This window comes from Amaranthus tricolor, chromosome 2 (genome assembly GCF_026212465.1).
Source record: "Amaranthus tricolor cultivar Red isolate AtriRed21 chromosome 2, ASM2621246v1, whole genome shotgun sequence".
NCBI lineage: Eukaryota > Viridiplantae > Streptophyta > Magnoliopsida > Caryophyllales > Amaranthaceae > Amaranthus > Amaranthus tricolor.
Window position 1 is genome coordinate 974,327 of NC_080048.1, and position 72,089 is coordinate 1,046,415.

General features: G+C 32.8%; 4 protein-coding genes, 1 long non-coding RNA gene and 1 pseudogene across 11 annotated transcripts; 1 reads left to right on the forward strand and 5 right to left on the reverse strand.

Moving 5' to 3' along the window:
• Nucleotides 1-662: 662 nt before the first annotated feature.
• LOC130806963 (mitochondrial intermediate peptidase, mitochondrial-like) lies at nt 663-3,772 on the reverse strand. 4 transcript variants are annotated; one of them, XR_009040416.1, is made up of 7 exons: nt 3,436-3,768; nt 3,272-3,353; nt 3,136-3,188; nt 2,378-2,432; nt 1,157-1,180; nt 886-1,001; nt 663-802 (listed from the first exon to the last, which is right to left on the reverse strand). XR_009040416.1 is itself a non-coding variant. In XM_057672231.1 (7 exons), exons 1-6 carry the CDS (start codon nt 3,615-3,617, stop codon nt 935-937), a joined length of 468 nt encoding a protein of 155 aa, XP_057528214.1. In that variant the 5' UTR covers nt 3,618-3,768; the 3' UTR covers nt 663-802; nt 886-934. The 4 variants fall into 4 exon arrangements, 2 of the variants coding, with proteins under 2 accessions (XP_057528214.1, XP_057528215.1); XM_057672231.1 differs by having other exon boundaries at nt 2,373-2,432; XR_009040417.1 differs by lacking the exon at nt 1,157-1,180 and having other exon boundaries at nt 3,436-3,772.
• A 12,585-nt stretch (nt 3,773-16,357) lies between these two features.
• LOC130806964 (BAG family molecular chaperone regulator 7-like) lies at nt 16,358-18,374 on the reverse strand. 2 transcript variants are annotated; one of them, XM_057672234.1, is made up of 2 exons: nt 17,572-18,374; nt 16,358-17,295 (listed from the first exon to the last, which is right to left on the reverse strand). In XM_057672234.1, exons 1-2 carry the CDS (start codon nt 18,238-18,240, stop codon nt 17,287-17,289), a joined length of 678 nt encoding a protein of 225 aa, XP_057528217.1. In that variant the 5' UTR covers nt 18,241-18,374; the 3' UTR covers nt 16,358-17,286. The 2 variants fall into 2 exon arrangements, with proteins under 2 accessions (XP_057528217.1, XP_057528216.1); XM_057672233.1 differs by having other exon boundaries at nt 16,360-16,910.
• On the forward strand, nt 18,319-29,087 carry LOC130806965 (uncharacterized). Of its 2 annotated transcripts, none has more exons than XR_009040418.1 (3): nt 18,319-18,426; nt 19,125-19,195; nt 29,000-29,087. It is a non-coding gene; the product is annotated as an uncharacterized LOC130806965 (long non-coding RNA). The 2 variants fall into 2 exon arrangements; XR_009040419.1 differs by lacking the exon at nt 29,000-29,087 and adding an exon at nt 23,364-23,459.
• Nucleotides 29,088-30,696: 1,609 nt separating this feature from the next.
• Nucleotides 30,697-40,755, reverse strand: LOC130806968 (putative disease resistance protein RGA3). Of its 2 annotated transcripts, none has more exons than XM_057672237.1 (2): nt 40,328-40,755; nt 30,697-31,835 (listed from the first exon to the last, which is right to left on the reverse strand). In XM_057672237.1, exons 1-2 carry the CDS (start codon nt 40,413-40,415, stop codon nt 31,210-31,212), a joined length of 714 nt encoding a protein of 237 aa, XP_057528220.1. In that variant the 5' UTR covers nt 40,416-40,755; the 3' UTR covers nt 30,697-31,209. The 2 variants fall into 2 exon arrangements, with proteins under 2 accessions (XP_057528220.1, XP_057528219.1); XM_057672236.1 differs by lacking the exon at nt 30,697-31,835 and adding an exon at nt 35,577-36,349 and having other exon boundaries at nt 40,328-40,701.
• Nucleotides 36,978-40,330, reverse strand: LOC130806966 (pentatricopeptide repeat-containing protein At4g25270, chloroplastic-like). The gene is given in 3 exon segments (XM_057672235.1): nt 36,978-38,137; nt 38,140-38,253; nt 38,256-40,330. Coding segments are annotated over 3 exon segments (972 nt in total). The 5' UTR covers nt 38,644-40,330; the 3' UTR covers nt 36,978-37,667.
• Nucleotides 40,756-59,154: 18,399 nt separating the features above from the next.
• LOC130802117 (pentatricopeptide repeat-containing protein At4g25270, chloroplastic-like) lies at nt 59,155-69,499 on the reverse strand (annotated as a pseudogene).
• Between the last annotated feature and the right edge of the window lie 2,590 nt (nt 69,500-72,089).

Sequence of the window (72,089 nt, forward strand, 5' to 3'; positions counted from 1 at the left end):
TTCAACCGAACCCAATGACACCTGTCCGAAACCGACCCCATCACCCGAATGAACACCTCTACCTAAAACACACACTATATAATACATTAATTTTAAACGAAAAACTACGACAACTGATCTTGCTGCGTTTTGTCTATTTTTCCCCCCAAAAAAATTTTGATTCGTGGAATACAAGATCATTGGGGTAATTTAGATGCTCTTTCCTCCATTAATTTTCAACGAAACTCAAAATCCAATGAAATTGTTGCTGCTTTCTTCGATTTCTTTCACCAGCATTATTTTATTTGTGGATCATAAGATTAGTTGGTAAGTTTCCTCCTACTAATTTCTTTCTTTTGTATTAATAGATGGATTCGAATAAGGGCAAAGCGAAGAATGATGTCAAAGACCAGACTAAAGTCTAAGAAAATAAAGAAGCACTCAAGAAAGCATCTAATCCATGGACTTGTTCTGATTGCCAAAAAGTGTGTGATAATATGTCGGCTTTAGCCGTACATAAATCAAATTATCACTCACTAAAAGTAAAGAAAAATAAATAAATAAATAAATAAATATTATGTAGGATTATTTTTCTCGTTGTATGTATGAAATTTCTAACGTTTTCTTGATGGTGTAATTTTGATCAATTCTTTTTACATGTTTATTGAACATTTCATATGCCACCCTATTTTCTTCAGTTCGTGGAAACCCATCAATTAGAAACTTGTGATTATCTTTAGCGCTAAGAGCCTTCTGGATCAATTTGACTGTAACTTCTGAAGGAACAATTTTCCCCTCTTTGATGATTTCAAGAATCATAGAGCTGAAATGAAAGTCATGTGACTATTCAGTCTTGTAATTCAAACAGTAAGATAGAATCAGTAATTGAGAGAATGTCATTAGTACCCATGTTCAGTCTTAGAAGATATTTCATTTCTTAATGGGTCTCCTGCGCTCAGATGTCAGTCCATAAGTATCCACAATCCTTGTACACTGTGTACCTTTCCCACTTCCAGGGCCACCTATGAGCATTATTATTAGTCGGTAAATATTACACATATCAAGCACATTATTGAACATTTCACTTTTCCAATTCTCAATGTCATGTTCAGAATCTGTAGCATAAGATATATTAGTATATGACTGTATCTACAAAGAGTGAAACTATGAGTAATACCCAGGACAAAAAATCACCTTGCACCTGCAGCAAGTACGGAAAGTTCAGTATATAAACTTCAAGATTTTGAAAAAACTAAAGTTCTTTGGTGAAAACCACTTATGCAGACAGATGAATTTAAGTATAGCCAAAACAACTCCCATATAGATAGTACACCAACTGGCCAAAAGCATAGGAAAATATGTTTTTGATACACACAAATGAATTCAAGTACAGCCAATAACAACTCCCAAATAGATAGGACGTCAACTGAGTAAAAGCAAAGGAAGAGACTTTTTTGATACACACCAAGAACCAAGACATGTCTGAAATGGTACGCTAGAGGTTGTGCTCTCATCAATCCTCCGTAAAAGAATATAGAGAAACCAACAACCTTCAATCTCAACAGAAAATGATATTCTGTGATCATGGATTACAGCCTTACCAGAGATGCCTCCATCCCTTTTCCTGAGCCATCGCCACCCATTCCTCTCCCCCTTTCCTGAAAATCAAACATAAAACAAACACAACTTTCCCTTTCCCTCTTCAACTTAAGTTTTTTTTATTAATCCACAACCTGATATTTAAAAATTGTTAGTTTCAAATCTCAGATTGACAGCTCGCAATTGCAAGGTGACCATCAACAATTCAACATAGCAGTTCAAACTTCAAAATCAGCAAACAAATTGAATGGAGAATAAGTGCTCCCAATAGCAGATCTCACATTTACAGTCAAATTATTTAATTTTGCAAAAAATCATTCATTGTTTCCCAAGACTTGGGCTTAGAAGTTGGACATAAAAGGTCCAATAGGAGGAGTAGTCTGACTCGATTCAATGCACTTGAACTTTGACGGACTCAAACTTAACACGGTTGGGTCGGGTCCCATAGTCATCCTAATCAATAATTTTTTATTGTGAAGTGGATTGCAGAGAGAGGTAGCATTTGTGTCAAATGGTCAATTCAAATTCCAAATTTCCATCATTCAACCAACATTAAACCTTGTTATAAATGTACAATTCCAACACCAAAATGACATAATTTGAAATTCAAAAGAAAAACATCTTTTGAGCATAAGCAAAAATATAGAAAGAATTCTCTTGAGGCACGAGTCAAGAGTCAAGACTCAAGAGTGGACTAAGTAATCACCATTTCCATGAAATCAAAAGACAACCACATAATCAACATTTAACTGGAACATAGGATATAAATCAACTTTAAATAGACCAGAAGTCACCTCACATGTTGATATTCATCCATTCTCAAGAAAGCAATAGTAGCCTGCTCTACAAATTCTCTGAAAATGTAAGCCACAACACCCAGTAAGAAAACAATTGCTCCTATCTTCATTCAATTGTTGAAATAAAAATATTCTAAGTTAATAGAAGTAACATATTAAAACTGAAACAAGCACGTTTTAGGCCATCTTTGGCGAATTACGAATTCATATAGAGAATTTGGTAAAACTAAGCCACACTAGGTTGATAACAATAAGGTTCTACCAAGAAATAACAAAACAAAAGAACATCAACTGTTGGAGAATAGCTCACATGTGATCGCACATTGAACATTTGGAGAAGACTTGACTAATTTATAAGTTTCATGGGCTAATCCTCCTATCACCAATTGGTTTGAGGATGGAACGTCATCATGTTTGTATGCACACAACTCTCCACTTGTGTGAATCTTGTGGTGTTCAAGTATAATAAGAAATTTATCATGGTATCACAGGGGACGATTTTCGATCTTTAATCAACTGGAAGCACAAAGTCTCGAACTTTCATAACAGCAACTTACGAGTTCAAAAAAATGATTTTCCTGCCCAACTGATTTTAAAAAATCAGACTCACTGAGCATTAGCCTACATTTGATCCCACAGAATTAGAAAAGGCTTGGCTAGCATATAAGCTTGATGGGCTAGTCCTCCTATCACTAAATGGTCTCAAGTACAAACAATGAAAATTACTTTGAATTCAAATGGAGTATATAACAAAATTCACCTGTCAGGATGAGTATGTCTACATAACTCAGCCGAGTCCACCACTGAACAAACCTAACAAATCAAAAATAATCCATATTATAACAAAAACCTCGTCAACACACAAAAAAGAACCTAATTCATGAAAAATATCTTACAGTATCAGAAATTTGATCCATAGCGCGTATAATTTCAGTAGACGATGGCATAGTAGAAATGTAATGAATAAGTTCTCCAGACCTAAAAACATTAACCAGAAACAATTAATCAAAATCCGATTATTTGGCAGAAATTTCAATTTAGGCTTTCGCTAATTACGAACCTTTCCATTGCATCATCAACGAAACGCTGGAAACCGTTGGGAGTTTTCAAATGAGAAAAATTGTACAGACCGGTTTCTTTAACATCTGCTGTAGCTGCTGATGTTCGGAAAAATTGGATGTTGGGATAGTAATATTTTGATCGGAAGATTTTTCTGCAATGAGAGGTTATTAGTGCCGCCATTTTCGAGGTTTCTTGGGGGGAAATGAGTTGCAGTTGGGGCGGAGCGAACTTGAATGATGAATGCAAAATGCGGGTGAAGTGGTCAACAGTTTAAGCTATTTCCTTGTAGTTGCTATTTTCGAGGTTATTAGTGGTCAACATTTTGAATGATGAATGCAAAATGCGGGTGAAATGAGAGGTTATTAGTGCCGCCATTTTCGAGGTTTCTTTAACATTTTTCGATTATTAGTAATATTAATAATTTTATTAGTTGATACAATTTCTATAGCAATTATTATTCATCAATTGATCTTATTTGATATATAGTTGTCTATATATAATGTAAAATATAGTCAAGTGGAATCTTGTTTGATTCGTCTTAATGTGTATTTTCTTAATATTAACTTTTTAGAATTTTTTATCATATAAAATTACAAAAATGGAGCAACTATTAAAAACCAGAGGAAGTATCACACTAGTATAAAAACTCGTGCAATGCACAAAGTTATTAGTATTAAGATATATAAGTATTATGACTTATAAACAATATTATAATTTTATATTATCATCGTCAATTTGAAATGTTCATGTTAAAATTTTACAATCAATATAATATTATATTATAATAATTTGATGATAGATATGTTTTTTTCACTTTTCTTTAAAGTATACTAATTCGTCCATTGAATTAGTTGCAAAAAGAAATAGAATGTTTTTATAAAAATTTTAGATATTTGACAATTTAATTTTGACTTTTTTAATTCTATTTACAAGTACTCTAGTTTTCTATTGAATTTTTTTTTTAACAAATTTTGGGGAGCTGCTATTTATTTTTTACCTTGTATTAGTAATTAGTTAAATAAAATTTTACTATTTTATTTCAATCAATCAATTAACTAATTTGATCAATCCACATGGCAAATCATTGTAAGAATGGCACATGGAGTTTTCCAATTCTTTTAGTTAATTGTATGATTTTGAATATTATCCTCAATCAATTTCATAACCCTTTGTAACTTCTCTCTAGAATGGTCTTTGAACTAAAAGTTAACATCGAAACAATATGGCTAATGAATTTGATCACTAAAATGATTCGTAAGTACCGATAACGATTGTTAATTTAAAATTTGAAAAAAATGGAAATGGTGGGAGTCGTATGCAATGCGCAATTAAGCCACGGATGAGCCGGAAAAAATGCGCAACTGAACCGTGGTCCAATAGCGTGTTTTGTGCGACTCATCCGCGGCTCAGTCGTGTGATTCACGCGACTCCCCCATTTTCTAATTTTTTTTATTATTTATGATTTATTTACTTAATTATTAATGTTATTTAATTAGTAATGATTTAATTTATTATTATTGTTGTTGATTTATTTACTTAATATTAAGTTAATTATTAATATTATTTTAATTACTATTATATTTATTGTGTAATTATTTAATTATTAATTAATTTACATATGCGGGATAGCTTTGAAAACTTAGGTGATGATGTAGATTATTCGGCTACATATAACAATTTGAATATGTAGATGAACTGCATGCTTGGGCGAATGAGATAACTATTAAAATCGGCTTCAATTTACGTGTGCCTCGTATAAGCAAAAAGATGGTTGTTCTACTGTTAGTTGATATTTACGTTGTCATTGCTATGGTGGGTTTAGGAGTTAATTGCATGATTTAGATAACGCTCCTCAACCAGGTTCTAGAAGTGGAGCATGTTAGTTTAATGGTCTCTGAATTTGTGATGGAAAGGTAGATTGAATTTCAGTTTGTTTTCTTGAAGATGGTAGGAAGGAGATGATGATATGATTTGAAGGATGATTAATGGAAGCACAGGTTTTAGTTAAAGAAGGGAGTATATGGTGTAGAGTGATTCAGCAGTATGAGGTGTAGAGTGTCAGTTATTGTGAGTGACTCATCTTCTTACTCATATTCATCAAAGTATTAGGTGTACAATATATCTATATATTTCGTTGTACAATTTATTTTCTCTCTTAATTTAATACGACTGATACTCAAATATAATAAAATATTATACTTAGTCCCAATAAAATGATTCGATTAAAATTTAATATCCCAAATTTACTTAATTAATTACAATTAATGAAGTCGCTAAAATTAAGGCTATTTCAATACCGGTATCGTCAATTGTGATACAAAGTTTTTTTTATCCTTTTTGTTTTCGATTTCGTAATTCATCTTTATTTTTTTGTTTAATTATTAAAATTTTATTGTATTTGAAGTGGATTATTATTTTGATTTATTAATTATTATTAAATTGTTATTGTATTTAAAGTTGTTATTGTTCATCTTGTTTATAGAAAGTAAGTACAAATTGTTTCTTTCAATTTTGATTTGTTAATTGTTAATTAAGTTAAGTTCTTTTTTGATAATTGTTTCACTTTACTTTTTTAAACTCATCCGCAAATTTATATTTTTTTTCATCTTACATATATAATATATCATTATAACTTTAAAGAGCGAACATCTTATAATCTGTTTTAGCTTTTTAAATTAATTAATATGCAAAATAAATTATATCTTATACATATGAGGCTTAATTATTTATATTAGGTTTAAATTTATTAATATGCAAAATAAATTATATCTTAAAGTAGTCTAATTAAAGTTTAATGGTTTTGGGCTTAAATGTATTAAAAAGTTGTGGGCCTTAAATACGTGATATGTTAATGTTATATATAGCCTTTATGGTTCTAGGTTGTACTATTCTTTTTCTCCTTACCATTTTATATTCTATTATCAGAGAGAATTAAAAGTGAGAACACTAGTTAAGGGTAATCATACATACTATCTTGAAGATATAACTTTTCATGTTCTTAAAATTTCTCCGGTGCTATTAAATCAGGTAACCTTTAATTTTATTCTTTTAATTCAACATAATAAATCTATTTGTCGGTGTTGATTTTCCTAATTTTTTGTCCCATTAAGTAATATCTATCGCTATTTATGTTGGATTTTTAGGACTTTTCTAATCTTTTGTGGAATTTTATGATTAATGAAGTAATAAAGTAATAAAATTCAATTTTTTCGACATATGTAATTATGTTGCAGTGGAATTAGGTTTAGAAACCAATGGTATCTGTAGCCGCCATGGCTATTCGTTCACGGAATCACGTTTCCACTTAATTAGTGGAATTTAGTTTTGGAAATTATTTTAATGTTCCATTTTCCTGTTTTTTTAACGAATCAATTTGTTTTTTTATTTTTGTGGGTACATATTTCCATTTTAAGTGGAATTTAATTTAATTTCGGTGTATTTAATTTCGGTTACGGAATTAGATTTCAATTATGGTTGTTTGATTTTTCTTCCACTTTTAATGGATTTTTGTTTTTTAGGAGTATTTTTTTAATTGCCCTTGTATTATAATAATTGATGTTATAGTAAAATAAGATATATTTGGTATAATTTTAAGTTTAATTATAGTATGCTTTTATATATATCAGAGGTAAATTAATTATAATAAATAGACTAAAACAAAAAAAGTATACATCTTATTATTTTTTTAGCATTTTAAATTTATTAATTTGCAAAATAAATTATATATTACTTATTGTTCATAGTAGTATATACAAATATGCATCCGCCTACTTTTTTTTTTTTTGATCATCTCTGCTAATCATCTATTGCTAATCTTAATTTTCGTCTTTTTTCATTCATGGTTCTCGTTTTCAATCATTCTGTCAATGGTTCAATATTAATCGATGGATAATGGCAGTAAATTCACTATTCATCAATGGAAAACACAAATAACAAAAAGGTTGCACCACCTCTTGGCAATTCATCATGGCTCGTATTTACACATGGAGGTTCAAGAAAGAAAATGATTCAAACATTCTGTAGTATGTCTTCTTTACCAACTAATAATCAGTCCTTCATCAAGAGTATTCCTCAATTGCGTGGCTTTGATATTTTGGGTTCCTACCATGGATGGTTAATCTTACGTAATATTAAAGATCATAATATTATTTCTTTGTGTAATCTCATTACTCTACAATCAATCAGGCTTCCTCCATTACCGAGAAAAAAAACAGAAGAAAATGATGATACTGATATTAATGATGAAAAAGATGTAGATGATGATATTAATAATGAACGTGATGGTGCAAAAGATGATGATGATCATGATATTAATAATGAAGAATATGATAATGATAATGATGATCATGATCATGATGATAATGATAATGATAATGATATTAATAATGAAGAATATGATAATGATAATGATGATGTTGATGATGGTGATGGTGATGATGATGATGACAATGATGAAGATGAAGACGTGTTTTGTGCTCTTACGTCTCCCCCGAATTCAACTAATTCAGTACTCTGCTTGTTTATTAAAGATCAAGTTTTTTCATGTCCTATTACAACTGATTCTTCAATCAGTAATTGGAATACTCAAAAGCTTAAACTTGATGGCGAGAGAACAGAGAGCATAAGAAATAATTTTGTAATGCATGGTATTATTTATAGTTTGACTCGAATTCGAAATCCAAGAACTTATGAAATAAGATATTATTTGACGGCTATTGAGGTTGTTGATGAAGAAACTAATACCAAAATCAATACCAATATTGCTTACTCACTTGCCATTAAGTCCTTGGCACTTACACCTTTCGAGAATTATCCTACATATGTACGTTGTAGGACAAATCTGGTTGAATCTTATGGTCATGTGTATTGTGTCAATACATATATAAGAAATGCTTATGATGATAATTTTAGTAGAGTAACTGTGTTTGAATTTGATTTTCCGACCAAAAATTGGGTGGAGATTAAATCTTTGAATGGTCATACCTTTTTTATAGATTATAATAGTTGCACTTGGTGTTGGGGTTTATCCAGTAGTAGTTTTGAGGGACCAAGTATCCAAGAGAATTGTGTCTATCAAATAATTAGCGTCAATAAGCGTATTATATGTTGTTACAGCATAGTTGAAAGGAGTATGACCCTACTTTCTCTTTCTTCATACTTGACAACTCCTATAAGCAATTATGCTTGGGTGAATGCAGCACCCATATCATTACCAGTCCAAAGGTACGTTGGTTTATTACTTACTTCTGCTTAATTAATTCTTATTATATTTACGGTCCATTTGATGCTAGGTATTAAATGGTATGAATGATAATGAAAAATTAGTGTAGTTTTGGTAAGAAAATGTCTTGACAAGTTAAATAGTCATACTTGTTTTCCTCCAATCATTTCACAATTTTCACAAAATTCATTTTAATGCATTATCATATGAAAATTTGGTATTAAGAATTAATGTAATATTAGGTGGTAATGAAAAATTGCAAACACAAATCTTATTTATGATCAAATTTTCATTACCATGAAAATAACATGATATATTTCACGAAAATTATTTACACTACAAATCATACTTATTACTATCATTTAGTACCCACAACCAAACGAGTCGTTGGGGTTACAACATTATCTATCTATGACTATTTGTAGACTTTGTAAAAATTATTTAATATTTATTTTCTATATCAATCAATTTCTTAATCAATTTTTAAAGATCATAAAATTACATTATTGTGAAATCATTAATTTTTCATATGTTTCCTTTCACAGATTAGGAAGCATTCAAACACATAATAGGATAATTGAGATGAAGCAAGTTCCCCACGAAAAAATTGAAGAGGGCTCATTCATTAAGCTTCCGGATGATTTAATATATTTAATTTCAACACACACAACACATTTTTTCGATTATTGGAATTTGCGACTTACTTGTAAGAAATGTCAACAAGCAATTCCTTCGATTCCTGAATGGAGAATCTCCAATAATAGACTTCCTTTATTCATCTTCTTTAAAGATGATGAAGATGGATTATGTAAAGTGATGGATCCTTTTCGATCTGATTCACACTACACTCGCTTACGCATATTTTTAAATCCTTCTACTCTTTATTATTCTAATAATGGATGGTTAATTATGATTTCAAGTTTTGAAGGGATATCCTCACTCAAGTTCTTCAATCCTTTCACTAGGGTCATAATAGATTTTCCATCCCATTTTAATAATTTTTTTGATCTTACAAGTATTGGGTTCTCATCTTATCCTACCTCTTCAGACTTTCTAATGGTTGCATTTGATCCCTTAGAGAAAGAGATTGTTTATTTCCAATTTGGTGATACATCTTGGACACATTATGCGTTTCCAAATGAAAACGACCAATTTAAAATTGGAATCTGTAACACCCCGAGATTTTAATGAAGTAATTATTTAATATTTTAATAGTTTTTAAAGACTTTACAATTATTTATGAAATTGTTTTAATAAATTTCTTTCGTATACGAATTTAAATGTTAACTTATATATATATATATTAAAAATATAATTACGATTCAAAAATAAAGAGGTTCGAATTAAAATGATTATTTTATTAAAATGTCTAAGCCCTCGAAGGTGAGTCTCTTAGTTAGGCCTCGCAAGAAAAATGAATCTAAATAAATAAATAAATAAACATGATAATAATAATAACAAGGATAAAAGGCATGAAACCCTTTTTTTTTTTCTTTTCTTCTTGCTTGAGCCGTCACTCCTCCCTCCCCTCCTTCTCTTCTCCCTTCCCTCTCCCTCACGGCCCACAGCAGCTGCCGGCACACCAGACCACCAGCAGACCACCGTGAGCAGCCCGCAGCAGCACAGCCGCGTTTTCCCTCCCCCACGCACTACAAGCAGCAGCCTCACCACGAACGACCACAACAGCGGCTGTTTCGTGAGCCACCAGCAGGTACAGCAGCCGCAAGAGGTGGTTCCTCCACCATTTTCGTGCTCCACACCACTACAACAACCACTTATACCCTTACCCATTTCTAGTTCCCCTTGTGAGCAATCTCTTACCCAAATTAAGTTTGTATGTGTTGATATTTGATTTCTTATTATTTAGAGTTCATATTTGTTAAATTGGAGTATGAATATCTTGATTTTGTTATGGGTTTGATTATTATGGTGATCTGAAATTAGATAAGTTAGGGTTTATATTATGATGAATTTAAAGGTAGTAATTTGGGTAAATTCATGAATCTTAGCTTGGATTAAGTTATATCTTAATAGAATTTAAAGTGGGTAAGCATTTGAAAGTGTGAATTGAACTTGAATAAGTTAGGGGTGGATGAATTAAAAGTAGTATATACTATTTTTGTGGCTTGGATGATGTTTTGTATTGGAAATCTTGTATAAGCTTGTGTATGTGACACTTTGGATGAATGGTGACTAGTATTGTTAATATCCATTGTTGTAGAGTAAACGATAATAATAATTACTAAGACGGATTAAGGTAGCGATTGTCATTAATGAAAGTATTATCGTGGTTATAGTCGTTGATGAGGTGGTTAGTTTTGAGCTCGGTTGCTATACTGATATGTTCAATTCTGTTGCTAAGTTGGGTGACTTTGACCCAAATTATACGAATCGTTATTGATTCGCCAAGCTACAAATCTAATTTATTCTTAATCGTTTCACTCTAAAAACCTTGGAAAAATAATAAACCACTACTATCATAGGTGATATGATTGTTATTAAGTGTAACGTCATGTATTACGTGTTCTTGAACTTTCCAGTGAATAGTTTGACTATCACGCACAAGCGTATGGTTGTGCCCTTTCACTTGAACATATCTTGATATAAACCTGACTGGAATCTAATGTTATGGTTTGATTGGAATTGATGGCGTAGTTCATGTGTGTACATGGGTTGAATTTATTGCATGAGTATGCGTAGAATGCGTATTAGCTTGAATCGAAACTTAATTGGCTAATAGCGTAGCTTGTATGGAGTCGGTGCTTCGTAAATGATGTGAAGTAGGCTTATTAGTCTTACTTTAAACGTGTATAGGTGCCCGGTTCATAAGAGGGGCGTAAGAACCCCTTCGAAGCGATTTTTGTGGCTTGTCATCTTGCAGTGCAGGTAAGTACACGCAGTAACTGATTCTTGCATGCATCTTCAATATATTTTCCTTGCGTGATAATATTATACGAGCTAGGTTGAATATGATTTGCTATTTAAATACTGTTAAATTTTTGTTACAAGTGAAAATCAGTTGTAAAGATGGTAGAGATTGAGTTCTGATATCGCGAGAGTAGAATGTTGGATTATATGAGATGGAATGGGAATGAGTCCCTTATTGATGAGATATTAAGTTGGATGTTACTGTGACTCCACTGGATTGGTACCCCAGTTGGTTTAGTTCCCGGAGGCATGGATCATCTATATATGGTCGCTGTACGGGGGTATGATCATACTTTGCCATTGGGCGCCGGCATGGCCGTCACCGCCCTTGGCTGAGGTGTTGCCATGTGGGTCTTGCAAACCCCAATATGGTGGCCTCTAGTCACAAAAGAAGATACGTGGAATTAAGAAAGAAATAGAAAATGGTGAAGGCATTGAGAAGTGCATAGAAGTGAGGAATGGTTGGAGTAGATTTTTATACATTGGAGTGTCTTTCTTCCCTCGTTTTGTTGAATTGATTGTTGGTTGCATATATAACTTGTTGCTAGATACTGACGTGTACTGCTTGTTTCCTTGTTGACGGCTTGTCTCTGATGGCCCTGCTATGACACGTTTGGTCTATGACTTTACGTTGAGCAGCAGGGGCATCGTAGATAGGTCTTGCAGGTTTTGGAGTTTCCTTGCATTGCATATGGGGGGGGAATCGAGTGAGAACCTTGACGCGTGCCCTGTTCGAACCATTTTTGACGCTACATGTGATTTCGAATTGAAAGTGTGTATGTTTTGGTTGAGGCATGAGTCCTCCTTTTGATGTAATTCGTTCCGCTGCAAAGATTTATATCGTTTTATATTTTGTTATAGTATCTTGAATGGCTTGTACAGTGGATTATCTTTTTGCTTGGAAAACCCAAGTGTTTACATGGGAACCACGATCCATGCTTAGCATGTCGACAGAGGTTTTGGCGATGACCTTTCCGCCGTGATTCTGTTACGAGGCCATTGATGCCTCTTCATTATGATGATTTATCGTTTGTCTAAATCTTCGGCGCGTCAAATTTCAAGGCAGATGCTGCCGAAATTTCCGTAGGATTTTGTTTGGAAGTTTTCAAACATCACTTTAATCAAACGTCATCTTTTTCTTTTTCCTATTTAAATAATTATTTATTTCTACAAGTGACACCCTTGAAGGGTCTGAAATTCAGGGGTGTTACAGAATCAGCAGTCCAGTTTACCTTCATGGATGCTTTTACATTCTCGATGTAAAAGGTTATCTTGGATCATTTTCATTGTTAGGTGGAAAAGAAAAATGGCAAGTTTATAGCAAGCCACCCCAACTATGCTTCAAAAAATTTCATTCGTATCACCTACTTGAGTGTGAAGGTCAACTTATAGCAATATTTATCAAGTTTATTGGATTATGCGTTCAAGTCTTAAAGTTTAATATCCACAAACATAAATGGGAGGAAATTAGAAACCTTGACAAATATAGTTTTTTCCTTGGAAAGTCATCATTTTCTGCAAAGATTGCAGAGGTTGAAAAGAGAAATCGAATTTACATTTCGCGGCTTAAAGGAGAGAAAATAATCTTTTACTCACTTCTAACAAAACAGTTTCATGCTACTGGAATCAATGATGAGTCAATACAAGACTTTTACAATACAACTGAACAATTAGATAGCTTTTGGCTTTAGTTTATCATTTTTATCTAGTTTATGTATTAAAACAGTATTACTTTTCGGTATGATGTTTGTTTTGTTATATTTAATTTAATTTTTTAAAACTTTATTTGATAAATTTGACGAGTTATCAATTGTTATTCTCTTTTGGAGTTTATTAATTATTAATTTAATTGTTCTAATTAATGCTTTAAAATTATTATGTTAAATTAAATGTTGAATTAAAACTAGTAAAATAGCTCCAAATTTAATTCAAATATATTGCCAAAATCTTTATTTCAATTGTACTGGTTCTTTAAAATATTAATCTCTCTGTCTCACCATCCTCATTTTTTCATTTGTTTTTCTTAATAATATTTATTTTAATGTAAATTTAATTAACATTAAATTTTTATAATTTTTATTTAACTTAATTAGAGATATTAACAATTAAAATACTCCCTTAGCTTCTTAGCTTGTTAGTATGAATTTGTCAATATTTGTATTTTGATCCGTCCATTTTACTTTGTAACATTTCTATTTTGCGTAATATCTCCACTATTTTCTTTAAATCTTATTCACACTTCGCCTCTAACTTTTGGTCACTCTTAATTTATTCACAGAATTTTATTGCCTCCAACATTTTCTTAATACTTGTCAAATGTTGATGTTGCGTATTCTTCAAGAGGACAAAGAAAATAGTGCATTTGCATCTGTGTGAAAAAAAAGATGATATATACTGGCCGGGATGAAGGGAATTACGAGTATGAGATAGTTTGGGTCTTGTTGTTCCTTTTCCTCGATTTGGGTCATTTGGAAGATTGAAGTTTGAAAAGTCCAATATCAAAATTTATTTGGACGTGTAATTAGTAGGGATGTTCTGATAAGTGTAAAATTTTACATTTATTATTATTTTAAGAGTTTTATTTTAAGTATAACTAGTGGGTATTGAGGACAAAAGTGATGGAAATGAGCTAGAATAGATGCATAAGCTATTGTATACTATTTGGTGTCTTAATAGGTATTTTTGGATACATTCAAGTAGTTTTTGGTCACTCCATTCCTTGATGATGAAGTCCACTGAACATCAATAGAATGAATGTGCATAATTAGGACAACATTTGGAGGCTCATGGTTTCAAATATGAAGTTTAGAAACATTTTAAATATTATTTGGAGTCTCTAATCTAAGTCAAAGATAATCTCAATTGAGATTAACCTTAATCTCGGTCGAGATTAGCCATATTACTCACTGGAAACTTTGCTCTTAAGTCGCGGTCGAGATTACTATAATCTCGGTCGAGACTAAATTCAATTGAAAACTTCTGTCAAGTCTGAGTTCTAATTTCGGTCGAGATTACTTTAATCTTGGTCGAGACTGATTACAATGAAAAATCACTGGAAAAGTTCAAGTATTAATCTCGGTCGAGAGTATATCAATCTTGGTCAAGAATAATCCAAAAGGAAAATCACTACGAAAATTAAGTTTAAATTTCAGTCAAGATTAACTAATCTCGATCGAGATTGGGTCGAAAGTGCCTGCGGTGAACTTAATTAAGTTATTTCAAAAATTAATGAGAAATAAGAGGAGATTAATAGGGGATTTAAAGGTAAAAACCTATGAAATTCTTCAATGGGGATATATATTCATGAGTTTGGTAAATCAAAGGAATCCCATATTCTTATTTTAGTTTAATGTCACGGATCATCTCCCTTGATAGTCAAGGGCGTCAATCTCCCATATTTCTCGGTATTTCCGACATAAGAGGCATCAAGAAAGATTCAGAGTGGTCTAGAGGTTTCTAGACTGTTCTAGGATGTTCTAGAAGCATCTAGAACATTTATGAAGGTTCTAGAATATGGTAGAAACATCTAGAAGATACTAGCATACTCAAGAAGGGTCTGGAAGGTGCTAGAAGGTTCTAGCCCTATCATGTAAATACTAAAACATACTAGAGTAGTGTAGAATAGTGTGGTATTCTAGAGAGTTCTGGGCATGTCCAGAACCTTAGAGGTCTTTCTAGACATGTACATACTCTAGGAGAGTAGTGTAGAGTATTCTAGATAACTCTAGGTTAGGAATATTCTAGATAGTCCTTGTAAGTAGGATGGAGCACTATAAATAGGCTCCAAGGATCATTTGTACATTCAAGTTGAGAGTAATACAAAAAGCATTTCAAAAGCACTTGTGTTCTCTTGCAACTCAACCTTCTTCCTTCCAACACTTCGAGAGTGTGAGGAAAACTAAGGTACGAGGTTGCCAAAGGAGTGATCGGGCATACTAGCAAAGGTGACAGCTTGTGTGCTCAATTGTCTACGACATTTACGGCCCGTTTGGTTAGTGGTACTAAATGGTGGTAATGGGAATGATTTATAGAGTAAAAATTCATTAAAAGTTCCATATCATTCCCATGGTAATGAAACTTTGATCACAAAAAAAAATTTTTGTTTACAAATTTCCATTACCACATAATACCACCTCTCCCAATGGTAATGCATTGGAATGAATTTTATGAAGAAAATGAGATGATTGAAGTTGGACAAGTATAGCCTTCAGGATAACCAAGAGATTTTTCAACCAAAATTACACTAATTTTTCATTCCCATTACCACCGTTTATTACCACCTACCAAACGGGCCGTTAGTCGTAAATCCGGACTAAGGCACTAAGGGTGAGTGCTTAGTTCAACCAAGAGGTCTTGTTAGCACCAAGGGGACGTGCTAGGTTCTATTTATTTTTGATTTATTTTTATTTCTTTTCATTTTCCCCTTTTCCCTCTATCTAGGTTCTATTTTACCTTTTATTTTTTTTTATAAGTTGGGGTTATATATGACCATATCAGTCTTCTTTTCTTTTTCTTAACTTCTATGTTTTGTCATTCGTTGCCGCAATATGATTTTTGTGGGAGTCAGTTTGACAAACTTTTCCGTAGTTTTTCAAACTATTTACTAGTATGATCGAGCTGAAAAACCTTAAACATAGCAGTTTCGATAGACAACTCGTTTTTTATAAATTATCATTTCTTATTTTCTTAATTTTTATCTTTTAGAGTAGATTTTATTATATTAGATGAATTGCCCAATTTTGAAATAGATATTTAACTTCGTATGTGTGCTAGTTGATGTGGAGGCAATTGGAGAATCAAAACAAAGCTTTTGGTTAGAAAAAAAAAATAGACAATCTTGGACGAGACTAATAAATCTCGATCGAGATTACGGTGGCAGAAAGTTTCTGAATTATTAATTGACAAATTTCGCCCTAGATTGTTGAAACTTTGCCCAGGACTACATAAATTCGCCCGAAATAAAAAAAATCAGTCTCAATCCAGGCTCCAGCCATTGCACAAACCAACGAAAAGCTTCTGGAAAATTAGTACGAAGCTTCGATCGAATCTACAAGAATTTCGACCAAGACTTGCCAATTCTAGCCCAGCCATTAGAAATCTCAAAAACAGCCTCTGGAAAAAGTTTGAGTGAAATTCGACCGAGATTCTACAGCTTCGACCGAGTCATTGAATTCTTGAATGCTATCAAATTGCCCACAAAGTTTCTGTCAGCTACAATATGAAATTTCGACAAAAATTCTTTCACTTCGATCGAATCTTCAAACTCCAAAAAATTTCTGACTGCTTGAAAAGGAAGCTTCGCCTGAGATTTGTTCCACTTCGCTCTGGATTGAATGAAAATTCAAGAAACTCGTTCAATACATTGCACAACTTCAAACTTTAATTTTATTGATATTTATTGAATTTCTAAATTGCAATCTAAGGTTAGAATAATTTATGCTCATCTTGCTTCTTAAGTAGGTAATTTAACAAAACTGAATGTTAATCTTGCTTACCTGAGAATCGACTCGTAATCGTACTACAACACCCGTACACTTGCGGCATTAAAATAAAACCACAACAATGATGATTGTGAATGGCTTGTGGGTGCCCCTCCTTTCTTACACCCTGTCAACTTGGTAAGATACTCTAACACAAGCTGTTTGAACTTAATAAATAAGCTTTTTATGTTTGTTGTTATACTTCCTCTTGGTTCTAATATCATATGTTCTGTCCAATGAGGTAAACTCACAAATTTAAAAAATGATTTCAAAAAAGTAAAGTACTAATGATAATACTCTTTAACAAACTTCATATACATAGCACAAAACAAGCATACAACCCAAAATAAAAATTCCATAAAATCACCTTGCAAGATAAAAACATTCATCCTACACACATTTTCATCAAGATTCAAACTTTACCCAACAAATACAAAACTCCAAATCACATTACAAAACCTTAAACCAAAATGTGGGTAACAAATCATGATAAATATTTATATACCTGACGCAAAACCACAGCTTTATGATCATAAGAGGGTTCTTCAATCTCAACAATCCTAGTACCAGATGATTTCTTCTTACATTTCTTTTCTTTTTTCTCATTTTCCTTCTTCTTACCATCATTACCACCAATAGTAGCCTTCCACGTGTAAGTCCTCTTCTCATCACCATCTTTCTTCCCTTTAAGCTCAGTAATCCACTGATATTTTCTCTCTCCTCTTTTCCCTTTCTTAATGTCATCCCTTTCAATCTCAGCCGTCCATTTATACTTCTTCTCCAAATTATCACTTCCTCCTTTAATCTCAGCCGTCCATGAATACTTCCTGTCCACCTCACTCATCATCTTCTCCAACCTAGCTTCTTTCTCCTTAATTTGCAACAACTGGTCAAACTTTGACTCGAGTGCGCTGACTCGATCCGAAAGCGAGCTCAGGCACAACGAGGGTGAGTTAACTCGGTGGATGACTGTGAATGAGGCTGAGGAGGAGATGGGTAGTTTGGCTTCGATCTGGATAAGATCGGAGACCGAGTCATACAATGAGTCGTGGAACGAGTTGAAGAGAGGGAAAGTGACGTCATCTTCGTAAAAGGGGATTAAAGAGATGGGTTTTGAAGGGAAGAAGGGAAATGGGGATGAATAATCGATGATTTCGAATCTTCTGAAGCTCATTTTTTGTTGGTTTGAGATTAAATTTTATATACTGTTTTCTGTTTAGTTTTTGATGGAGGAGGAGAGAGAAAGGTGATGGAAGATGATGAATGATGAACTGCGATTGAAAGGGAAATGTAGAGGGGATGCGGACATTTGAAGGGGATAATGAGTGATGATTGGGTGAAGGGCAATTTAGAGAAATTGGTAAGTGTTCTATTGCTAATTGAGAAAATATTGAATTTTTATTTTTCTCCTTATATAAAATTTTAATTTTGATTTAGATGCAATTAAAATAATCTTCAAAAAAAGATGCAATTAAAATAATAACTTGTATGAGTTAAACTACTCTAGGAACCTGACTAGGTATAGGGAAAGTTGGAGGCGTCTTATCCATGTTTTCATGTTTTAGATTACTGATTTATTAGGGTACCTTCTGGGGTTCATCTTCTCTTGTTTTTCTTCCGTTTCTATTAGCTTTATTAGTAGTATAGTTCTCTTTTAGTTTTATTATTTTTTTACGTTTTTATTTTATCTATTGCGTTTTTATCTCCCACAACGCAGGGGTTTCTCTTAATTTTACTCGAGTCGGGGGACTCTCTTCGGTCGCGCTCTCCTTTATGGGTATGAGTTGCCGCCGTCCTTTCCTCCCCAGACCCTGTCCATAGTTAATCTATGAGCAGGATACACTAGGTAGGATGATAATGATGATGATGCAATTAAAATAATAAAAAAAATTTAAAGATGTTTGGTATTAAAAAAGAAAAGATATATGTGAATGAAAACTACAAAAAAGCTGATGAAGATATTTGCATAAAAAAATGTAGTAAAATTATTAAAACAAAATAGTAAGATAGAAAATACGAGAATTTGAATTGATCAAAAGAGTATTGTTTTAATTGCAGATTATCAAGATGAAATGAACATGAGTAATGTTTGGTTTATATAAGGAATAAGAATCAATGAACAATAAGAGGTATATTTCTATTTTAACTTCAATAGCCTCATGGTTTTTTTTACGCTTTTACGCTTTACTTACTTGAACGATGTTTGAATTAATTGTTGGTATAATATATTTGTTATATCAAACTTATTATATCTTGTGAATTATTTATACTCTTTTTTATAGGATACTTAACTTAGTTTGCTAAATACAAACATATTCTAATTACAATTTTTTCACGCAATTTATTTTAATTATTTTTCCTAAGATGGATAATAGAATTGGAACAAAAGTGACATAAACAAAGTAGAAATAATCTTATTTCTAATTCGTTCCACCCATAATATGCTTGAATCACTCTATGAATTAGAGACAAGTCCTAATACAAATTCAGTAACCAATAAAAACGGAAATAAAGTGAAACACAAAATTCTTACTATTTTACAGCTAGATATTTGGACGGATGTGATGAAGCTTATGGGTAGAGCTTTTCATACGCGGGCTACTCGCCAGGCCCGATCCGCCCGGCTTGAAAAATAGGCGGGCATGGATAGCGTTTTTTTAAAAAAATTAAAGTTTGGACGGGTAATACCCGGCCGCCAAGATAAATGGGTGGGTAGCGATACTAAAAAAATACCCGCGGGTATACCCGCCCGCCCGCTTAGTTTAATATATATTAATTTTTTAATAATTAATTCGTTATGAAACTAGTAGTCACAAGTCTACTATTTAGGACTACTACATACCCAACTTTAGTAATTAGCATCCATACCCATTTTAATAATTTTTTTAAACTTATTATGATTGGAGAAGGTATATGTCTGGACTTCAAACTCCATAGTAAGATAAATCGATGATGCAATACTTTTGTTGGATCATCCAACTTATTTTTTTATAATGTAATTTGAGTATTTTAAAACTTTTTATGTATTTGGAGTATTTTGGACAATGTATTATATTTTAATTGTTATTAAAACTTAACTTTACAATTCGTATTATACTTTTAATTTTTATATAATAAATACCTGCCTACCCGCGGGTCCCGCCCGCTTAAAAAATGGGCGAGTAGCGACAAAAAAATATGCCCACATATGCGGGCGGGATTTTGAATGTTTGAGCCCGGGGGTAGATTTTTTAGGTGTTATCCGGTCTACTACCCGTCCAAGCCCGCCCATGAACAGCTCTACTTATGGGATATAATGTGGACCACGTGGGCGTATCAGACATATAATTGGACGGATGGGATATAATTCTGATTTCTGTCCCATTTGAATTAGGGCTGAACAAAATTTGGTCAAAAACATAAATTAAACCGGACCAAACCATAATTAAAGTATTTGGTCTGGTCTACGGTTTAAATGGTCTGGTCTGGTTTTTTTTTGAAAAAAATACGGTTTCCGCTCCGATCTAGGTTTTAAAATTTTTAGACCAGACCACACTGGAAACCGTAATATTTTCCGATTTGGTGTAAACCGGAAACCGGAGACTATAAACCGTATTACAATAGGCATAGACCGGTAGGCCCAACATTAAAATAAACTTTACTGGCCCATGAAAGTAAAACAAAAATTCCTAATCAATAACCGTGATTTGTAAATCACCATAAAATGACAAAAAAATAATAATAAAATAAACAAAATAAAAAAAAGATAAATTAAAATAACAAAACTCTCACCCGGTGATTTATTAATCTTATAAATAAACTCTAACATTTCATGCTTTCATCCCTACGAATTTGTACTCTCTTCTACTCATCTAATTTTGTGTTTTCATCAAGTCTTGATATTCCAGAAGAAATCAAGGGTAAATATTGTATCTAGTGATAAAAGTATGTTAGTCTCTTCTTGATTTTTTCGAAATATTGTTGGTATTTTTGAATTATTTGTTGATATATTCGAACTATTTGTTGATTTTTCCGAATTATTTTTTGATTTTTTCGAATTAGTGTTGATTTTTGATGTTTGATTTTTCGAATTTCAATAGATGGATTCTTTAGTGTTCTTGATTTTTCTTGACGAATTTTAGTTGATGAATCCCGTAGGTTTTTCCTTGTTTTCGAATTTTATAAGATGAATTTCATTTGATCAATCTTGCATTCCCTATTTCTCATTACACTCTGTAGTTCTTTTTTACGAATATTTATTTGGATGACTGTGAATATGTTATTCTTTGGATTTATATGGTTTTTGCAGATGATTGTTGTCAGTCTATATTTCTCTCTTGAAGGAACCGAAAATAGTTTCATCCCAAAAAATTGCTTTAAAATAAAGACCAGTAGAACGGTCCGGTTTGGTGTTGTAATTGGTCTGGTTTGGTCTGAAAAATTTTCAGATGGAATTTCTGATTTGGTCTGATAATATATATATAATTATATCTTAATCTATAAGTTTAAACATATTTAAGTGAGATTTTGTTTGATTTGTCTCAATGAAAAGTTAATTAATATCAAATTTTTATAATTTGTTATCATGTATAATTAGAGATATTAAAGATTAAATTAGTGCATACGTGAAAAAGTAAATATTGCAAGTAATTTAAAAGCAAATATAATTAATATTATTTTATTGCCAATAACACACTATTATTCTATTGTAATTACTATAAAGTGTCTCATCCCCTTTTTATATTAAGACAAGAATATAAATTTGGTATATTAAAAGTATCTTGAGTATAGAATTTAGAATAAGTTAAATACGTATAGTAACAAAAATATGCAATAGTTGATTATATATATATAAAAAAATAAATTAAAACATAAAAAAAACAAAAAAAACTAGTACATTATTTCTAGGACATGTACTAAAAATAGAAGTACATTATTTATTATTCAATGACATATTTACATTTCGATCAAAAAAAATGACAAATTTACATTATTTTTTACTTTAAATACTAGTCTGTGTTTTACATTTTTATGATTGGCCAGCTGCGACATAGTAACAAAATTTTCGCCGCACACTTTGCATTCCCAAGGATTTTTCGGATTCTTTTTCTTGTTCTTTTCCTGCGCTGTAGGTTTCTTGTTTGATGTAGATCCCTTTGTAGTTGTACCCATCTGTAAAATTTAAGTTAAATTATAAAATTGAATAAATTTAAAAAAACAAAATAATTAGGTCTAATGTAATAGTTTTGATATATAAAATGATACTCTCTCATAATCGTCCACTACACCTTACTCCACTCACAAACATAGTTCTTGTGATCATCGTCTTTTTGTTGTTTTCGACTTTCGGATAAATGCTTTTAAAGACCATCTTATCAATTCTGAATAATTCAAGAAATTAAATAAATACTAATCATAATTAATATTGATTTTTTATACTCATAAAAAAATTTATCATCGAAGATAACATATAATAAATTAATAATTTAACAGAGATTTTGCATTCTATCTAAAGAAAAATGTATCAAAATTTTTAAAGTATCAATATTAATTATTATTGATTTGGCCATCGCTATTCTGTAGTGCATTGCTCTTCTAAGGAACTATAGTTACATAGTTTATTACAGTGGTAAAATAAGTTTGTTAGTTAAATTATTAATTATTGCTCTTCATTGATCATTTTTTTTCTTTTATTTTTTTATGTGACATTGATTTGATCGATAGTAATTAGCAACTCGTAGCCCAATTCTACTTGAAAAAATACACGGATCCGATCTGTACTCGATAAAATCGAACCATTTATTAACCGATGACAACCCGAGACCGATGGAACTCGACTCGAACTTCAACAGACATCGAACCGATGCAAACCGGATAGCTCGAATAACTGATCTTCAATCGAACCGTGACTAACTGACCGGACCCAAGTGCGACCCGTTGTAACATATATCCGAAAATAACCGATCCGAAATTCAACCGAACCCAATGACACATGTCCGAAACCGACCCCATCACCCGAATGAACACCTCTACCTAAAACACACACTATATAATACATTAATTTTAAACGAAAAACTACGACAACTGATCTTGCTGCGTTTTGTCTATTTTTCCCCCCAAAAAAATTTTGATTCGTGGAATACAAGATCATTGGGGTAATTTAGATGCTCTTTCCTCCATTAATTTTCAACGAAACTCAAAATCCAATGAAATTGTTGCTGCTTTCTTCGATTTCTTTCACCAGCATTATTTTATTTGTGGATTATAAGATTAGTTGGTAAGTTTCCTCCTACTAATTTCTTTCTTTTGTATTAATAGATGGATTCGAATAAGGGCAAAGCGAAGAATGATGTCAAAGACCAGACTAAAGTCAAAGAAAATAAAGAAGCACTCAAGAAAGCATCTGATCCACATACTTGTTCTGATTGCAAAAAAGTGTGTGATAATATGTCGGCTTTAGCCGTACATAGATCAAATTATCACTCACTAAAAGTAAAGAAAAATAATTTGATCTATGTACGGCTAAAGCCGACATATTATCACACACTTTTTGGCAATCAGAACAAGTATGTGGATCAGATGCTTTCTTGAGTGCTTCTTTATTTTCTTTGACTTTAGTCTGGTCTTTGACATCATTCTTCGCTTTGCCCTTATTCGAATCCATCTATTAATACAAAAGAAAGAAATTAGTAGGAGGAAACTTACCAACTAATCTTATAATCCACAAATAAAATAATGCTGGTGAAAGAAATCGAAGAAAGCAGCAACAATTTCATTGGATTTTGAGTTTCGTTGAAAATTAATGGAGGAAAGAGCATCTAAATTACCCCAATGATCTTGTATTCCACGAATCAAAATTTTTTTGGGGGGAAAAATAGACAAAACGCAGCAAGATCAGTTGTCGTAGTTTTTCGTTTAAAATTAATGTATTATATAGTGTGTGTTTTAGGTAGAGGTGTTCATTCGGGTGATGGGGTCGGTTTCGGACATGTGTCATTGGGTTCGGTTGAATTTCGGATCGGTTATTTTCGGATATATGTTACAACGGGTCGCACTTGGGTCCGGTCAGTTAGTCACGGTTCGATTGAAGATCAGTTATTCGAGCTATCCGGTTTGCATCGGTTCAATGTCTGTTGAAGTTCGAGTCGAGTTCCATCGGTCTCGGGTTGTCATCGGTTAATAAATGGTTCGATTTTATCGAGTACAGATCGGATCCGTGTATTTTTTCAAGTAGAATTGGGCTACGAGTTGCTAATTACTATCGATCAAATCAATGTCACATAAAAAAATAAAAGAAAAAAAATGATCAATGAAGAGCAATAATTAATAATTTAACTAACAAACTTATTTTACCACTGTAATAAACTATGTAACTATAGTTCCTTAGAAGAGCAATGCACTACAGAATAGCGATGGCCAAATCAATAATAATTAATATTGATACTTTAAAAATTTTGATACATTTTTCTTTAGATAGAATGCAAAATCTCTGTTAAATTATTAATTTATTATATGTTATCTTCGATGATAAATTTTTTTATGAGTATAAAAAATCAATATTAATTATGATTAGTATTTATTTAATTTCTTGAATTATTCAGAATTGATAAGATGGTCTTTAAAAGCATTTATCCGAAAGTCGAAAACAACAAAAAGACGATGATCACAAGAACTATGTTTGTGAGTGGAGTAAGGTGTAGTGGACGATTATGAGAGAGTATCATTTTATATATCAAAACTATTACATTAGACCTAATTATTTTGTTTTTTTAAATTTATTCAATTTTATAATTTAACTTAAATTTTACAGATGGGTACAACTACAAAGGGATCTACATCAAACAAGAAACCTACAGCGCAGGAAAAGAACAAGAAAAAGAATCCGAAAAATCCTTGGGAATGCAAAGTGTGCGGCGAAAATTTTGTTACTATGTCGCAGCTGGCCAATCATAAAAATGTAAAACACAGGCTAGTATTTAAAGTAAAAAAATAATGTAAATTTGTCATTTTTTTTATCGAAATGTAAATATGTCATTGAATAATAAATAATGTACTTCTATTTTTAGTACATGTCTTAGAAATAATGTACTAGTTTTTTTTTTTTTTTTTTTTTTTTTTTTTTTTTTTACATATAATCAACTATTGCATATTTTTGTTACTATACGTATTTAACTTATTCTAAATTCTATACTCAAGATACTTTTAATATACCAAAGTTATATTCTTGTCTTAATATAAAAAGGAGATGAGACACTTTATAGTAATTACAATAGAATAATAGTGTGTTATTGGCAATAAAATAATATTAATTATATTTGGTTTTAAATTACTTGCAATATTTACTTTTTCACGTATGCACTAATTTAATCTTTAATATCTCTAATTATACATGATAATAAATTATAAAAATTTGATATTAATTAACTTTTCATTTAGACAAATCAAACAAAATCTCACTTAAATATGTTTAAACTTATAGATTAAGATTTAATTACTTATTAAGGAGTAGGTCCCCGGAAAAGACTTCCGGACCTTTCTGACCCTTTGTGTGTTTTGCAGGCCAACAGACATCTTCACTAAAAAGATCTTGCTGCATAACTGGCAAGGAATTAAGTTAAAAGGACTTCCACCAGCTTAATCATTCTGATTAAATCATAAATCAGGAGATTAATAAAATAATTAATTGTTCTCATAATCAGACAGGAACAGTTCCTCACCTGCATCTTCAATGCTCTGACCTTCGTGTAACGGAACAATAAAGTTGTGTGCCGTCCAAATGTTTATCAACATGTCCTTCTTCATTGTATAATCCTTTGGAAAAATGGCACAATAACTAAAACAATTTTTTAAGGAGAATGGAAGATGATGATAACTTAGCTTCAATATTTGTGTGATATCATTGTTGCCCATGTTGGCCACATCGACTTCTTGAACTGTTTGACACTTCTTCTTGTCTTGACCATATACAAGACTTCCTGCCACTCTTAAGGCTAGAGGGACTCCACCACATGCTTCAACAATTTTTTGCCCAATTTCAACCAACTCGTCTTGAAGATATAAGTGGTCAGAACCAAATGCTACCTTCTCAAATAAGTTCTTTGACTCGTCCTTTCCCAAGCCTTGGAGTCTCTTTTGAACCATTTCCGATGAATTTTGCAGTCTCTTTTGAACGTGTAGTCACCACAATCCAACTTCCCCTTATGGAAGGAAAAATCACGACCACTCGGGATTTTAAAAATTCTCTTAATATGTTTTAGGCAATTATACAATTACATAAAACAATTCTCAACAAAAGGCCAACTTCTCTTTCTCTTCTCTTCTCCTTCTCTTTCTCTTTCTCGTTCACGTTCTCGTTCTCGTTCTCTTTTCTCTTGCTTCACACGAAGCCTCTTCTCACTTCTCTCTAGACTTCCCTTAAGTCTAATTACAACTTCTCTCAAAAACCCTTTACAGAATAATTTTTAAGACATGAATAAATTCTCTAAGATGGATTAAGAACTAAGAAATTGCATAAGAAAAATATTTTAAGTTAATTGGCAAATATAAGAACAAGATATTTTTCTTAAGTGGTGATCTCTTGAATTTTCTCTCTTATGGGCACTACCACCTGCGCACGGTTTTTGAACAAGTCATCCCTTTTTATAAAGGAACAACCGGCATTTTTTAGAAACCCTAACCACCCACTCTTTCTAGATCCTATTTTTAAGGAAAGTGAAATTAAATTGCTTGGAAGCCAAGTCTTTCCAACCGGTTATTATTTACCAAAAATAGTAAATAAGATTTATCTTAAATAAAAAGCCCTAACCACCCTCTAATCCTACAGTAATTAAAAATAATTAAAATAGGTTAATTAGGTTTAATTAAATAAAGCCCATTTTAATTTCCTATTTTTAAGGAGAAAAATAAGGAAACTTATTTTTCTATTTTAGAAATAGTCTTAGGTAGTTTTAGGTGGTTATTTTTTAATTTGCCAATTAACAATTATGCAATAACTTAATTTTAAACCATTTACATCAACTAAAAAGAGAAAATAAATTCCTACGTTATTTTTAGCTGACGCACTTCTTCAGACCTCACTACAAGAAAACTTGTTTTTAGCAACAAGTTTTAGCAACGACTATATTTTTTTCGTTGCGAAAAATACAAGTTGTTGCGAAATCCGTTGTTGTTGCTAAATAATCGTTGCCATAAAAAAAAAATGAGTGCGGGCTTTGAAATAATTAATATTTGTTTTTTGCAACGATACCAGTCGTTGCTATAAAGCATTATTAGATAACGCAACAACACGAGTCGTTGCGAAAAATTATTTTATGTATTGCAACAACAATGTCATTGCAAAATATTCTCTATTTTATTTCTTCTCTCTTTTCCTTTTCTTTTAATTTGATTAAAAATACCCAAACCCTTCCCTTCTCCCTCACTTCGATTGAAACTAAAATTCAGCTAAACCACACTCCTCAATTGAACACATCAAAAACCCCAAATCCCAAATCAGAAACCCATTTCCCTTTCCTTCCTTCTTCTTCGAGCAATCAGCAACACCATCAACATCTTCACCACCTTCCTCCTTCTTCTGAAATTTCGAGTGCCTTCAAGCAAGATTCATCATCTTCTCGTTGATTCAACCGGTCCTTTTCGTTTTCCCTTTTCTCTGTCCAGCAAAGTCAGGCGACAGCTTTCACCGAACACGAACACCACTTCTCACGGTGGTTCTACAACCATTACCGGTGTTCCTCTTCTTGTATTTGTTGGTGTAAACAAACTAAGGAATTAAATCTCTTAATTTCTATGTGTAATTTCATTTTACTCATCTTTAATAACCGATTTTCTTCTCATATGTTCGAACCCTAACTATTTCTAATCGAAATTACATGTAAAATCAATATATTTGTAGAATTTATTCCATTAAAGTAAAAATTAGCAATATAGCAATCAAACCTTTTCTAGTCTAATACCCGGTTCTTTGAATTGGGGAAAATAAGTAGAATTTGGTCTTGTTGTTTAAGCATCGAAACTTCAAGAAACTGATATCAATTTTGTAGCTAGTTTTGGTGGTGTTCTTTGCTGATCAGTAAACAGAAGGCAAACCCTTCTTGATTTCTTTTCTCTGTTTTCTCAGTGTTGATGTTTAATTCATATGAGATTGATTTCATTGGCATACTTTCATTAGCGTGCTCCCTTACCATGTATTAAGCTCTAATTTTGATGAATCTTGAGTTTATATAAACTAATTGGATGAGTTTTGTTGATTGAGACTAGCTGTTGGATATGTATATTTAGCTGCTGAATCATTGTTAGGAACTAAGAGTTGTGACAAGTTATGATAATGGTGAATGATTGAATAGATTGATACTCTTAGATGTAATACTAGTTACTTGTGAAACAATTTGTGGGAATGGATTCGTAGTGTCTTGATGGTGTATAGGTAGTGGTGAGGATTTGGATTTGAATGTTGTTAATGGTAACTATGGGTCAAAGTGGTGATGCTGGTTTTGATGCTTGAATGTTGGTTTTTTCGACTGTCGTTTACTCGTTTTGATGCTGGTTTTGATAATTGATATTGATTCTCTATTTCTCTTGATCTTGATGTTCTGAATCAAATGGTGAAGATGAATGTTGGTTTTGAATGCTGGTTTCCATCATTCGTTTTCTTTTTGATTTTATGGTGAAGATGAATCAAAATATGAATGCTGGTTTTGATGCTTACGGTTTTGATGCTGGTTTTGATTTTTGAATGTTGGTTTTGTCGACTGTCGTTTACTCGTTTTGATGTTGGTTTTGAACCCTAATTATAATTTCTTCATTTATGAACCCTAATTCCCTAAATCCCTAATTATAATTTGTTGATTTACTGATTTGTTTCATTGTTTCTTCATATCAGCTCTTCAATTTCTTGTTTATTCATCTCTAAATCTGTAATTTTTTTCCATGTTTGTGCTTCTTTGACTTTGCAGGATGAAAACTGATAAAAAACCACCGCTTGCGACCTTGCGAAATCTCCGATGAGGATTCGTGGGCGTCGATCAGTTCTAATACCATCTAACACAAATACACCTTTTCGTACACCAGGTATTTTTCTAATCAACACTGTTAATGAGTTTGTTTTTTGTATTACATTTTTATTTCTGGGTTGATAATGCTGCTTATTTTTCCAATTAATTCACAAAAGCTTTTTTTATTTATAAATTTTATGAAAAATTTCCATTAGAAATCCTAAATAGCCTTATAATTCCTGTTGCTGTTTTTTATCCGGAATTGTCAAATGATTCAAGAGATTCTGTTGCATTTTTTCTCTTTGGTGTTTATGGGTACTAATAATTTCTTCCATTTACTAGAAAGTTTTATGAAAATTTTTAAATAATAATCTGAAATACCTGTATTTCTTTGGAATTTGTTCGTGTTAGGTTCTTCAGGATAAGATTTTTCTGGGTTTTGGGTTTTTGTCGGTCAGAAATTCTTCTATAATATTAACATTCAGTACTTTGAAAATTGGGTTCAATTATGTTCCTTTGATGAATTGGAATGAACTGAAAAAAATTGTAGATTTCTTTGAAACTATTTGATATGATTGCTTTGCTGTAGGTCTTCTCATTTGTTTTTGGAGACGGTGATCCAAATCAAGGAATTGAAGAGAAGAGGTGGAAGCTGGTAATGTTTGAGCATTGAAATTAGATTGTTCTTTTCAAATTGAAGTTGGTAATGTTTATTCAAGTTGATTTGTATGTTATATCATAAGGTAAGTACTATGCTGCATATAGTGGGATCCGTAATTTTATATTGGTGTATGTTTGCTGTTCTCTTCTTGAGTTTATTCAAAATAAGACGGAAAAGTATTAGAATACGAGGTAGCTAATTAAGTACGTTATTTCATGAGTTATGTACTATGCTTATGTGCTGCATATAGTGGGATCCATAATTCTGTATTGGTGTATGTTTGTTGTTCTCTTTTCGAGTTTGTCCAAAATAAGACTAAAAAAATAATAGAATATGAGGTAGCTAATAAGTTAAGACCATTGAGCTCTCTTACAGGTCATTAGTTTCATGGGTTAGTCTGAAAGGCGGGGCTTCAACAAAGTACTCTACATGTTTATTGCTTGGAGAGTTTTGAATGGATGTTTTGCTTATTTTGCAGATTCAATACAAACGGAGGTGTCAGATTCAATGGAAGCAGATGAAATTGAAGCATCAACTATGGAGATTGAGAATGCAAAGTGCCTATCACTTGTAAATTTTTTGCATGAAAACTTGTATATGGTAGGAGAATTATTTTGGAAAATTGGTTATACGTTACATGTATATGAATTACGTGTATTTTTGACACACGATAATATTTGGGACGTGTGATATTTTGGGATACGAATTAATATATAATGATAATCGGTGATATTAGTTTAGTTGGTATTAAATTATTTATTATTTTAATTGTCTAGTTTATTGTACGATAAAATTGGTTTTTAGCAACGACTATAATTGTTGCAAAAAATGTGTATGTTTTTTGCAACGGAAATAGTTGTTGCTAAAAACATTAATAATAAATTTTACTTCATTGTTTTTCCTACAGTAAAGTCGTTGTAAAAGATTGACTATCATGTATTGCAACAACTTGAATTGTTGTGAAAAACAGAAATTTAACAACGAAAATAGTTGTAGCTAAAAATGCAAGAGATTTGGCAACGAGCTTTTTTGTTGCTAAAAACGTTTGAAGGAATTGCAACGACATTTTTTTTGCAACAACAGATTTCGTTGCAAAAAACAGATATCTTTTGCAACAACCATAGTCGTTGCTAAAAGCTTTCGCTACGGCTGTACCCGCAACAATGTACTTTGTTGCAAAAAACATTTTTAGCAACGAAATCAGATTTTTAGCAACGACTTTTTCTGTTGCTAAAAATAACTTTTCTTGTAGTGCCTGTATCGTTGGGAACACTGCACTGTCTCCATCAGCAACTTTAATCAGATTATCAACTTTGGAACAGTAGACATTAAATCCACTTTTGACATCCTAAGTGATCTTCTATACTGACTCTTTTGACTTTGACTTTGACACGTACAACATCCATTGACCAAGTCTTTTTAGGTACCATCAACGACTTTAGTAAAATCGGATATTCGACCTACATAACAATCTCTAAAACACATTTGTTTATTTAAAGTGAAGTCATCATCAAAACCTAAGAGGGCCAACACCATCAATGTCTAGTTGTTTCTGATCTTGATCAGAGACACAATGCCACAACCTCAAAGAAAACGCCGTTTCAACCCTTTTATCATTGTACACAAGCTGTGCAAGAGCAGTTTTGCCTAGCCCTCCCATACCCACAATAGGAAGAAAAGAAACATCACTAGTTTGAATATCAGAATCAAGCAACATACCAACAATATGCTCCAAATCGTCTTCTCTTCCAACGATTTCAACAACATCCACATACGAACATGTCTCAGGCTTTCTGTACTTGATAGGCTCATGACTAAACTCCATCATAAACTGCTTGTTGTAAGCAAAACCGTCCAATTTCTTCCTTATCTTCTCGACCTCTTTAGACATCTTGTAAGCAACACCAAAAGGATTCGAACGGGAAAGAAAGAGCCTCATCTTCCTAGATATTGTACCATTAGCTTTCACATGCTGCTTCTGCTCGGCAAGAGTGACAAAATCATCGAGCAAATCATCGGCTTCAAAAACAACATCCTTGAGGTCCTCGATCCATTGTTGGGCTACATTCGACAGCTCCTGCTTTGTCTCGGCGTCGCGAAACACAGCCTTAATAATGTTGACAGTGCTCTGGAGTTCTTCAAGTTTGGATTCATAACCATAGATTGAGAGGATCTAGTTTAGTTCAGGACTTTGTAATGCTGAAAAAAGAGTTTGAGTAACAGATAAAGCTGTTCCAATAACCTCCATAATCAAATTGCAAGAAAGAAGTAAATCTGTAAATGTGTTTTGTTGGTGTTTAATGAATGGTAAACAACTCCTAATTAATACTTCTACACGGTAGGTATTTCTAATTATTTTTCAAAATAAGATTTTGATCCGGGAATCATGCTATTGGAATATACAATATAGTACATGTGACCATGTCTTTTTCTTTCTCCGAGACAACGTTTTCTTATGTAACCATGTGAACATGTTTTAATTGGATTATACATGGATTTATGATGTACTCTTCCGTTTTTATAGAGTTTACAGATTTTAGTATTGAATTTTGATTATGATTTCTTATTGAATTTTCTAAATATTAATTTTTTAAGAATTTTTTAAAATTCTAAAATTATTTGACTTTTAAATTTATATTGAAATCTGTTAAAGTCATCATCATTCTATATTAACTTATCATGTGACAATCTCTTTTTATTTTTCAAAATGCATCAGAAACACAGGAACAAAAAAATAATTTACGTACATAGCGAACACATCATTTAGAATTAATATCCAGAATTAAATAGGGGAAATAATATGAACCTGTCAATAGAAGATCATGAAAAAGTAGGTTACATAAAAACGTTAAGCTAAGCAAGATGTAATAGTTTCATTTGAAGATAAAAAGAGCTCCACCAAGATGTTGAATTAATTTGTTGTAGAAAAACAATGTCAAATTATTTTGTTGTTAATTTACAATTTGAATTGGATTAGTTTTCAGTATGAGAAATTAAAAGTGAAAAAACAGAAACTGAAATATAAGAAAGAAAAATTAACCTGAAAACAGGCTAAGAGCATGTCTGTCGATTAGCAAGAGCAAAGCGAGCAATCGCCTAGGGCCCCAAAATTTTTTTAAGCACAAAAAAATATATCTTTATGTACAAAATTGATATTAACAAAAATAAATTAAGGTATCATTACATTTTTTTGCTATGTAATGGAATAAATTATTAGTTTTTTTAATAAAATAGTTAATATATTAATTATTAGCAATACAAAACAAAACCAGTACCATATTATTTATTACGCCCTAAAGTTTTAAGAGTTTTTTTTTTATTTTTCACTCTAGGGTAAAAAATAAACGATACGGCCCTAGCTAAGAGAGCTGGGAAGTGATTCAATCATCTTCATTACAAGACTCTTCAGTAGAAGACAGTTCATCAGAAGACTCTCCTTCAGCATACCGACAAGTACGACCTCTAAATTGAATGTTGGGGATGTGTTGAATGTAAGGCCAATCCTCTCCTTCTAGATCTTTTTTGCAATTTCTCGTTAGGCTCTTTAAACAATGCTCAACATGAAGTTGTTTGAGAGAGGTGAGTTTGGGCATCCAATTCGGCATTGCTTTCAGCTTTCTGCAATTTCTGATTTCAAGGTTTTCGAGAGTAGGCAAGAACCGCATCCAGTTCGGCAAATTCACCATCATTGGGAGATTTATCAATGTCAAGGAGCGGAGGGAGGAAAGAAAGGATGAACAAGTCATGATGCCTATGTCAATTTTACCACAATCTCATACCTCTTTTTCTCACAATCGTCTATCTCTAACGTCTCTAAAGCAGAGAGATGCTCCAATCCTCCGGCCACAACACTTCTCAATTGAATGCATCTTTTAATATTAAGAGATCGGAGTGAAGAAGAGCAGCCACGAAACACCTTCTCAACTTCTCTGAAATTCTTCACCTCCAAATCTGTGTAGATTGTTAGAATTTCAAGACACTGAAAAGCCTGAATAGGATGTGAATTCAACCAAACAACATCATCTATTAGCACCTCTCTTAATTTTGAAGATTCTGACACAAACTCCCCATATATTATTCCTCTCATTGTTTTATTGAATTCCATAAAATGTAGTTTTTCCACCATGGGACACAATGGGATGCACATCAACTTATTACATGAATTTATCTTCAACATCTTCAAACGAGGAAGACAAGATATTAGATCTTCTCCTTCCCTCCATCCTCTCAACTGCCATAGGTTTACTAACTCAAGTTTTTCAAGGGAGGGAAGGATTGACTTATTTTGTGCATTTCCAAAGGTTTCCAGATACAACAACCTATCACTACTAAAAAGTATAAGAGTTACAAGGTTTGGAAGAATACATATCCACCTTGACATTCTCGTACTAGGGTAATTATCTACCTGTAAAGTTCGAAGACTAAGAGGTGGATGTAAATCTTCCATTAATTTTATCGTTTCCATATCGTCGGTTCTTGTAAAACTCTTTAAATCATCAAAGAGAAGATAAATGTGATTGAGATGTTTCTTATTCTTCAAATAGAACTGACTTTTTCTATTCTCGACTTCTCGAACAATATCAGGCCAAACAAAATCAATCGAAAGGTCGCCTTTGAGGTTGTTAAGAGACTTCAATTCATTTAACCCACAAAACCATTCCTTCCAACTCCCACCACCCACTACAAATTTACTCAACCTGGTAATACAAGTCAACTTATCCATGCCCTTAGGCATGTAATTTAAGTTGCATCCTGAATTATTTAGGACCCTAAGTTTTACTAGACTACTAAAATCTTTCGGTAACTCATTTAAGTGTTCACAATCATATAAAACTAAGGTTTCTAAATTACTTAATTTGGTTATTGAATTTGGGAGCACTTTGAAATTTTTTGTTGTGTGAAAGATCTAAGTATCTTAAGTGCAACAATTTACCTACGGAGTCTGATAAACATTTGTCTCTTAATCTTCCCAATTTTAATGCCCTTAGGTACCAACAATTTTCTACTAATGCCTCAACGAAAAAGTTATCCAAAGTCTCCAAATAAGGATTGGCTACAGGACTATCTAGGTACGAGCGAGCACGAGTTTTACCCAAAGAGTATTTTCTACTATTTATGTTGCTCGAGTTTGAGATATGACGAACTTTTTTATTTAGGTTGCATGTAAAAGGATCCGCTACATAAATCTCAATACTTGCGACACCTTGAGCAATAACGTGTAAAAGATCATGTATCTTAACCGATAATATCTCACCCGTTACATAATCTTTTTCTATATCTTGAAAAAAACACCTCTTTAACAAAATAAGAAAATGGTCCTCACCTGCATCTTCAATGCTCTGACCTTCATAAAGCGGAACAACATAGTTGTGTGCCATCCAAAGACTTATCAACATATTCTTTTGCATTCTATAGTCCTTCGGAAATATGGCACAATAACTAAAACAATTCTTTAACGAGAATTGAAGATGATGATAACTCAGCTTCAATATTTTTATGATAACGTTGCCCATGTTGGCTATACACCAACTTCTTGAACTCTTTCCGCTCCTTCTTGTCTTGACCATAAACAAGACTTCCAGCTACTCTTAACACTAAAGAGACTCCACCACAGGCTTCAACAATCTTATGCCCGATTTCGACCAAGTCAATATGATGGTCAGAATGCTCTGAACCAAATGCTATCTTTTCGAATAAGCTCCACGCATTTTCCGTGGCCAAGCCTTGGAGCTGGTACATTAAATCATATCCAATGAACTTGGCAGTCACTTCTGAACGTGTAGTCACCACAATCCAACTTCCTCTTTGACCCAATTTCAACAATGTTACTAGATCATTCCATTGATTGCAATTCTCTGTCCATACATCATCTAAACAAGCAAATATTTCTTAGATGATAATTCTTATTGAAGTTGACTTTGCACAATTTGCAGAGGATTTTTCATGATTCTCATTAGTAATTAGAGTCAAAATCTTACGAAGAATATCGTCACAGTCCAATTGTTTCTGATCTTGATCAGAGACACAATGCCACAACCTCAAAGAAAATGCACTTTGAACCCTTTTATCATTGTACACAAGTTGTGCAAGAGCAGTTTTGCCTAATCCTCCCATACCCACAATAGGAAGGAAAGAAACATCATTTTGAACATCATAATCAAGAACCTTACCAACAATATACTCCAAGTCGGCTTCTCTTTCAGCAATATCAACTACATCCACATAAGAACATGTCTCGCGATTTCTATTCTTGATAGGCTCGTGACTAAACTCCATCATAGATGATATCTTATCAGCAAAAGAACTCAAGTTATTCCCTATCTTCTCGACCTCTTTAGACATCTTGTAAGCGAGGACTAAAGGGTTCGAACAAGAAAGGAAGAGCCTCATCTTCTTGGATATTGTACCATCAGCCTTGATGTGCTGCTTCTGCTCGACGAGAGTGAAAAACTCATCGAGCAAATCATCGGCTTCAAAGACAACATCCTTGAGATTCTCAATCCATAGTTGGACTACATAGGAGAGCTCCTGCTTGGTTTCAGCATCAAGAAGCACGTTTTTGATTTTGTCGACGGTGTTTTGAAGTTCTTCAAGTTTGGATTCACAGCGATAGATCGAAAGGATATGTTTCAGTTCAGGACGTCGCAATGCTAAAGAAAGAGTATGCAAGGTTGTTCCAACCACATCCATTATCAAATTTCAGGAAATTGAGTAACAGAACAGGAAGAGATAGAACAGACAAGCAAATACTTCTATGTTATGTGTTTGGTTTGTGAATAATGAATGGTAAACAACTTGTCTATTTAAAAGATTTTGATTTGTGATCAATAAGTAATTAGCAATAATCAAATAATCATTAATGTAAACACATCAAATACTGCATTATTAATATCATGTATTGATCATGTGATATCTACACATCAGATCCGTAATTAGTACACTCACTTGATGACAATCTTAATAAATTAATCATAAAAAATAGGAAAAATTATCGTGAATAATATAAACTTTAATTAATTTCCCTACAATAATACCAACTATTAATTAACCATGAATAATACCAACTTATAGGGGTATTTTCCTAGAAAATCCCTAACATGTTCAAAATCAAACTATAGGTGATTATAAGACAAAAAAAAATTAGTAAATTAATTAATAAACTAAAGTTGGTATTATTCATGGTTAATCAATAGTAGGTATTATTGTAGGAAAATTAACAAAAAATTGTATTATTCACAGTAATTTTTTCCTAAAAAATAATAATAAAATAGGTCAAAAACTATATAAACACATGGTTCCAATGATTATTTTATTATAATTAATAATATCATGTAAACACATCAGATCCGTAATTAGTGCAACCACTTGATCACAAACTTAATAAATAAAATTTTGGGCAGTACATGAAAAATATATGATTCTTGCCATATCAATTATATATTAGATGTGCGGCAAAGTCAAATATATGAAACCTCATTTATTAACACATCTTCCAAACCTGGTTAAATCTTTTATTTATTTTTGATTGTGAAATTTCCATTAAAATTCTGAGCTTTTAACTTTTTTATTTAATAGACAAAATATTAAGGTATTCATTAAATTAATTATTTATTTCGAACAAATATCGAAAAATATGCTCCATAAGCTAAGGGTAATCATGACGTTTATTTCTATGAAAATAAGTCGATGGGTAATAATGACATAAGTTTTACAAAAATCTTTGAAAGAAGTGTGACTTGAGTCTTGTGTTAATTAGTCATGTGATTAGATGACAATTAAAGTGTAGAAGAAATTTGGTCTTAAAGGTTAAAGTAACAAATTAAGATTAGTATAACTAGTTGGTTTTGAGGACAAAAGTGATGGAAATGAGATATAATTGATGGATAAGCGTCATAAGCTATTGTATGCTATTTGGTGTCTTAATGGGTATTTTTGGATACATTCAAGTAGTTTTCTGTATTATGACATCTATGAATCCAAACCTCTGTCGATCATCATCATTTTCACTCGATCTGAATCTTCTAATCTACCAAGATTGTCATATATCCTTATTCGCAGTTCAAAGTTATGCTCGTTATCAGGTTCCAACTCGAAAAGGTGTCGAGCAGCAAGCTCAGCAGTTTCACAATCGGCGTGCAGGAAACAAGCATATAACAAGGCTCCCCAAACTGTCGGTCCAGCCTCAAACTCCATTTTGTTTGATATAATATCATATGCTTCATTGATCATTCCTACCTTTCTGTAAAGATTAACCAGACAAGCATAATGCTCCATGATCGGGGTAATTTCATACTCTTCTATCATTGATGAGAAGAAATTTTTTCCTTCGTTCACCAATCCTAACTGTGCACAAGCTGATAGCAGAGCCATAAATGTGATAGCATCAGGCGTTGCACCAGTCTCCTCCATCTGTTTAAAGCATGTCAATGCTCGAGGGGATTTCGATGTGCAGAAATGACCGAATTCCACGAGACAATATCCTTTTCTGGCATTTGAGCAAACAGCCATTGACATTGATCCAAATGGCCGTGGTTAGAGTAGAAAACGATCAGAATTTTGTGATAGGCAAGCTCCGATTTAGACCTCTACGAATAACCCATCCGTGCATTTGGGCTCCAATTATAAACACTGAAATTCTAGAGATAATTATTGATATTGTAACATGATCAGGCTCCAATCCAGTTTTAACCATGTTGTGGAAAATCTCCATTGCTTTGGCTAAAAGTCCATGGTGAATATACCATAGAATCATTGAATTCCATGAAACCAAATCCTTAGAGCGACTCGTTTCGAAAACATTCATAGATTTCACTATATCACCACATTTAGCATACATGTCTACAAGTGCATTCAACACGTAAACATCATTATGGAATCCACAACGAACAACATGTCGATGAAGTTCCTCCCCAACCCGAATCGACCCAATTCCACTACAAGCCATGGTCGTATTTGTTGAGGGTTTTTAACTATTTTTAACACAATCTATTTAAATATACTTGTATAAAAGGCTTTTTCACCCTTGTCGACCAAGAGGCAACTTATTCGTCCATTGTTATTCATCCAACATCCAACTTTTTCGCTCATGCATTATTCTGGAACTTTAATTTCAATTATAAGTAAAGTAGTCAAGTTTCACCTGATAAAAAATTTTGACTCCTAATTGACCCGACGACCCAAAAAACTAAAAAATTAGGTTTAATTTAAACGAAACTCAAACTCAGCCGTTTTGAGTTGTTTTTCCAAATATGTTGACCTTTTCGATTCCACACCACTAATTGTTGGTCGGCACCTAAAACCCTATATTTCTCGTCAGTTTTAATATTTTGTGTTTTCATTTCTATGTTTAAGCCTTAATCAAAGTAGTATATTGGTCATATTTATAAGATCTTTCATTTTTTTTATATAAACAAAATAAACTTCCTTTTATTTATTGATAAAAATTTTAGTGTTATAAAAAACTCAAGACACGTCGAATCCACTCAAACTGATTGAAAATTCAAAAATGATCGATCCAAAAATGATTCGACCTGATAGCATACCCACCAATCGTTTTGATAAGTTTAACTACAAGCTTAAGTTTTTGACTAATGACATGATATCGGATAATATATAAGCTTAAGTTTTATTATCGAAGCCCATTTATATATACTTTGTAACAACCAGAAAGTAACCAGCTAATTAAGCAAGATTAATTTAAACCAATGCGAAAGCTTAATACTTAAATCTGGCTATTACGGTTATAATATAATCAATTACTAAACTGACTATAATAACCACCAAACATCAACATGATTGTATTTCTTTAATTGTATTGCTCAAAATGGGGTTTTCGTCTTCTCTTTCATCCAATTGTTGATAAATTCGATTACTCAATGTCTTATTTTTGCAATGTTTACGACGTGATTGTATTTCTTAGATGCTTTCCGACGATTTTGATAACAATTTTTTTGTTGTGAAACAGTGAACTGTATAGAAGTAGCAAATTACTCTCCCATTTTCTTCCTTGACAGGACTTTGCAAGTCATGGTTTGGAGAAACCATTTGATCATGCTTTTTCTAATTTTCCCCTAAAGATGTTTCAACATTCTGGTGTATTCTCAACTTTGTCTTAAGTATGGACAGTTTGTTGCCGGGTTTTGATGTTGTCGATAGCTGATCGTATTATTAATCTATGAGCATTTTTATGTGTAAGTGTCTGTATAGATTATATTTTTGTAATTTCTTGTATGGTTAGATTACTTTGTATAAACCTTAATCTTGAATTAATGAAATATATATTTTAAATTTTTGTTAATAGATATTTTATCCTTGTTTTTTTTGTTAATATATAGTATTTTGTTTACCAAAATACTCCTTCCTATTCATAGAGAATGGTACATTTGAGTTTTGCACCAAAAATCAAGGAGGGGTGGGAGACCACTTAAAAGTGAGTGGAAAACTCTCTTTTTCCATAAAGGATATTGATATTTATGTGGTGTTGTGTTGTTGTAGTAAGGGTAAAAGTGTAAAAAAAATGACAAAAATAGAAATTAGACATTTTTAGTGAATTGACCTAGAGGGAGTAATAATTAGTCTCCAAAAGCCGCATTCATAGAACATACCTCGACTGGATGGGGGGGGATTACCTGGTGGTGGTCCGGATGAGGCAGTTGCTATGGTGGTCTGATTAGTCCCGGCCTTCTGTGGGTTGTTTCGAGGGCTGTTGCATTTCATTACTGGCGACTTGCGCAGGCAGCCTTCTCACATCTTCTGGATCAGGTACTTCGATACACTTGCCAGCCTCATACCGGTGTTCTGGAGGTTGCTCCGGTTGGTTTTGAATAATATCGGCCCACCGTGTACGGCTTCTGCTACCTTCGACACTTGGGCAGATTTCCCCCAATTTCATTTGAAGATTAGGGTTTGGTTCATTCTCAAAACTATTGACCCTAGTGCAGTCCAAGGTCAATTGGGTGCTCACTGTTGAAATATAGTGACTCGAACAAGTCATTATATGGGATGAAGATTTGGGAAATGGATAAAGCAGGTCGCCAGGTAGAAGATTGTGTGCGGGCCGCGGAGTTTTACGCGGGGCGCGGAGGCCCGGGCCGCGGAGTACTGCGATTTTTGCGGGAAGTTGGTTTTTGGCACGTTTTTGGCGGGTTACTCTTAGTTTTTGACAGTTTCTTTTGTATTTTCTTAACCCTAATTTCTTTTTATTATGATGTATACTATATAAAGGCCCCATGTAATTAGAATTAGATGATGCGATGCAAAGCACAAAGTGAGAAACTAAGAGAGAAAAGCTTGAAGAGCCATTGTTGTGGTGTCTTGTGTTCATCTTGTAATCTTCCAGTTTATAGTGAAAAGTTTATTCTCAGTGCCGGTGGACGTAGCTATCTCATTGATAGTGAACCACGTTAATTTCTCGGTGTGATTTTTTCTTTATTGTTTTGTTTTAAATCTTTATTGTTTTCTTTATTGTTTTCGATCTTTGCTTCCACTGTCGCACAACACTGACCTTGGTGGGTGACTCAACATCCTTCACTGCCGCCTCCTTTCTCGGCCGTCCTCCCCCTCTAGCCACGACGAGTCCATCCATACGGGTATGGGAAAACCAGAGGGGATTTTTCGTAGAGGGAGAAGTAGTGGTATAATGTATAGTATCTCTTTATATTATTATTATTATTATTATTATTAAATGCATTAGTATATATAATTAGTCGTCTTAGTGTAGTATTAGTATGTAATTAGTTATATTAGTGTACTATTAGTAGGATCAGTATGTAATTAGTTGTGTTAGTGTATTGTTAGTAGTATTGGTATGTAATTAGTCGTATTATTAGTATTATTATTATTATTATTAGTCGTTTAGGTGTATCAAATATAGCAAGTATAGGGGAACGGAAGAAGTATAGTTGCATAAGTATATTATTAATTACTCGTATTAGTGTATTATTAATACTTTATTAGTTATTTAGTATATAATTAATCGTATTAGTTTATTATTAGTTTTATTAGTGTATTATTATTATTATTATTATTATTATTATTATTATTATTATTATTATTATTATTATTACTACTACTACTACTCGTATTAGTTGTATTAGTGTATATTAATACGCGTATTAGTATAATATTAGTATATTATTACTTGAACAAAAGTAGTCGAACAAAATTACTAAAAATAGATTTGGTAAACTAAAATTTCTTAATGCAAGAAAATAACTTTAGATAAATTTGGGTCAACTAAATTTGAAATTTCTTTTACCGACTAAATTCCGACCGAATTTTAGTCGAAAAATAGTCGTTAATTTTTCCGACTTAAATTTAGTCGTAATTTAGTCGGAAAATAATAAATGATAAATTTTTATTTACTTTTTTATTCCAATCAGAAACTGATTTAGTGATCTTGGAGTGTTTTATGTATTTTAAATAGGGCTGTTCAAAAAAACCCGACCCACCCGCCCCGACCCGTTAACCCGTAATATAAATGGCGGGTCAATTTCTAAAAATAATTGCAATCTACGGGTTGGGTCATGGGCCGAAGTAAAATTTTAGCGGATACCAATTTGCACCAAGATTGGGTCCTCCGGACTCTTAATCTTGCACACAATCAGTCCTCTCAATTACGTGGAGGATGATTCACTCAAACTCGCACAAATCAACCACCAATCACCCCAAGAAACCAATTCTTGGTTTTCAGGCCAGCCTTGGTCAACCTCTATTTTGGCTTCACTCACCAACGAGAAATGACCCCACATCCTCCCTCGAGTTCCACTCAAATAAGGGAAGATGACGCTCTAAATTGTTCCACAATTAGAGTGTAGAAGTGTTCCACACGTTCTTGCAAAGCTAAGATTGTAAAGACAAAAACACACACAAAGGGAGGAATGTAACTTTGAGGAAAATGAAGAGAATTCTTATTAATCACTTAAACTTCATCAATACACATGAGAGGCATCCTATATTTATAGGCTTTTAATTACCTAACGGCTATTTCCTCACGTGCATTACATTATGCCATTTAAAATACAAAATCAGAACACAAGTCTTAAGTCAGAAACTGATTCTGATCTTCAGTGTAATCCTGCTGACAGGGGCACCTTGTGCTGGACTTTTAGAGAGTTGTGTGCACTATTTAGCATGGCTCTTGGACCTTTATGGCTAGGCCCATGTATAGAGATGACGTCCTCATGGTTGGCTAGGTCCAGATCTCCATGGTCAAGGCTCGAGTCACGCTGCAAGGTGAGCTGTTCGCTAGTGTAGCTAATGTGCTGACAGATTGCTGCTACTGTGTTCTTCCTTTGTTCTTGGGCTTGATCTATGCTAGTTGATGTGGAATATCTTTGTTTATGATGCTCATGGTGGGTTTCTTCTATATTCATGTCTTCAAAGTCATAATGTGCTGAACCATGTGTTGAAATGTGTTTGACAATTGCACAAGACTTGGATGCATGTGCACATGGTTCAACTCCTCCTTCTTTAGAAAGAATTGACCTCAATTCTTGATCCTTCAAAGGTTCTCTGTATTGCCTTTTCCTTGCTGCCTTCACTTTGTATCTCTTATTTGCCCTGTTGATGTTGTCTTGAATGACTTTATGCAATTTCCACATATCCTTTGCTTGCTCCACTGCATCTTTTGAGTTCCTGTCATCATGGTTAGCACAAATAAGAGATATTGGTTCCTTAAGCCCTTTTTCACATACTTTTCTACACATTAAATGGACAGGCTTCCTAGTTGGAGGTGGTATAGCTTTGTGTGGTGACAAGGGAATCAAGTCCTTAAGCTTTCCCTCATGTCTAACAGTGTAGGTATTGGTGAAACCATTGTGTATGCTCTTCCTGTCATATTGCCAAGGTCTCCCTAATAGCACATGAAAAGCACTCATCTCCAAGACATCACACAACACCTTGTCCTTATAAGACCCTATAACAAATCCTACAAGGCATTGTTTGCTCACTGACCCACTAGCATTGTTATCTAGCCACTTAAGTTTGTAGGGGTGTGGATGAGGTCTAGTCTTCAATTTTAGCTTAGTCACAAGGTCAAGACTCACACAATTAGACTCACTACCTCCATCAATAATCAGATCACACACTTTGTCCTTTACCCTACACTTAGTCTGGAAGATATTCTCCCTCTGATTACTCTCCTTCTCCTCAAATGTAGTGTGTAGACTCCTCCTCACTATTAGGTTGTAGTGTTCATCCTCAGGCATAATTCTCTCTCTTTCCTCTTCTAATTCATCCTCATCATTGCTATGCTCATATCTGACCAACCTTCCTAATTCATCCACTCTGTATGATCCCTCAGGCTCATCCTCAAGTACTGGAGGCCAATCTTCCTCTACCCTACCATTCTTGGCTACTAGCATAATCTTAGGCTTAGTATCTTCCTTAATCTCTTTCCATTCCTGGGTAGTGAAAGCTCTAGCATTAGGGAAAGCATCCTTATAGTGCCTATGTCCATGACACTTAAAACACACTATCTTCTTCATAGGCACAGGTGCTTTTCCTGATGTACTAGGGGTTTGTTCAGCTTTCTTGTGCATCCTCGGTGGGCTGGGGGTGCTATTCCTAGGTGTGAAACTCCTAGTGTTCCCTTGGTAATGGTTACTCACTACTTTCTTCTTAGTAGAGGTCTGGTCAATATTCATGGCCATATTGAATGCTAATTGTAGGTCAAGGTTAGGTACCAACATAAGCTTCTTCCTAATGTCTTCCCTCAAACCAGCCATGAATTTAGCCACTCTTAGATCCTCTGGTTCATTGATCTCACATAGGACAGTAAGCTTTTCCCATTCTTGTATGTATTCACTAACACTCCTCCCCCCTTGATTCAAAGTACTCCATTGTAGGTATAATTGGTGAGCATAATTGTTAGGTACATACTTCCTCCTCAAATGCTTCTTAAGCCTATCCCAAGTATCTATCCTAGCCCTATTTTCCCTTCTTCTTTGTTTTTGGATGCCCTCTAACCACACAGCTGCTAGTTTGGTTAATTTGATCTTGGCTAGCTTGTATTGCCTCTCAGGTGTGGTGTTTTTGTACTCAAAATATCTATCCAAGTTTGCTTCCCATTCAATGTAAACCTCAGGCTTGTGGGTTTGTCCATCAAACTCTTGGATGTCTATCCTCACGGTCCTATCCTCTTGGTCCTCATTGTGGATTGGAGGTGGTCTCTCTTGGTTTCCCAAACCAGCTTGGGTTAAGAGTTGAGTCATCCTATATAGGGTCTCCTCTATGGCCTCTATCCTAGCGTCCATGATACTAGGTCTCAACAGCTAAAGGCTAAACCAACACACACAAACACAAAGGAAGCAAGTGTTTTGATAACACACAACACAGCAAAAACAGTTGGTTTGCAAGCAATTAACGCAAGGAATATATGTTTTACACCTGCTGCAAATCAAACAGAGGATGCAAAAATTACAATGCACAGATACAGGTATTTACATGGCTCAAGGACGACATTGGTAGATAATAAACAAAAGAAGGAAATCAATCAAGTAGAACAAAACATACAGCAACAGGCATTCATGGAAATCACAGAAAACAAACAAGGCTGTCAGACCATGAATCTTGTTGACCAGCAGACTTTGTAGTTATCACCTACAGTACACCGGAGCACCTTGAGAGCTACCAAGGGTAGTTTTGGAATCTCTATACATGGGCCTTGCCTTTATGGTCAAAGGAACCTCCTAAATAACACGGGAAGACTCCAGGAAACAGTGCAGAAGGTCGGTTGTTCAGAAGGATTGCTGCCAGATCAGACGCAGGTCCCTGCTGACCAACACACCTTGCTACCATCACCAAGAGCTATCCTAAGTATATTAGGGGAAACTAAGGGTAGATTTGGAATCTCTACACAAGGAAATTTCCATCAAGACCTTAAGTGCCTCCTAAAGATCACATTAAGACACCAAGAAATGGAGCTGAAGGTCGTGTAGTCGACAGATAGTCTGACAGCAGCCAGCAGAATTGTATTTTCCTTGTTTTATGTCTTTTAATATGCACATGTTTGCACGTGATGTAATAATATTAGCCGTTAGACATTAGAAACCTATATATAGGTCTTTAACCATTGTGTAATTCATTCATCAATCAATAATAATTAAGTTTTCATTCATTCAAATCAGTTTGCAAGTGTGAAGTTTTCCTCTTTATTTTCCTTAGTGTATTTGTGAGTGTATTTTCAATTGGCCGGAACAAAGAGAGTGTGGAACACTTCTGAACTCTAGGTTGTGGAACAATCTAGGGTGTAACCTTTCTTCCATTGAGTGGAACTCAGGAGAAAGGGTGGGATTTGCCTGTGGTGAGTGAAGCCACAAGAAGGAGACCCAAGGCCAGCCTGAAAACCAAGAATTGGTTTCTTGGGTGATTTGGTGTTCATTGCAAGTGTTTGAGAGTCAAGCAACCTGCCTCAAAGTGAGAGGGCTGATTGTGTGCAAGATTGAGAGTCTGGAGGACCCTATCTTGGTGCAAATTGATGCAAATAAAACAGTTAGTTTTTTAGGGTTTTAATAAAGTAGATTCAACTTTCATCTTCAAATTTTCACTCTCATTTTCATATTAAGGCAAATCGTCATTCTCCCTTCCTAATTAACTTTTTTTCTCTTCTTCATTTATTTGCTTGAGCATTTCTCTTATATAATAACTTCATTTCAATTTCAATCTTTCTATCTCTTCTATTTCTTATTCTTAATTCCTCTCTTTATTTCTTATATTCTTTCAAGATTTATTACCAAAATCTTGAACATTCAAGATCACATACTGACAGAGTTGGGTTACCTTTATTCTTGGAGAGTTTTATTATTTACTATCCCCAAGAATCAAGATGTAAGTGCCTCCAAATTTTCTGTGGATTTTTTTTAAAAGATTACCCATTTTGATAATTTTGTTATTTATTTTATCTATTTATTTTAATTAATATTTTTTTACTTTTTTTTTATATTATCGAGCATCATACTATTGCTATAAAATAATGATTTGATAGTCATATAATCATAATGCAATAGAAGATTTAAACACGTCTCAAATATTGTTGTTAACTAAGTTTCATTGATAATTATATTATTTATTTTATCTATTTATTTTAATTAGAATGTTTTTTTATTTTTTTATTTTTATATATTTTATATTACAGGGAATTGTATCATTGCTATGAAATAATAATTTAAAAGTTATATAATAACTTAATAATTTTTTATTTAAATAATTAATAAACCGTACTTGACATGGGAATCTATCTAGTAAATACTATAATTCCAACCGATAACGCATAATTTTTAATTTATTCATTTTAGTGATTTTGGAGAGTTTTATTTTTTTCTTTCCACAAGAATTAAGATTTATGGTTAACCATAAGATATGTGAGTTTTTCTTAAGTCTTTATATTATGCGGTCTGTCTAATATTATTTATTTTAGTAATTTTTACCTGGTTTATGCAAAATCTAGCTAATCGTAAAAATTGGAATCCTTCTTAAGTCTTTTTTATTTATTATTTAATATAATTTGTTTTACAATTTTGGCTAATTTTCTTTGAATTTCTTTTTAATTTATTTTTAAGTTTTTTTGGTATTTAATTTTTTATATTTTTTAAAATTATTTACAAATAGATCTAACGGGATCAACATCGAAAAAGATACCAATAAAGTAGGAAAAGATAAGCAAAATGATGCGAAAAAATCTTGAGAATGCACAGATTACCTCGAAAGATTTTTTTACCATGTGGGAACTTGCCGACCATAAAAGCTAGCGATTAAGTCAAAATAATAATGTACATATGTCTTAGAAAAATAAATAGTCTACTATTTTGTTTAGGTGCATGTGTATTAGTTTTTTTTACATATTTTTAGAAAGATAGATGTAGTCAAAATATTTGAAATTCTTGTTTTACTGTATTCTCTAAAATTTACCAAATTTACTTCCACCAACCCTTAAATGTGAAAATTTTTTTACCAAATTTACCGAATTTGCAATTATATAAGCACACAAATAATGAATCAGAAACTTCACTAATCACCATTTTGATGTTGTTAATGATAATTTTGTTATTTATTTTATCTATTTTTTTATTATAATAGTTTTTTTTTTTTTATATTGCCTAGCAACATACAATTGCTATAAAACAATGATTTAAGAATCATAAAATCTTACAGAAATACTTGCAAGATTAAATGATTTTGTTAACTAATTAAATTTCATTGATAATTATATTAGTTATTTTATCTATTTATTTTGATTAGAATATTTTTTATTTTTTATTTTTTATTTGTTATATTACCGGGGATTGTACCATTGCTATAAAATAATAATTTAAAAGTCATATAATAACTTAATTACGTATATAAGATTAATAATTTTTTATTTATATAGTAAAATGTAAGTTTCTTGACACAATTTATGTCGTACTGGTTAATTGATTATTGTCTAATAAAATTAGGAAAAAACATGTCCATATAATAATATAAGTCCACATAAAATACATATAAAAAAAAATTTGGAGTTCTTCCTAAGTCTTTTTTATTTATTATTTATTATTATTTATTTTACAATTCTGGCTAATTTTGTTTGGATTTCTTTTTAAGTTGTTTGATATTTAATTTTTTGTATTTTTTAAAATTATTCACACATGGATTTAATAGGAAACTTAAATGAAAGTTTTGTTTGTTTTCCAATCAAAATACCACTCACTAAGAGTAAAATAAATAAATAAATAAATAATATCTCAGAGTTATTCATGTATTATTTTTTCTGCATAGATCAAAGTTTTGTTTATTTTCCAAACATTTGTGACTCATATTTTATTTTTATTCCGCCAAACTTTCCAAAGTTTGTATGTATAAAATTTATTTATTTTTTATTAATAGATGGATTCAAATAAAAATAGGGCAAAGCGATTATGAAGAAAGATGACAAAGACCAAACTAAAGAAGTCCAAGAAAATAATAAAGAAATCAAGACAACATTTAATCCTTGGGCTTGTTCCGGTTGCAACAGAGTGTGTGATGATATGTCGGATTTAGCCATACATAAATCAAAATACCACAATAAATAAATAATATGTCGGAGTTTATTCATGCATTATTTTTCTGCGTAGATTAAAGTTTTATTTGTTTTCCAAACTTTTGTGGCTCCTATTTTATTTTTATTCCGCCAAACTTCCTAAAAGTTATATGTATGAAATTTTAAACGTTTTCTTAAAAGTTGCATTCGCATTATTCCCCCAGTAGATCATACACCCGTTAGGACAACAATCGATCTTTTGAAGGGGTAATCCAAGGGCAGCTATTTGTTTTTTGGTTTCGTAAAAGTTGTTTACCATCGTATTCTCTTCTGGTAACACTTCATTCACCATAGCACAAATATCGTCGTAACACCTCTCAGTGAGACGATGGTCAATCTTCAAGTTTGTAAGTCGACTAATAATAGACTTCTTGGAGTGATTTTTACAACCTTCAAATAAAGGACTATTTACAGAATTTAACATTTCAAAGAATTGCCGACACTGAGGGTTTGGATATTCGTCAACGTGTACTGGTGGTTCATTAACTACCGGTACTACATCAAACTGGGAGGGGGAACTGATGGTAATTGTCTGGAAATACACTAGCAACTGCATCATACACCATCTGTGAATAAGGATTTGGATTGTTTGACGATTGCTCTCCTATTACCTCTACAACCTCAGATGTTGTTCCTACTTGTATGTTTTGATGATATTCCCACTCATAGTAATTTTCAACAAACCCCTTTCTCATTCGATATTTTCTTATTTCATTCGGTTCCTTATAGCAGCAATTTTTACACTTCTTACATTGACATCTAATCTCAGAACTAATGCTATTTTTACGAGCAAAATCTAAAAACTCTTTCAACCCTCTTATAAATCTTAAACTAAACTTTCCATTTTTTCGTCGGTTGTACATCCAACTTCTTTCTTGTCTAACATTCATTTTTAAGACCTATAATAATATAATTATTTTAATGTAAATTGTAAACGCAAATTAATAAAAAAAAATCAAATGTAAAATAATAAAAATATATAATATAAAATAAAAAAATAAAATATAAAAGGACAAAAAAAACAAATATAATATTTAATATATAATAAATTAAAGTAAACTAATCACAAATAAATCTAAAATAATAAAATACAAAATTGCATAAAACAATTCATGTAAATAAAAATATAAAACATATAATATAAAATGACTCATGTAAATAAAAAAAACAAATATAATATTTACTAAATAAAAAATTAAAGCAAACTAATCACAAATAAAAATAAAATATAAAATAATAAAATAACAACATTGCATAAAAAAATTCATGTAAATAAAATTATATAGTAAATAAGAACATTAGAGGAAACTAAATAATAATAAAACACTAAATAATAAAAATGAATAAAAAAATTTATGTAAATAAAAATATATAGTAAATAATAACATTAGAGGAAACTAAATAATAATAAAACACTAAATAATAAAAATACATTAAATAATCCATGTAAATAAAAATATATACTAAATAATAAAATTAGAGGAAACTAAATAATTATAAAATAATAAAATTAAGGGCTAACCTTTGTTAACCCCGCTTTCGTTTCCAAAATTAAACAATGTATAACAATATTACGTCTTGGCGATCTTGCTTATTAATACCAAATATGGCGACTGATAGTGCAAATTTTAATTACCGCAAGCGCACGGTTGACGTGTAGCTGTGGGTCGAACACAAGGAGGCAAGATAATCTAATTGGTTATTTAGTGACTACGAGACACGGATTTAAACAAAAGATGTGGGTTGAGGACTAATACTATAATGCAAATAAACTAATGCAAAGACAGAAACGATATGGAGATAACAATGATATGACAAGCTCTAACATGGGAGTCAATCACTCTCATGATTGTATGAAATTGAGTCATCGACATAATTAAACGTGATCTAATTAATCTCAAGCTTCCGCTCTATTGATCAATATCGGTTTAAGACCAAACTAGTGTTAATCCTCAAACTTCCGTCTGCTTGGTTAAACTAGAAGGAATTTAACTTAAATATACCTCAATCCTAAATTAATCCTAATCTTAAATTCCCGTCTTCTTGAAAAGGTTAATAAAGATGTTTAAATCGAGATTCATTAAGCGTAGTGTTGGATCTCTTAAGTTTTGCTGATGACTACACTTTAGCAAATATGTGTTTAGAGATTTTGTGCAGGTCGATATCCGATTAATTGTGATCGTTGATAGTACCTATGGCTTAGTTCATGGGAATATACATGTCAAAAGGTTTCAAGAGATGTTAGAAGAGTATATCACGTGGGATGTAAAATGGAGACAGGAAGTCTACTGTTCCCAGGTTTGATGTTCTAGCAAGTTGAAATTTGGAGACAGCGCAGTGTTCCCAAACTGAAGTCAATTTGCGTTAGCTAATAAATTCTATCTTTTATTTTTTTAGTTAATGTATTTAAATTAAATTGTTGCATTAGTTTATTAAAGTTAATTGGCAAAAAGAATTTCTAAAATTCCTCACGTGTGGATTTCAAGATTAATTCCTTTTTATTAGGAGCTAAACTTGGATCTACTAAAAAGTAGGAACAACAGTTAGGTTTTAACTATTTTTGGATTTTCTGAAAAATAATAAAAATAATCTTTTCCTAAAAATAGTAAAAATAACCATTTTGTAAGAATTAGTCAAAAGATAACCGTTTTAGAATTAGTCAAAAGATAACCGTTTTTACCAAACCGTTTTCTAAATATAACATGAAGTTCCAGCCATTAATTTGGGGAACAGGAATTACTACTGAAGAAACTGCTACTTTAGGGAACAACGGTTATCAGGGAATAGCGGTTACTGATTGCCTTAACCGTTTGTTTGATTTATTCAAAGGCTGAAGTATTAACCGTGTGTTTGTTTAATCCACATTACTCCCATGATCTTTTGATAATGGGATAATGGATTGGAATATTCCATTTTCTTAGGAATTTTATTTTCTATAAATTGCAAGAATTATTTCGGTTTTAAAAATATGAGAAAATCCAACGTTTTGTGCTTAAGTGTTTTCATACGATTTTTGGATTTTACAAGAAATATTTTGTCCTTTAAATTGCCAATTAATTCATAATATTTACTTGTGCAACTCTTGATTTATTTTAGAGAATTTCAATCCTTTTTGTAAGGGTTTTTGAGAGTTTATGTAATTAGACTCGGGTGAGTCTAAGGGGGAAATTAGATAGCTTTTAGTGAAGCTAGAGAGGATTAGCTTGTTGAGAAGCTAAGGTTGTTGCTTAGAGTAAAGCAATTAGAGAGAAGAAGAGTTGGCCTAGTTGTTACGCTTCGAGTGAAGTAAGGTGTTTATTGTAATTGTAACTAATTGCCTTAAACATAGTGGAGTTGTTAGAAATCCCAAGTGGTCGTGGTTTTTCCTTTTGTTTAGGCCCAAAAGGTTTCCACGTAAAATCGTGTGTCTCTCTTATTTATTTTGCTCCAAGTTTAAGCTTTATTTATATTGTATAATTCCGCAAAAACAGGGCACAATCGCTTAAACTTGCAACAACAACAATTCACCCCCCCCTCTTGTTGCTGTTCCCGTTCCTAATTGAATCAACACGTAGGTTCAATTATAGACTCAAATCACACACAATCAATCGATAAAATATTAACCCATGCTTTGAATTAGGGATTATACCCTAACCCTAGATGAGAAAACTACTCACTACGCATTATTATAAAGAACATGTAGTGAACAATAAATAAACTCTCAAACAAAATACTAAACATGAAGATAATAGATAGACTCATTGCATAAAAGTAAATGATAAAGCTGTAAATAAAGAAAACTTACTAATGAAAATAACATAAATGGAAATCGCAAGAAATTAAATGTAACAATGGAGTTTTTACTCCATAAAAGATGATGGAATAACAAAAGAACAATAACGAAAACTCACAAAAACTAAGGGGAAAAACTTCCACTCACAAAAAAGAAACTAACTCTATTTATAAAAACTGCTAAAAAAATGTAATCGCTGCACGTCAGAAGAAAAAGTCGAGTCGGCGGTTGAGGGCAGTCAGCAGAAAGCCGAGTCGGCTTTTATGCTGAAAAATTGCAGCAAATTCAAATGGTCGTCATTTCTTGCTCAGTTGTCAGAATTGGACATATAATATACCGTTGGAAAGCTCTTGAAGTCTAGTTTCCAATGCCGCAAATCTTGCATTAATGCCATGTATCTATCAAAAGTTATGACCAAAAGAGTGAGCATGTATCAAATTTCACTTTAAAACTTTTGCACTTTAAACACTTTTCAACTCTTTTGCCCATCTTCATTGTAAAACATCTTCAAACGAGAAATAATCTACTTAGTAAACTCTGTCATCATTAAAATCATAAGAATTATGCTTAAAAATGAACTAAACCACTCAAAATCAACATGAATAACCAAAATGAGTAAAGTAACATAAATCTTCTAAATAAGCACGAAATTACTAACAATAATCATCATTAAGGAGTATAAAATGATATGAACAGAACGACGAAAAAACCATCGCCGCCATTTCAAATTCCAATTAATAATATAAAAATGATTTTCAAAAATCAGCGACGAGGTGGCTACCACTAAAGCCCGTCGCCATCTGAATTTCAAAAAAAAAAGAAACAATTTGAATTCCAGCGATGACATGGCGACTACATTACCCGTCGCCACATGCATTTCTAAAAAAAAATTATATTTTGAATTCCGCCCACATCTAGCGACCACACTTCTCGTCGCCCACCGGTCGCCCGTCTTCAACACAAAAAAGGCGATAAAGTTTTTGACGCCAGTTCGTCGCCCTTGGCGATGACCACTTACCCGTCGCTTTTTGGCCATCGCTATTCCAACATTTCTTTGTAGTGCATTGCTCTTCTACGGAACTATAGTTACATAGTTTATTACAGTGGTAAAATAAGTTTGTTAGTTAGTTAGCTTAATATAGTTTATTAACTTCAATTTCTTGTTTCTTGATTCTTGGATTAGCTTATGCTCCCTATATAAGGAGTCCTTCTATATAATTACATTTCATCAATTCAAGGAATAATTAAACACAACTCTCTTCTTTTCATCCTTGTGGAGTTCTAAATAATTGTTCTGATTCTTTGTGAATCCTAAAGCCATACCTTGAATTGTATCAGCCACCGATCACCAGAAACAACCGGGCAGCATGGCAATACCGTCTGGAAATTGGCAAAGTCGACGTCGCAAAGATAATTTTCTTTATTACAAAGATTACATGTTAAATTAAGCCCTAGTTTGCAAAAATGAAGAACCCATTAATTGAGGAAATATGCAAATGCATGAATATGAGACAGTTCAGTGTATACTTTGAGTATTACATTTTGATAATTTCATCTTTAAACATTTCTTTATTTATTAATTAGAAATTATCAAGATTTTATTTGTTCAATATATGATGGTTGTGCTTGTGCCAGATAGGCTAGCATATTTTGATACTTTAAAAATTTTGATACATTTTTCTTTAGATAGAATGCAAAATCTCTGTTAAATTAATAATTTATTATGTTATCTTCGATGATAAATTTTTTTATGAGTATAAAAATCAATATTAATTATGATTAGTATTTATTTAATTTCTTGAATTATTCCGAATTGATAAGATGGTCTTTAAAAGCATTTACCCGAAAGTCGAAAACAACAAAAAGGCGATGATCACAAGAACTATGTTTGTTAGTGGAGTAAGGTGTAGTGAACGATTAGGAGAGAGTATCATTTTATATATCAAAACTAGTACATTAGACCTAATTAGTAGGAAAAGATAAGCAAAATGATACGAAAAAATCTTGAGAACGCACGGATTACCTCGAAAGATTTTTTTACCATGTGGAACTTGCCGACCATAAAAGCTAGCGACTAAGGAAAAAAATAATGTACATATGTCTTAGAAAAATAAATAGTGTACTATTTTGTTTAGGTGCATGTCTTAAAAAAATAAATAATATATTAGTTTTTTTTACATATTTTTAGAAAGATAGATGTAGTCAAAATATTTGAAATTCTTGTTTTACTGCATTCTCTAAAATTTACCAAATTTGCTTCCACCGACCCTTAATGGTGAAAATTTTTAGCTATCTTCAATGTCAAAAAAATATTTCAAGGAAATTAAGTTGTTAATGATAAGTTTTATTTTCCTATTCTACTATTTAGATTATTTTAATTAATTTTAATTTCAGATTGGATATTTATACGCTAATGGCGATGAGAACACTTGCAAAGTTAAATATTTTTGTTAATGATAATTTTGTTATTTATTTTATCTATTTTTTTATTATAATAGTTTTTATTTTTTATTTTTTATATTACCGAGCAACATACAATTGCTATAAAACAACGATTTAAGAATCATAAAATCTTACAGAAATACTTGAAAGATTAAACAATTTTGTTAACTAATTAAATTTCATTGATAATTATATTAGTTATTTTATCTATTTATTTTGATTAGAATATTTTTTATTTTTTATTTTTTATTTGTTATATTACCGGGGATTGTACCATTGCTATAAAACAATAATTTAAAAGTCATATAATAACTTAATTACGTATATAAGATTAATAATTTTTTATTTATATAGTAAAATGTAAGTTTCTTGACATAATTTATGTTGTCTGGTTAATTGATTATTGTCTAATAAAATTCAGAAAAAACATGTCCATATAATAATATAAGTCCACATAAAATACATAAAAAAAATTGGAGTTCTTCCTAAGTCTTTTTTATTTATTATTTATTATTATTTATTTTACAATTCTGGCTAATTTTGTTTGGATTTCTTTTTAAGTTGTTTGATATTTAATTTTTTGTATTTTTTAAAATTATTCACAGATGGATCTAACTGGAAACTTAAATCAAAGTTTTGTTTGTTTTCCAATCAAAATACCACTCACTAAGAGTAAAATAAATAAATAAATAAATAAATAATATGTCAGAGTTATTCATGTACTATTTTTTCTGCATAGATCAAAGTTTTGTTTATTTTCCAAACATTTGTGACTCATATCTTATTTTTATTCCGCTAAACTTTCCAAAGTTTGTATGTATGAAAATTTTTTTTTTTTTATTAATAGATGGATTCAAATAAAAAGAGGGCAAAGCGATTATGAAGAAAGATGACAAAGACCAAACTAAAGAAGTCTAAGAAAATAATAAAGAAATCAAGAAAACATTTAATCCTTGGGCTTGTTCCGATTGCTGGAGAGTGTGTGATGATAAATCAAAATACCACCCACTAAAAGTATAAATAAATAAATAAATAAATAAATAAATAATATGTCGGAGTTTATTCATGCATTATTTTTCTGCATAGATTATAGTTTTGTTTGTTTTCCAAACTTTTGTGGCCCATATTCTATTTTTATTAAGCCAAACTTCCCAAAGGTTATATGTATGAAATTTTAAACGTTTTCTTGATAGTGTATTTTTTATTAATTCTTGTTACATGTTTATCAAAACCATTTTTAATTATGTTTATGTTATTGTTATGTTAGTGTTTGAGAACAAGTATTTTATTTTTATTTATGGATTTCAATTATGAAATCATAAATGAAGAATTTGAGAATGACAAGATTTGAGTTGTCATTCTCAAATTCTCAACTTTAGCTACTTCAAAAACAATGGTGAAATTTGATCCAGATCCCAAATTGAAAATTTTTGATTTGCCAAATAATAAATTTGAGTCAATTCCAAATTTTCAAATGAAATCATCATTTTCAAACATGACATTAATTTATTTACAATCATGATTTTCATTAGTGAGTAGTTTTGTATGCTAGGACATTAGATGTGAACCCTAATATTTATATGATTAGTTCCAGTCGAGTTCCATCGGTCTCGGATTGTCATCGGTTAAAAATTGGTTCGGTTTTATCGGGTACCGATCGGGGCCGGGTATTTTTTTCATGTAGAATTCGGCTACGAGTTGCTAATTACTATCGATCAAGTCAATGTCACATAAAAAAATAAAAGAAAAAAAAGTTAACAGTTTTGGATGATTTTGGACGGAAAAAATTAGAAAAGGTATCGGTTGTAAGACGCTCAATAACACAAGGGTACTATTGATAATCGAAAAAACTTAGGGGTACCATTGATAAAGTGCAAAAACTTAGGGGTACCATTGATAATTTCCCAAACAATACTTATCCGATACCGTTACTAAGTCTAGAAAATGAGATACAAACACGCTCTTAGTGATTAGTTAGTCTTGCCATGTTAATCAATCAAAATACGAAAGTTGAGATTGAAAGAACCTATTTAATTCGACTTTCTTTGGTGTACCAATTTAACAAAGTATTAAAATTGTAATTCTTGTTGAAATAATCATATGCTATTAGCGGGGAATTCCATTTTCCTAAACTTTAATTTTATTGATATTTGTTGATTTTTTAAATTGCAATATAGAGTTAGAACAACTTATAAACATCTTGTTTCTAAAGTAGTTAATTGAACAAAACTAAATTTTAATCTTGTTTCCATGAGAATTGACCCGTAATCGTACTACAACACTCATACACTTGCGGTATTAAAATAAAACCCCAACAAGTTTTTGGCGCCGTTGCCGGAAAGCATCGATTAATTTAATTTGGTGCAATTAATTTTGCTAAATTTTTATTTATTCGTGTATTTTTCTTTGTGATATGGCAAGTTTTTATCTTCCTGAATTTGAACATGAAATATTTTGGAGGTATTAAAGAAAGCTTGGTGATTTTGTTGGTCCCAATCATGGGATTGAACAATGGGAAATATATAATTATGTATATAATGGTTTAAATTTTGAAACTAGAGAAATAGTAGAGTCTATGGGCAATAATGAATTTGCCTAAAGTTACTTTGAATTTCAATGGCAATAATGAATTCCCTTGTGTTTGTCCTCAACCTTCGACTATGGAAGATTCTCTTCAGTGGTCAATTATGGATCTTTGTGTTGAACCTAGTCATGATTACCTCTCTATTCATAATTCTAACAATATTCAAATTGGTATGGATAATGACTTACCTAGTGATGTCTGTAACTAGAGCTGTTCAAAAGTGACCCGACTCGAAAATCCGAACCGAAACCGAAAGTAAACTGACCCGAAAATGTGTTTCTTTTTTTGATTTATCGAACCGACAGTACCAGAACCGAAATTGTACCCGAACCGGTTGACAACCGAAAATGGGAAAGCTGAACCCGAGTTGTAACCGATTTTTGTAACCGACACATAACCGTTAACCGAGATTACCCGAACCTAATAATGACCGACCCGAGTCATATCCGACCCAAATCATGCTCGAAACCGAATTCTATCCGGCTAAAACCGACTTAACCCGAACGAATTTTAAATCGAACTGCTGTAAACCTGAACCAATTTTTAACATAGAAGTATGATAGACTCATATTCAATCATCTTATTTGTTAATCTAATAAAGTGTTGGATATTTTAATAAATTAAATTTTATAAATACATGATTTCCTATAGTTAGAGTTAATAATCAATGGTCAATGTTTATTTAACTACTTTTAATTGAATTAGATGAAAATTGATAGAACTTTATAATTTTAATTTTCGGTCAAACAAGTAAAAGTAACAAAGTAATAATGATTACTAATTGATTTGCATTTTAAGTATTTTGCTTTAAATAAAGGGAATCTTGTCATCAAGTAAAAATTGACTAACAACTTAATTTGATATTGATTCGATCGATAGTAATTAGTAATACGTAGTTGAATTTTGCTTTAAAAAAAAAAACTCGAACCCGATCTGTACCCGACAAAACCGAACCAATTAGTAATCGATGACAACCCTAGACCGATTGACACTCGACACGAACTTCAACCGACACCGAACTGCCCGATAGCTTGAATAACCGATCTCCAACCGAACCGTGACTAACCGACTCGACCCGAGTGTGACCCGTTGTAACACACAGCCGAAAAATAACCGATCCGAAATGCAACCGAACCGAATGACACCTATCCGAAACCGACCCGATGACCCGAATGAACACCTCTATCTGTAACGCTACTTTTTTTGATTTATTTTTATTTCTTTTCATTTTCCCCTTTTCCCTCTATATAGGTACTATTTTACCTTTTAATTTTTTTTTAAAGTTGGGGTTATATATGACCATATCGGTCTTCTTTTCTTTTTCTTAACTTCTATGTTTTGTCATTCGTTGCCGCAATATGATTTTTGTGGGAGTCAGTTTGACAAACTTTTCCGTAGTTTTTCAAACTATTTATTAGTATGATCGAGCTGAAAAACCTTAAACATAGCAATTTTCGATAGACAACTCGTTATTTATAATTATCATTTCTTAATTTTTATCTTTTAGAGTAGATTTTTATTATAGTAGATGAATTGCCTAATTTTGAAATAGATTAACTTCGTATGTGTGCTAGTTGATGTGGAGGCAATTGGAGAATCAAAACAAAGCTTTTGGTTAGAAAAAAAAAAAACAATCTTGGACGAGACTAATAAATCTCGGTCGAGATTACGGTGGCAGAAAGTTTCTGAATTATTAATTGACAAATTTCGCCCTAGATTGTTGAAACTTTGCCCAGGACTATATAAATTCGCCCGAAATAAAAAAAATCAGTCTCAATCCAGGCTCCAGCCATTGCACAAACCCACGAAAAGCTTCTGGAAAATTTGTATGAAGCTTCGCTCGAATCTACAAAAATTTCGCCCAAGACTTGCCAATTCTAGCCCAGCCATTAGAAATCTCAAAAACAGCCTCTGGAAAAAGTTTTGAGTGAAATTCGACCGAGATTCTACAGCTTCGACCGAGTCTCTGAATTCTTGAATGCTATCAAATTGCCCACAAAATTTCTGTCAGCTACAATATGAAATTTCGATCGAATCTTCAAACTCCAAAAAATTTCTGACTGCTTGAAAAGGAAGCTTCGCTTGAGATTTGTTCCACTTCGCTCTAGAGACTGCAAATCTTGAATGAAAATTCAAGAAACTCGCTCAATACATTGCACAACTTCAAACTTTAATTTTATTGATATTTATTGAATTTTTAAATTGCAATCTAGAGTTAGAATAATTTAAGCACATCTTGCTTCTGAAGTAGTTAATTTAACAAAACTGAATGTTAATCTTGCTTACCTGAGAATCGACTCGTAATCATACTACAACACCCGTACACTTGCCGGCATTAAAATAAAACCACAACAATGATGATTGTGAATGGCTTGTGGGTGCCCCTCCTTTCTTACATCCTGTCAACTTGGTAAGATACTCTAACACAAGTTGTTTGAACTTAATAAATAAGCTTTTATGTTTGGTGATACTTCCTCTTAGTTCTTATATCATATATATTTTGTCCAATGAGGTAAACTCACAAATTTAAAAAATAATTTCGAAAAAGTAAAGTACTAATGATAATACTCTTAACATATTTCCCATTTGTACAATTTCAAATTACAACCAATGTGATAGTTATAAAGACGAAAATAAGGAACTTCCTGCAATTAAAATTGGGAGTACGTAATAAGTTATTATTCTGTATCACTGACGAATATTGGTAACAAATTAAACACTGGGGTACGGTGTGTGAACTGTATTAAATCGTGTGTGAATTGTTTTAATTCCGGTGGTGTTTTCATGCATCTTTTGAGATGATTAGTGAAAAACAAGGGTGCTTGCGGGGATACCTAGGAATGTAATTTGCACCTCACAAATATCAGTGAATAATGCAGATTCCTGCATTAAAGATTTCAAAGTACTGAGATATTCGTCATGGGTCATGGCATCTATGAATCCAAACCTCTGTTGATCATCATCATTTTCACTCTTTTTGAATCTTCTAATCTACCTAGATTTTCATATATCCTTATGAGCAGTTCAAAGTTATGCTCATTATCAGGTTCTAACTCAAAAAGCTGTTGAGCAGCAAGCTCACCAGTTTCACAATTGGCGTGCAGGAAACAAGCATATAACAATGCTCCCCAAACTCTTGGTCCAGCTTCAAACTCCATTTTCTTTGATATAATGTCATATGCTTCATCGATCATTCCTGCCCTTCCGTAAAGATTAACCAAACAAGCATAATGCTCCATGATCGGGGTAATTTCATACTCTTCTATCATTGATGAGAAAAAAGATTTTCCTTCGTTCACCAATCCTAACTGTGCACAAGCTGATAGCAGAGCCACAAATGTGATAGCATCAGGTGTTGCACCTGTCTCCTCCATCTGCTTAAAATATGTCAATGCTTGAAGATCATTCCGATGTGCAGAAATGATTGAATTCCACGAGACAATATCTTTTTCTGGCATTTGACCAAACAGCCATTGACATTGATCCAGATGGCCGTGGTTAGAGTAGAAAACGATCAGAGAGTTTATGATAGGCAAGCTCCAATTTAGACCTCTACGAATAACCCATCTGTGAATTTGGGCTCCAATTATAAACACTGAATTTCTAGAGATAATTGTTGATAATGTAACATGATCAGGCTCCAATCCAGTTTTAACCATATATTGTGGAAAATCTCCATTGCTTTGGCTAAAAGTCCATGGTGAATATACCCTAGAATCATTGAATTCCATGAAACCAAATCCTTAGAACAAATTGTGTCGAAAACATTCCTAGATTTCACTATATCACCACATTTAGCATACATGTCTACAAGTGCATTCACGTAAACATCATTATAAAACCCACAACGAACAAAATGTCGATGAAGTTCCTCCCCAACACGAATCGACCCAATTCCACTACAAGATATCAAAGCGCGAGGAAAAGTATACCTATCAGGCTCCAAACCCTCTTCTTCCATCTGAAAATACAGTGCAAGTGCATCCTCAAACATCCCCAACACTGCATACCCAGAAATAAGATAATTCCAAACAAAAGCCGACTCATCTCTATTAGGCATTTCATCGAACAGTTGGTGTGCTTTCTCAACACGGCCATTTGAAGCATACAATCTAAGCAATTTCGAGACGACCCCAACATTTTTACACAAAATTATGATGGTATCAAGCGATGTATTCGAATTCCATGCTCAATTGCCTTCAATTGAAAGCACATCTCAAGAAGGGAACAAAAGGTTTGAGTATCAACAGTTACTCCATGTTTGAGTGATGCTTCTTCTAGATCGCGGAACTGCATCAAGAGCTTGGATTTTGGTTTGATTATGCGGAACTTGGTTTATTGGGAGAAGAGGAGTCGAAATTGAAGCTGGAAATGAAAAATTATTGCCTTGACTAAAGTGACTTTTGTGAATACAATGAATTGTGAATTTTGATGATTGTAAAGTTATTCGCAAACATGGCCCGAATAAATGAAGCTTCCCTCGAGTCTCAGTAATCTCGCCCAAAACCCAAATCAGTTTCTGGAAAAATATGTGAGAGGCTTCGACCGAGATTTCCGGGCTTCGACCGATTTGCAGGCTCCTAAAAGTTTCTGTCAGCTGCCATTTGAAATCTCGACCGAGATTATGTTGCTTTGACGAATTCCATTGATATTGCAAAAAGCTTCTGAAAAACAGTAACCACTAAAATAAACTTCTGGAAAAATTTATGGGAAGCTTCGCCCGAGATTGAGTAAGCTTCGCTTCTTCATTAATTTCGCCCAAGATCAGTCATTTAGGGGAATAAAAGCTTCTGGAAATTTTTTGTGAAGTCTCGACCGAAGTTTCTGGAGTCTCGACCAAGGCTGGAATAAACTCGAGTGAGATTTTTATGAGTTTCGACTGAATTTATCAGCTGCAACATCTTCTAGCAGGAATATTTTTTACATCTCTTCCTCTCTATCTCTCCTAGGTCCACCACATATTTCCACCCTAACCATCATTACTAAAATTCTCCTACATCTATTTACTAGCCATAATAAAACTCGGAATTATTACATTTATCACCTATACATAAACCCTAATTCTATTTTATTACATTTATTACTTTCAAACCGTGAAATTCGAAATTATTAGGTTAATTTGTTTTGGATGGTTTGAGTTGATGAGTGTTTTTGTTATATACTTTGCATATTTTGGTTGTTGGCTTGTTTGCTAAATTTGATGGTTATCTGAGGGTGATGGAGGAGGTGTGAGGGTTGATTTTGATTTAGTAGCATTGATTTACTTAACCCCTTTGCTTGTTCTAGGCATGGGGTCTATGGGGTCTAGAACAGATGCATATACTATTTTGTATTATTTTGTGTCTTTTTGGATATTTTTGGATACATTCAAGCAACTTTTGATCACTCTTTTCCTCGATGAAGTCCACCGAACATCGAAAAAATGAATGGGCATGATTGGGACGACATATGGAGGCTCATGAGTTTAAATATGGAGTTTGGAAACTTTCTAAGTATTTGGAGCCCCTGATCTAAGTTAACACTAATCTCGATTGAAATTGACAACAACATCTGTTGAGATTAGTCATTTTAGTCGGTGGAAACTTTGCTCTTAAGTCTCTGTCGAGATTACTTTAATCTCGGTCGAGACTGAATTCAATTGGGAATTTCTATCAAGTTTAAGTTCTAATCTTGGTCGAGACTGTTTTCAATAAAAATTTACTGTAAAGTTCAAGTATTTAACTATAGGAAAATATTATTGTCCAAATCAAGTTTAAATTACGATCGAGATTGACTGATCCCGGTCGAGACTTGGTCAAGACTAGCCAATTTCCCTGAGACTGCTTGCGGTGAAGAATTTATTGTGTAGTTTCAAGAAATAAGAGGGATTAAGAGAAGATTGATAAGGGATTTTAAGGCAAAAACTCTGAAATTCTTCAATGTGGCATATATATTCATGATTTTGGAAAATCAAAGGGATTCCCAATTTCATTTTACTTTGCTTTCTAGAATTTCGGTTTTCAATTTCTTCAAATTTTCTTTTACATTTTGTAATTCAAATTTTTGGATTTACAAGAAGGTTATCTTTGTGTTTATGTTCAAGAATTTGGGTATTATTATTATTATTATTATTATACCAAGCTTTGGATTTCTTTTTAATTGTTATTCCACATAAGTTCTCGGTAACTTCTATCCCTTTTCTCAATTTGATTTGATTATTTTTAAGTTATTGAATATGTTTAATTTTTTTACAATCATGATCTCGATTAATGAGTAGTTTTGTATGCTAAGACATTAGATGTGAACCCTAATATTTATATGATTAGATGAGAATTGCATGTTATAATATTGAATTGGTTTTATTAAATTATTAAAAATGATCATTCGAGTTAAAGTCTTTAAATTTCTCCAAACCAAAATTACGAAAGTTGAGGAATGAAATCAAGAAAGCGGTTGATCCTTGGAATTGTTGATTTCTTCATAATCGCTTTGCCCTTGATGGTGTATTCGTGATTTCTTCATAATTGTCTGAGACTTCTTTATTCTAGTCTTTGTCATCTTTCTTCATAATCGCTTTGCCCTTCTTTTTATTCGAATCTATCTATAAATACAATAGAAAGAAATTAGTAGGAGGAAACTAAATTACCAACTAATCTTATAATCCACAAATAAAATAATGCTGGTGAAAGAAATCGACAGAAAGCAGCAACAATTTCATTGGATTTTGAGTTTCGTTGAAACTTAATGGAGGAAAGAGCATCTAAATTACCCAATGATCTTGTATTCTACGAATCAAAATTTTTTTGGGGGGAAAAATAGACAAAACGCAGCACGATCAGTTGTAGTTTTTCGTTGAAAATTAATGTATAATATAGTGTGGGTTTTAGTTAGAGGTATTCACTTGAGTGATCGGGTCGGTTTCGGACATGTGTCATTCGGTTCGTTGAATTTCGGATCGGTTATTTTTCGGATACATGTTACAACGGGTCGCACTTGGGTCGGGTTAATTAGTCACGGTTCGATTGAAGATCAGTTATTCGAGCTATCGTGTTTACATCGGTTCGATGTCTGTTGAAGTTCGAGTCGAGTTCCATCGGTCTCGGGTTGTCATCAGTTAATAATTGGTTCGGTTTTATCGGGTACGGATCGGGTCCAGGTATTTTTTTAAGTAGAATTCGGGTACAAGTTGCTAATTGCTATCGATCAAGTCAATGTCACATAAAAAATAAAAGAAAAAGAAAAAAGTTAACAGTTTTGGATAATTTTGGACGAAAAAAATTAAAAAAGGTATCGGTTGTAAGACGCTCAATAACACAAGCGTACTATTGATAATCGAAAAAACTTAGGAGTACCATTGATAAAGTGCAAAAACCTAGGGGTATCATTGATAATTTCCCTGAAAATACTTATCCGATACCGTTACTAAGTCCAGAAAATGAGATACCAAACATACTCTTAGTGATTAGTTACTCTTGCATGTTAATCAATCAAAATACGAAAGTTGAGATTGAAAGAACCTATTTAATTCGATTTAATTTGATTATCATCCCGAAAAGGAATAATTGAGTTTCATTGGTGAACTAATTTAAAAAAGTAAATTGCAATTCTTATTGAAATAATCACATGCTATTACTCGGGAATTTTATTGTCCTTGACTTTAATTATATTGATATTTAAATTTCCTTTTGCATCTAGAATTAGAACAACCTACTTAAAACATGTTGTTTTCTGAGTAATTATTTGAACAAAACTGATCATTAATCTCGCTCTCTTGAGATTTGACTCGTAATCGTACTACAACATCCGTAGACTTGCGGATGTCGGCATCAGTGCACACTTTCAGTTACAGAAAACGTTGCATGAAATTTAGCCTCCAAGATTTGATACAAATTATGAGCCATATACAGAATAATAAGAGATAGAAGTCGCTAAACGGAATATATGAACCGTCAGGAAGTAGGCTTAATCTAAATTCTGAGAATACGGGTGATCGTCATTACCGAAAATACGGCTCTTGCAAAAACGAAATGGGATTAGGAGCTCGAGACCGATCCAAATAACCATTACCTATTATCAAGCTACATGATTTCATAATAATCCGAATATAAATATTCGTTGTCAATTACCAAAAACAGACAATTTACAATGTCTAATACTTTATACAAAACTTTTAAGTAAAAGATGCTTTATTCCATCAAATCATCTTTTTATAATATGATTAATTTCAATAAAATCATTTTATAAAACTAATAACATTATTACATAAATATCAATAACTAGCTAAATTCGCCCAATATAAAAAAAATCAGTCTCAATCCAGGCTCCAGCCATTGCACAAACCCACGAAAAGCTTCTGGAAAATTTGTATGAAGCTTCGCTCGAATCTACAAAAATTTCGACCAAGACTTGCCAATTCTAGCCCAGCCATTAGAAATCTCAAAAACAGCCTCTGGAAAAAGTTTGAGTGAAATTCGACCGAGATTCTACAGATTCGACCGAGTCTCTGAATTCATGAATGCTATCAAATTGCCCACAAAGTTTCTGTCAGCTACAATATGGAATTTCGATCGAATCTTCAAACTCCAAAAAATTTCTGACTGCTTGAAAAGGAAGCTTCGCCTGAGATTGTTCCACTTCGCTCGAATAACTGATCTTCAATCGAACCGTGACTAATTAATCCGACCCAAGCGCGACCCATTGTAACATGTATCCGAAAAATAACCGATCCGAAATTCAACCGAATCGAATAACACATATCCGAAACCGACCCGATCACCCGAATGAACACCTATGCTCTTTCCTCCATTAATTTTCAACGAAACTCAAAATCCAATGAAATTGTTGGTGCTTTCTGTCAATTTCTTTCACCAGCATTATTTTATTTGTGGATTATAAGATATAGTTGGTAATTTAGTTTCCTCCTACTAATTTCTTTCTATTGTATTAATAGATGGATTCGAATAAAAAGAAGGGCAAAGCGATTATGAAGGAAGATGAAAAAGACCAGAGTAAAGAAGTCCAAGACAATAATGATGAAATCAAGAACGTAGTTAATCCTTGGGCTTGTTCCGATTGCGGGAAAGTGTTATGATATGTCGGGTTTAGCCGTGCATATATCAAAATACCACTCACTAAAAGTAAAAAAAATAAATAAATAAATAAATAAATAATATGCCGGAGTTATTCATGCATTATTTTTCTGCATAAATCAAAGTTGTGTTTGTTTTCCAAACTTTTGTGTCCCATAATCTATTTTTATTCCGCTAAACTTCCCAAAGGTTGTATGTTTGGAAAACAAACACAACTTTGATCTACGCAGAAAAATAATGCATGAATAACTCCGGCATATTATTTATTTATTTATTTATTTATTTTTCTTTACTTTTAGTGAGTGGTATTTTGATATATGCACGGCTAAACCCGACATATCATAACACACTTTCCCGCAATCGGAATAAGCCCAAAGATTAACCGCGTTCTTGATTTCTTCATTATTATCCTGGACTTCTTTATTCTGGTCTTTGTCATCTTTCTTCATAATCGCTTTGCCCTTCTTTTTATTCGAATTCATCTGTTAATACAATAGAAAGAAATTAGTAGGAGGAAACTAAATCATCAACTAATCTTATAATCCACAAATTCGCTCGAAATAAAAAAAATCAGTCTCAATCCAGGCTCCAGCCATTGCACAAACCCATGAAAAGCTTCTGGAAAATTTGTATGAAGCTTCGCTCGAATTTACAAAAATTTCGACTAAGACTTGCCAATTCTAGCCCAGCCATTGGAAATCTCAAAAACAACCTCTGGAAAAAGTTTGAGTGAAATTCGACCGAGATTCTACAGATTCGACCGAGTCTCTGAATTCATGAATGCTATCAAATTGCCCACAAAGTTTCTGTCAGCTACAATATGGAATTTCGATCGAATCTTCAAACTCCAAAAAATTTCTGACAGCTTGAAAAGGAAGCTTCGCCTGAGATTTGTTCCACTTCGCTCTAGAGACTGCAAATCTTGAATGAAAATTCAAGAAACTCGCTCAATACATTGCACAACTTCAAACTTTAATTTTATTGATATTTATTGAATTTTTAAATTGCAATCTAAAGTTAGAATAATTTATGCACATCTTGCTTCTTAAGTAATTAATTTAACAAAACTGAATGTCAATCTTGCTTACCTGAGAATCGACTTGTAATCATACTCCAACACCCGTACACTTGCGGCATTAAAATAAAACCGACAATGATGATTGTGAATGGCTTGTGGGTGCCCCTCCTTTCTTACATCCTGTCAACTTGGTAAGATACTCTAACACAAGTTGTTTGAACTTAATAAATAAGCTTTTATGTTTGGTGTTATACTTCCTCTTAGTTCTTATATCATATATATTTTGTCCAATGAGGTAAACTCATAAATTTAAAAAATAATTTCAAAAATGTAAAGTACTAATGATAATACTCTTAACATATTTCCCATTTGTACAATTTCAAATTACAACCAATGTGATAGTTATAAAGACGAAAATAAGGAACTTTCTGCAATTAGAATTGGGAGTATGTAATAAGTTATTATTCTGTATCACTGACGAATATTGGTAACAAATTAAACACTGGGGTACGGTGTATGAACTGTATTAAATCGTGTGTGAATTGTATTAATTCCGGTGGTGTTTTCATGCATCTTTTGAGATAATTAGTGAAAAACAAGGGTGCTTTCGGGGATACCTAGGAGTGTTTTCAAAGTACTGAGATATTCGTCATGGGTCATGGCATCTATGAATCCAAACCTCTGTTGATCATCATCATTTTCACTCTTTTTGAATCTTCTAATCTACCTGGATTTTCATATATCCTTATCAGCAGTTCAAAGTTATGCTCATTATCAGGTTCTAACCCAAAAAGCTGTTGAGCAGCAAGCTCACCAGTTTCACAATTGGCGTGCAGGAAACAAGCATATAACAATGCTCCCCAAACTGTTGGTCCAGCTTTGAGCTTAATAAAGTGCACGTTAGATGGATGGGCATGTACCTTTTCTGAGCTTTGAGCAAGTTGCTCTCAGCTTGTATGACCGCAGTCTGTTCATCCTTCTTGAACTTCTGGTAGCACAGTGTAACAACCCGACTTACCGTTGACTGGGTAAACAGGGTCATCACTGGGTTCGTTTCCCAAGAAACTGAAATCACACTTCCAAAACTCAAGCAAAGGGATCACAAGCTCTTCAACGTGACTAACTCAGCTAAATCCCAAAACCAACATCTAACTAATACACAAGATAATCATACAATTTTCTACACGTTCGATATAACCAGCACAGCCAAACCTAATATACATTTATCCAAAAACCTAATACAAAACTACAAATTGCTACGTGCTCAGCTTAATACACATCCTTGGAACGCTATCCAACACTGCTAACCCATCGTTCCCGACTGGTTCTGATCTGTAATCAAACTAAAAGATGGAAACAACAGAAGGTCAAATTAAACTGAATGAGAAGTAACAATCCAAAACAACAAAATACAGTAAATCATATCATAGGTTTAAAAGCAACATCAGTTCCCTAGATCTATGTGCGCACAGGGAGTCTAGTTGAGAGGAACATCCATAGCTCTAAGGCTATGTCACTCTCGGGTGAAGCTAGTCAGTATCTCAATGACAATTCGCTTCAAACAGGGAGCAGGGAACAATGTTCCTCAACTCCGTCAATGACCAGCTCGCAGGCCCGATCCATTGACCATATCATAATATCAGCATAAGCATTCACAACAACATTTGTCTCAACAATTTCCAATTCAAAAGAACTTTGATAAAACTGTTTTACACCAAAAAGTAGTCTGGCCAGACCCTTTTAAGGGACTGTTACTACTCACCAAAAAGAACGCTTTAAGAGGCTAAGTTTGGTACTCCGCGATCACTAGAAGGGCTCCTCGATAATGTCGCCTTCTGAAGCATAACAAATATAATCATCACAATTCACAACAAAGCATACGATTCTACAACTAGGTTCATATAGCTCATTGCATCTCATCCTAATAATGCATCTTAGTTTCACCTTCTATTCTAATATTTCTCATTTCAGCAATTGTGCAAGTCCTAACTCCAACCCTCAATATCATCAAAATTATTAACCTTGCTTTAGTCTAGCTTATATTCTTGTAAAGATTATATGTCTCCACAATTTCCTTGTATTCTAATTCAAACACTTCCATTTCATCTAAACTCAAAACCAAGAAACTAAACAAAATTTACAAACTATCCAAAAGCAAGATTCAGCTAGTTTATCCAATCAACTAATAATTTTCACACAACCCCAGATACTCTCAAGAACAACCAATCATACATAACAAAGGATTATATCCAACACTTACATTTACCCAACTATTCGCTTAACAACAACAAGATTTATTCACATTAATAGTTTCACAAGAGTATCCTAATATTCAAGAACATCAAATTTCCATAATCTTTCTACATCTAACATCTAACGATATTCCAATCTTTGTAAATTATGTACTATTTAATAATTCCAACAAATTGTTTCAATATTCCACAATCTACCATTTATACATCATAAAACCCAAATTACATTTGATTTTAGAATTTTTGCCCCAAAACTCCTCGATCACAATCTCTAATAAACACATATCAATCATCACATAACTCACTAAAATCACATTTTTCATGAATTTCCAATTTTACGACTCATCTACTAACTCATACACATTCCAAGATTCATCAACATTTAGGCTTCATACATGGTTAAGAATTAAACAAGTGAAAGTATGCCAATGGAACTAATTTCTATATGAATAAGAGTATGATTATTAAAGAAAAACAAAGAAAGAATTCAAGAAAGACTACCTTCTGTTTGCAGCAGCAAGAAACGAAGAAAATTTCAGATTCAATACTTTGTTTTCGACTTGGATTTGATGTTCAATCAACAAGACCAAGACTCACTCAATCTTCCCCAAATCGGCAGAATTCAAGTCAAGGGACAAAGTTTTCGGCTCCTTCTACACTTATGGTGGTTCGAAATTAGAGAAAAGGTAAAGAGATTGCTGAAATAATGTGTCGAAAATCAAAGAAGGAATCGAGTAAATTATACCTGATTAGCTTTAGTTCGTTATTTTTTCAAAAAAAACAAGCGAAGGACTTCGTTTCTTGAAGAATCAGGAGCGAAATCAGATGAATAACGACATTGTTGCTTCGGAATTAGATGAAGGTTATGGTGTTAGGGCTGTGTTTTTCCTTCGAAGGTCGAAGACAAGGAAGACGACGGCCATTGTTGTTCTTCTTGCGAAAATCAGAGTCCAGGATTCAGAGGGAGAAAGAATACGAGGAAGAAGTAATCAGAGGAGGAAAGAATTTGAGGAAGGAAGAATCAGAGAAAGAAAGAATTTGAGGAAGGAGAAATCAGAGAAGGGCATTACTGAATTCTTTTGGGTTCCAACGAGTGAGAGGGAGAAAGATTTAATATATATTTATTTATTTTATTTTTATTTTTATTATTATTATTATTTATTTATTTATTTATTTATTTATTTATTTATGTATATATAAGGTCATTCTCGTACTTACAATTCTTTTAAATTCACTTGTCTTAATTATTAATTTCCCAAATGTTACACACAGAGTCTGAATCAGCTTGAGTTTTTCAATGATTTGGTGGCTCATGGGACCCTGAATATTGGTGGCCCATGTGTTCTGGACTGAATCCAGGACGTCCTCTCTTTTCCCCCTAATGGTTGAAGAATTTGAACGGTTTGGACATTTTACGCTGTTTGAAGAAGTGGACCAACATGGGGGTATGATCAAAGTCCCCCTCCGGAAGGAAAACAGCTTCTGCTGTGGGGAATGTGCTCTCCTAAGAGTGGTTACCCAAAACACGATCAATTTTGCTTAAGACTCTCGCGGGGCCCAATTGCTTGTTGGTCTATGTGAAGAATCTCCCTGTGCTTTTTATGTCGTATACCTTGTAGACCTCCATACATCTTCTTAAAGGATCCATTTCATGGCTGCGTGGTCGTTGCCCTATTCTCTCGTTGATGTTTGCTATGCAGTTGAAGTCTCCCATGATGAGCCATGGGCTTGTGATGTGCGGCTTCAAGCCCTCTAGTTGGTTGAATAGATCCTCTCTACCTTTTTTATTGCTGGCGCCGTAAACAAAGGAGCATGAGAATTTTTCGCCGACCAATGGGGATACATCCACATGAATGACCTGACTACTAATGTGTCTGATGTCTACAACAATTTCATCGCTTTTCCATGCAACAATGATGCGCCCTCCCTTGTGCCAATCCAAGTTATGGGTGAAGCACCAAGAGGGGCATAATCTTTGATAAAGCGCACCAAGTCCTTGCCGCTTTACCTTTGTTCCGAGAAGGCTAAAGAGACTTATATTATGGTTAGAGATGAATCTCGCCACTTCGAGCTGTTTACGTGCCTTGTTTAGCCCTCTCACGTTCCAAGTGAGGATGTTATTCATTAACATCGATGGGGTAAGCCCCCAGCGTTTTAATTGGAAGTTTTGGGATGGTGGTTTCCTCCCCTGTTGTTT

Bases quoted from the DNA above. Each gene is read 5' to 3' on its own strand.
- LOC130806963 (XM_057672231.1), bottom strand. From the start codon at position 3,617: ATGGCGGCACTAATAACCTCTCATTGCAGAAAAATCTTCCGATCAAAA. The intron at 2,433-3,135 runs GTGAATTTTGTT...TTACATTTTCAG, and splicing joins AGACATACTCATCCTGACAG to AGAATTTGTAGAGCAGGCTA. The intron at 1,181-2,372 runs GTGACTTCTGGT...TACTTGCTGCAG, and splicing joins GATGAATATCAACATGTGAG to GTGCAAGGTGATTTTTTGTC.
- LOC130806968 (XM_057672236.1), bottom strand. From the start codon at position 40,415: ATGAAATGCAACAGCCCTCGAAACAACCCACAGAAGGCCGGGACTAAT. The intron at 36,350-40,327 runs GTAATCCCCCCC...CTCTTTCTTTAG, and splicing joins CTCATCCGGACCACCACCAG to CATTGCGACGTCCTGAACTG.
- LOC130806964 (XM_057672233.1), bottom strand. From the start codon at position 18,240: ATGAGCTTCAGAAGATTCGAAATCATCGATTATTCATCCCCATTTCCC. The intron at 16,911-17,571 runs GTATATAAATAT...CATTCAATCCAG, and splicing joins AAGCTGTGGTTTTGCGTCAG to AGCGAAGTGGAACAAATCTC.